This window comes from Giraffa tippelskirchi, chromosome 10, assembly GCF_054371585.1.
Source record: "Giraffa tippelskirchi isolate mGirTip1 chromosome 10, T2T-mGirTip1v1.2.pri, whole genome shotgun sequence".
In the NCBI taxonomy this organism is placed as follows: Eukaryota; Metazoa; Chordata; class Mammalia; order Artiodactyla; family Giraffidae; genus Giraffa; species Giraffa tippelskirchi.
The window spans coordinates 912680-982050 of NC_137284.1; the positions used below are offsets into that span (position 1 = coordinate 912680).

At 63.9% G+C, this 69371-nt stretch overlaps 2 protein-coding genes across 4 annotated transcripts; one reads left to right on the top strand and one right to left on the bottom strand.

Annotated features, from left to right (window-relative positions):
* Positions 1-7552: 7552 nt before the first annotated feature.
* MUC5B (mucin 5B, oligomeric mucus/gel-forming) lies at positions 7553-45552 on the top strand. The gene is given in 58 exon segments (XM_081536577.1): positions 7553-7622; positions 10451-10504; positions 10912-10962; positions 11264-11525; positions 11629-11743; positions 11838-11928; positions 12130-12239; positions 13979-14053; positions 14308-14418; positions 14524-14593; positions 14918-15055; positions 15355-15519; positions 15853-15947; positions 16920-17046; positions 17257-17512; positions 17954-18006; positions 18117-18217; positions 18337-18488; positions 18809-18947; positions 19025-19138; positions 19932-20111; positions 20506-20745; positions 21629-21785; positions 22041-22169; positions 22356-22503; positions 22595-22638; positions 22713-22910; positions 23140-26041; positions 26333-33227; positions 33789-36342; positions 36345-36475; positions 36477-36666; positions 36669-36804; positions 36806-36923; positions 36926-37015; positions 37017-37211; positions 37386-37482; positions 37598-37779; positions 38044-38215; positions 38949-39196; positions 39553-39739; positions 39960-40182; positions 40278-40459; positions 40530-40599; positions 40827-40927; positions 41154-41185; positions 41467-41647; positions 42018-42122; positions 42203-42240; positions 42612-42728; positions 43276-43362; positions 43483-43605; positions 43828-43873; positions 44025-44125; positions 44683-44726; positions 44772-44940; positions 45012-45114; positions 45263-45552. Coding segments are annotated over 58 exon segments (19389 nt in total). The 3' UTR covers positions 45388-45552.
* A 4426-nt stretch (positions 45553-49978) lies between these two features.
* On the bottom strand, positions 49979-65860 carry TOLLIP (toll interacting protein). 3 transcript variants are annotated; one of them, XM_081536578.1, is made up of 6 exons: positions 65745-65860; positions 57404-57553; positions 55385-55567; positions 54549-54701; positions 53882-53972; positions 49979-52046 (listed from the first exon to the last, which is right to left on the bottom strand). In XM_081536578.1, exons 1-6 carry the CDS (start codon positions 65775-65777, stop codon positions 51835-51837), a joined length of 822 nt encoding a protein of 273 aa, XP_081392704.1. In that variant the 5' UTR covers positions 65778-65860; the 3' UTR covers positions 49979-51834. The 3 variants fall into 3 exon arrangements, with proteins under 3 accessions (XP_081392704.1, XP_081392705.1, XP_081392706.1); XM_081536579.1 differs by lacking the exon at positions 55385-55567; XM_081536580.1 differs by lacking the exons at positions 53882-53972; positions 54549-54701; positions 55385-55567.
* Between the last annotated feature and the right edge of the window lie 3511 nt (positions 65861-69371).

Sequence of the window (69371 nt, forward strand, 5' to 3'; positions counted from 1 at the left end):
CTCTTATGAGTGGCTGTGCAAAAATCTTCAACAAAATACTAACAAAAAATTCAGAAGTATATTAAAAGGTTTCTACAACATGACCAAGTGAGTTTTATGACTGGAATGCAAGACGTCCAACATACAAAGTCAACCAATCACCACCTTTATTACTGGAATGCAAGACGTCCAACATACAAAGTCAACCAATCACCACCTTAATAGAACGAAAAGAGGAAAACCCCACATCTCAGTGCAGAGAAAGAATTTGCCGAAATTCAATACCTTTTCATGATTAAAAAAAAACACTCAACAAACTAAGAATAGAAGGAAACTCAGTGTAACAAAGCCCATATACAAAAACCTCACAGCTAACCTCACACGCAATGCTGAAAGATAAAATCTTTTCCTTTAAAATCATTAACAAGACAATGATACATACATTCACCACTTCTATTCAATGCAGTGTTAGAGGTTCTAGCCAAAGCAATTAGACAAGAAAAAAAAGTAAAAGGCACCCACACTGGAAAATAAAGAAACTATCCCTGATCACAAATGACATGAACTTATATGTATAAATTTCTAAAAATTCCACCAAAAATTATTCAAGCTTGCTATGATGTGAATGTTTCCCTCCAAACTCCATATGTTGATATTCTAACCCTCAACAGTGATAGTGTTAGCAAGTGCTTATGTCACGAGAGTGGAGGCCTCCTGAATGGGACTGTGCATTATAAAAGCAGTTCCAGAGAGATCCATAGCTTCTGCTGACTTTGCAAGAAGTGGATAGCCTGAAATCAGGAAGAGGACTTTCACCAGAACCCAATCATGCTGGCTGAATTCCAGCCTCCAGCACTGTGAGGAATAAATTTCTGTCATTTGTACGCAACCCAGTCTGTGGTAATCTTTTATAGCAGCTGAAATGGACTAAAACAGAGCCAGTAAATGAATTCATCAAGCTGCTGTACACTAGCAAGGAACAACCCAAAGAATAAATTAAGAAAGTAATTTCATTCACAATACCATCAAAAAAATACTTAGGATTAAGTTAAGCAAGGAGGCAAAAGACTTGTACAATGAAAATTATGAAACTTTGCTAAAGGAAATTCAAGAACACATAAATAGTAGAACATCTCATATCCATGGATTTGAAGAGTGAATACTGATAAGATAACAACATTACCCAAAGAGATCTACAGATTTTACATAATCCCTATCAAAATCCCAATGGTGCTTTTGCAGAAATACAAAAATCCATCCAGAAATTCATATGGAATCTCAAGGGAATAGACAAAATACTCTTGAAAAAGAAGAACAAAGTTGAAGGACTAATTCTTCCTGATTTCAACACTTATTTCAAAGCTACAGTCCTCAAAACACTGTGGTCCTGCCATAAAGACAGACATGTAGACCAACGGGATAGCGCAGCGAGAGCAGAAATAAGCCCCAGCACCCACAGTCACTTGGTGTCGACTGGTTTTTGGTCAGTATGCCAAGACCATTCTGTGAGGGAAAGAACAGTCTTTTCAACAAATTGTCCTGGGAAAAAAATTGATACCCACAAGCAAAAGAGTGAAGTCAGACCCTTATCTGATACCATATATGAAAATTAGATCAAAGGCTTAAATGTAAGAGTTAAACCAATGAAACTCTTAGAAGAAAATTAGGGGGAAATTCTTGTGATGTTCTATTTGTCAATGATTTTTGGATATGATACCAAAAGCACAGGTGGCAAAAGAAAATGGATAAATTGGACATCAAAATTAAGACCTCTTTGCATCAAAGGACAAGACAAACAAAATGGATAAAATATTTGCAAATCATATATCTGATTAGGGATTAATATTCAGAATATTGTTATTCAGTTGCTAAGTCATGTCTGACTCTCTGTGACGCCCTGGACTGCAGCAGGCAGGCCTCCCTGTCCCACACTGTCTCCTGGAGTTTGCCCAGTTCATGTTCTTTGAATCAGTGATGCCGTCCAACCGTCTCATCTTCTGTCGCCCTCTTCTTCTGCCTTCAATCTTTCCCAGCATCAGGGTCTTTTCCAATGAGATGGCTGTTCACATCAGGTGGCCAAAGTATTGGAACTTCAACTTCAATATCAGTCCTTCCAATGAGTATTTAGGATTGATTTTCTTTAGGATTGACTGGTCTGATCTCCTTGCTGTCCAAGCACCTTTCAAGAGCCTTCTGCAGCATCAGTTTGAAAGCATCAATTCTTCTGCACTCTGCCTTCTTTATGGTCCAGCTCTCACATCTGCACATGACTAGTGGAAAGACCATAGCTTTGACTATGCAGATCTTTGTTGGCAAAGTGATGTCCTTGCTTCTTAATATACTGTCTAGGTTTGTCATAACTTTCCTTCCAAGAAGCAATTGTTTTCTAATTTCATGACTGCAGTCCCCATCTGCAGCAATTTTATAATCCAAGAAGAGAAAATCTGTCACTTGCTTCCACATTTTCCCCTTCTATTTGCCATGAAGTGATGGGGCTGGATGCCATGATCTTAATTTTTTAATACTGAGTTTCAAATTAGCTTTTTCACCCTCCTCTTTCAACCACATCAAGACGCTCTTTAGTTCCTCTTCACATTCTGCCATTAGAGTGGTATCATTTGCATATCCGAGTTCTGACAAAACCTGGTCCACTGGAGAGTCAGAATGTTAAGAACTCCTAAAACACAATAACAACGAAAAAGAAACAACCCAACTCAAAACAAACAAACAAACCTGAGCCGGGGATTTGAATGGACATTTCTCCAAAGAAGGTATCCAAATGGCTAATTAGCACATGAAGAGATGCTCAACCTCAGCAGCGAAGGGGAGGTGCCCCTTCGTACAAGTTGGGCTGGTTGTTATTAAAAAGAGGGTTCCCAGGTGGTGCTAGTGGCAAAAAATCTGCCTGACCATGCGGGAGACGCAGGAGACTCTCTTCAGTCCCTGGGTCAGGAAGATCCCCTGGAGGAGGAAATGGCAACCTGCTCCAGTATTCTTGCCTGGAGAATTCCCTGGACAGAGGAGCCTTGTGGACTACAGTCCACAGGGCTGCAAAGAGTCAGACATGACTGAGCAAGTGAGTATATCTTGTTTATTAAAAAAGAGGGGATAGGGACTTCCCTGGTGGTCCAGTGGCTAAGACTCTATGCTGCCCATGCAGGGGGCCCGGGTTTGATTCCTGGTCAGGGAAACAGATCCTGCATGCTGCAACTGAGTTTGCATGCTGCAGCTGAACAGATCTCGCGTACCGCAACAAAGACCTGGTACAGCCAAACAAATACCTAAAAATAACGAAGAGGAGAACTAGCAAGTGGTGGCAAGGATGTGGAAAAGTTGGAACCTTTGTCCACTGTTGCTGGGAATGTAAAATGCTTCTGTGTTTGGTGACCCCTCAGAAGGTTAAACACAGACAGTACGATTCAGTATTCCTAGGTACACACCCAGAGGAACTGAAGGCAGGGGCTCCTATATTTACACCTGCTGTTGATAGCTGCCTTATTCACAACAGCCAAAAAGTGAAAACAACCCAAATGTCCACCGAGGGATGAAAGGGTAAAATGTTGTATATTCATACAATAGAGTATTATTCGGCCTTAAAAGGGGAAATTCTGACACAAGCTACCACGTGGATGAAACTTACGTTGCGCAGGGCAGATAATCCAACAGGACCCAGAAGAGTCAAACCCACAGAGACAGGAAGCAGGGTGAGGCCAGGGCCTGGGGGAGGGCGAGGGGAGTTGTCTAACGGGTACAGTTTCTTTGGATGATTAAAGTGTTCCAGAGATGATGGTGGTGACGGTCACACAACACCATGAATGCACTTAATGCCAATTAATGTACTCTTAAAATGGCAAATTTTATGTTATGTATGAGTTTGAGTAAACTCCAGGAGACCGTGAGGGACTGGGAACCCTGACATGTTGCAGGGCAAGGGGTTGCAAGGAGTCGGACATGACTTAGTGACTGAGCAACAACAAGGAGCAACGTTTCATAGACAGATGGAAAAAGTATCAAGATCCCTGTGGTTTCCACGCTTTAAGTGCTCCAGTAACTCGTACCCCAAATACAGAGGACGCTCTGACTCCTGCCCTCATCCAACCTTGCCCACCCCGTCCCGTCCCCTCTGGCAGGTACCCCAGCCATACCAGGCGCCTTCAGACCCTTCAAGGGCCACGTTCATTCCTGCCACAGGGCCTTTGCACCTGCCGCTTCCTAAGCAGAAGGCTGCCTCCTCCACGTCCTTCAGCTCAGTGCACCCTGCCCCACCCTGCACAGAGCTCTGTGCCGCTCCCCTGCATGGCCCGGTGTGCTGTGAGCTCCAAGGGGACCTCTCTCTTCCTTGGTGGCGTCAGATCCCCAGGGCCCTGGGAGGTATCCTTCGGGGTGCATTTAGAATTTGCTAGAAGGCAGAAAGGAAGGCAGGAAGGAGGGTGGGAGGGGAGAGGAATCGGGCGAGGAAAGGGATTTGTGTGAGGACAGGAAAAGTGGAAGATGGGCAGGAGCCCCCTGGGGGAGGGGCATCCTCGTCTCCTGCAGCCCTGGGCAGGGCTAGGGGAGTGGGCACAGCCCTTCTCAGGGGACCGGGTCTCCCAGGGGGGGCCTGATCTGCCCCTCCCCCACCTCCCCCGGCATGGACCTGGGCTGTCCAAACCCCGTCTGCTCTGAGAAGGGTGGGTTTCCATTCCGCAGATGCCTGGCGCTCTGGGGAGCAGAAGTCTGCAGCCCCAGGCAGCCAGGCAGGCCCTGAACAGGCCTAGAGTCAGCCGGGCCTTTGAGTCCCCAGGCTGTACCCCACCGTCCGGGACCCTCCAAGGAGTGCAGTGCAGAGCAGAGCAAACCGCCGGCGCTCAGCAAACGTCTGAGGCTTGATGCTTCCCGGCGCCCGCAGCCCTGACCTGGCACTGCTGTGGTGGGAGGCAGGTGGGCAGGGAGGGCTGGGCAGAGAGGGCCCCGGCCTTGGTGATGACCCCTTCCCAGGGCTCCCAACAAGGCCAGCAAACTGGCCGGGCCAGCCAGCTCCGGGCTCTGTCTGTGGGGGTCTCCTCTGCAGGTGGGATCAGGGCCTCCGGAGGGCCCGCGGGCTGAGCGCGGGGCAGGGCGTGCCCCAGGCAGGGCAGGTCCCTGGCACGTCCCGCGGCCTCCCCGAGCCCCAGGAGGCCTGGCCCCGGCCCCCTTCCCGGCAGTGCTGCACACCGCTTCCTTGTTCTTCTGTTCTCAGCTCTCTCAACTGTGAAGGGGCAAACTCGCTGAGCAAACAGGCTGGGCTCTGTGGCCTACATCCGGGATGTCTCAATCCCGCGACCCCGCCCGCCCATGGCGACCCTGCCCGAGGATGCTGATGGCGTGGGGGGGCACAGGGCAGCGAGGGCTCACTCTTCCGGTGCATTTATCGAGTGCCCACTGTGTGCCAGCTGTGAGCAAATGGGCTGGGCCCCGGCTACGTGGACCACTCCTTCCGGGGTGGAGTGGGGTGGGGGGTGCCAAGGATAACCTTGAATCTTGAAGAGAATGCCCTCAAGTGCCCAGGCGCTCAGCTGCTCCCACGCATGGGGGTGGGGGGCCAGGGGCCGCCCCAAGTGGTTGCAGGATTCTGGCCGTGCAGGAAGGCCGGAGGGGTGTGCTAGCTCGGACGGTGCCCAGCTGGGCTCAGGCTGGGGGGCACAGACTGAGAGTCGGGCCTTCGGGGAGGCGGGAGAAGGCTGGGCACGGGGGTGCAGGCCGGGGGCCAGATTCCCACTTCCTTCCTTCTTTCCTTCCAGGGGTCTGCAGTGTGCCCCCCCACACACATACGAGGGACCAGGTGCCAGGGCAGAGCCCCAGCTGTTTGCAGGGAGGCCGGGCACAGCCGCAGCCTGAGGCCACAGGGGTGGCGGGGGCCCCAGCACATCCCCAGGCAGGTCCTGCAGGGCCCCTGCCCAGCCCTCCCCCAGAAGCCCCTCCGGCTCTGCTCTCTGCCGCTGGGACCCAGGGTCCCTGGGAGAGAACTTTGGAGACCACGCAGCCCCAGCCCGAGGGGTGACAGTGAGCATGGGTGAGGGGTGGCAGGAGGGCAGCCTGAGCTCCCGCTGATACCCAGGGCCCAGGTTGGCAGGAGGACCCCCCAAGTCTTGCTGGTGCCCGAGACGCTCCGAAGACACCAGGAGCCTAAAGGAGAAGCAGGGACTGCAGGGCCCTCGGCCAAGCTGTGGGTGGCGGGGTGACGTCGGCTACAGATGCCCAGAGCTTTAACGTGGGTTTTCCCTTTGCCCCAGAAATTCCACGTCTATGGACTCATCAGGGAGACAAAGGCAGGGTGGCTGAGGGGAGTTGGTCCCAGGTGCTGGGTGTTCACCGTGCAAACCTGGAAAACGCCCCCCGCCAGTGGGCAGGTCAGGCACCCCCAGGCCTTCTGCACTGAGACACGTCAGGTTTGGGGTGAGGAGCCCAGCGGCGGGAAGAGCCACAGGAGGAGACCCAGGGAGAGGGGCATGGCTGGGGCTGGAAGAAGGGCGCTGCGGGGCGAGTCGCTGCCCGGGGCGGGGGTCACCATCGAACCCCCCACCATCACCAGCCATGCCGGCCCGGGGAGCTGGGCCTTCGTGGTTTTCATCTGGGGCGGGACTGGGGTTTGGAGACCCCAGGCCCCAGTGTGCCCCATCAGCCCTGCTGGGGGCCAGGAGTATGTCCCTGTATACCGCGGTCCCTGCTCAGCCTGTTGGTGTTGGGGGACCCCGGGTGGGTCTGGGCTCCCTTGGTGCCCTGCCCCAGTGGGGAGGGGGCTGCAAGACCCTGAGGATGGACGCCCTGGCCAGCACACAGGGATTGGCACCTGGCCAAGGCAGGGCTGGGGGCTCCTGGTCTGTGTTCTGTTTGACCCTCACCTCACTCCCAAGGCCAGTTTCCCCTTGAATTTGAATTTGGTGATGGAGAACAGCCCAGAGACCTGGAAGGGTCCTGCTGGCACGGCTGGGGCCTCTGGGGCCCCTGTGAGCCTGGGGCAGGCACCCCCCCCCCCCACGGCCTCCGCACTCCTGCAGGAAGCAGGCGTCCGGCCCCTCCCCGGGCCTGGCCTCGCAGCGGCCTCACAGCCCCCTCCCCAACCCTCGGGAGGAGCGTTCCCAAGGCCTCCCCCTCTCCACAGCCACCTCACAGCCCCAGCCAGACCCCCGGGGCACTGCTCATGGCCCAGGGTCTGCCCTCACCCTGCCCGCCACCCTACTGAGAGCAGGCGGGGCAGCAGCGGGCCTGGGTGGTCACGGCGACCCTGCTCCAGGGGAGGGCTTCACCAGCCCCGCCCCCGCCCCTCCCTTTTGACTCTCAGATGCTGCTGGGGGGGGGGGTGGGGAAAGAGGGGGCATCCTGCGTCTCTGCGGCCCAGAACCACAAACCCTTCCTCCTCCGAGCTCCTGAGTGCCACGGCCCTCCCCAAGAGCAAACACACGCGGCTGTCGTGGGGGAGGACAGTGCCCTGCGTGGCCCGGGAGCCGGGCTCGGGGCCAAGGCCTCCTGCTACATAAGCCCCAGGGCCCCCAGGGGAGTGAGCATCGTGCCCCACTCCCTCTGGCCGCCCGCCCGCCGCCGCGCCAGCCCCAGGATGGGTGCCCCGAGCGGGTGCCCGGCGCTGCTGTGGGCCCTCGTGGCCCTGCTTTCGGCGGGCACGGCAGGTAAGGATGCAGCCCCTCACTCTCCCTGCACAGCAGGGGTGGCCTCTGCAGGGCCCTGTGTGTCCTGGACTCCTGGGCAGCCTGAGCTGGGAGAAGTTAGGACCTCAGGGGAAACCGAGGGTCTTGGCTTCGGGGATGGGAGGGGCTGGCACTGGGTGAGGGGCCCGGGCTGGGGGTCTCTCTGGTCCCCGCGAGGCCCCCCACCACCACCATGGAGCCGAGCGGGCAGAGTCAGCACAGGTGCCCATGGGGGGCTGCGTTTCCCACTCTGCCCTGGGGCTGGCCCAGGCAGTAGCCTCTAGGCAGCCCCATCTGACGGCTGTGGCCTTTCTCGCCCTCCTCGCCTGCTGCCGCCTGTCCGGCCCCAGAGCCGGGGAAGCACCAAGAGCCCTGATGCTCACTGTCCACACGAGGGGTGCCGCCGGGGGCAGCGGCGACATCAGCAGGGCTGGCCTGGGGCCCGGGCCCCACGATCCGCTCCTGCAGCCCCTCCGCAGCACCTTGCCCCACGCTCTGGGGTCTGGGCAGGTGGGCACCGCCTGAGGCCCTCTCCACCGATGAAAAGGAGGTGGTGAAGAGGTGGGGAGATAGCCTTGTAGAGCCTCTGCCCCAGGCTGCCTTTCTTGGAGGGTGGGCAGGCCTGGGGTGGGGGCTGAACCATGGCAATTCCTGGTGAGGGTACCAGATGCCGCCCGGCATTGGCTGTGCGGTTCAGGTGCCCAGCCGGCCTGTCTGGCCAGCTGTGGCCCTGCTCAGCCCCGAGGCAGCGGGCCTGCGGTGAGTCCACTCCCCTTCTCGTGTTGATGACAAGTCCCTCGAATGGGGCTCCTTCCTGCCAGAAGGAGACGCTCACCGTGGCGGCTGTGATGTGGGAGAGGCCAGAGCGAGATCTTAGTTCTCTGCCCAGTACCTGGATCAGGGCAGCCTGGATGAGAAACAGGAATCTGGCCACATGTTCACCGGGCCCTCGAGGCTGTACGCAAAATCCCCTCGGCCCTTGCCTCCAGTGAAAAATGCATTTCTCAAGGAGGCAAAAACTATAAATGAAGGTACAGAGTTTATTATTAGAGACACAGGGAAATGGGTTGTTCAGCCAAGACAGAGACCAAGCAGAGGCTCCATATACCCCCTCCCCAGAAAGGGTGTGGGTGTCCCCACGATGAGGCGTGCGTGTCAGTCACGTGCCCGACTCTTTGTGACCCCATGGACTGTAGCCCACCAGGCTCCCCTCTGTCCAGGGGATTCTCCAGGCGAGAATGCCGGAGTGGTTGCCACTCCCTTCTCCAGGGGATCTTCCCGACCCAGGGATCAAACCTGGGTCTCCTGCATTACAGGCAGGTTCTTTACCATCTGAGCCACCAGGGAAAGAGGCAGCTAAGTCAGTTACCGAGGGCAGTTCTTCCAGGCCTTTGTTTACCTTTGGCCAATTATCTGATTTCTTTCTCCACACCCTTAACTGCCCCAGGACCCTCCCCAACACGTGTGCACAACTTTCCTCCAAGACAGATTGGAGCCGAGGCCTAGGGAGAGCGTGGCATCACCCCTGGTGGGGGGTGCCCCTCTTCTTTCGCCCTAAAGGAGCCTTTCTACAAGTATCTCCCTTGCCCCAGGGTGGAAGACATGCGACCCCTGATCTTTCACTCAGACCGGCTCGGCCCCTCTGTCCCTGCAACAACTGTTGCAGTGTCCTCGGGGCACAAAGCCTGTTCCTGTTGTTAATCCATCTCCGAGTGCAGACAGGAGGCTGAGAGAAACGTCCAACCTGCATCCCGAGTATCCATCGCCTCGCATCAGTGTCCCCTGGGCTGAGCCCCCGTGGGGTGGGGGGGTGGCCCTGAGTGGAGGGGCTTCCCGTCAGGGGATGTGTGCCCGGATGGCAGCAGATGGGGTGGTTGGCGGTGGGCATCTCCCTGGCCGAGCTCTGGACCAGCCAGGAAGGGGGTGCCGTGTGAGCCTGTCCATGTGAACCCCTGGTTTCTTGACCAGGGGGTGGGTAAAAAAATGGGCACACGCAGGAGAGGCTGCAGGCCTGGGGTCGGGGCTGGTGGGCAGGGAGAAGTGTGGTCAACGGGGCTCTGAGGAGGAGAGAGAAACGCCCAGCCAGTGCCCATGGCCTCCGGGTCAGCGTGCCGGCAGGAAGGTCACATGGGGAGCCGAGCCTGGTGCGGCGGCTGCGGAGCCGGCCCGGCGCCCCTTGCGGGACAGCACCCCTCCAGGGACGCAGGGACCTCCGGGCCGCACCTCCATCTCCCCACGCGGCGCAGGCTGGGCTGAGGGGGGAGAACCCTACCGACGTGAGGAAGGAATTCTGGGGCCGTGTGTGCGGGTGCCCTGGGCCAAGCCTCCCAGAGAGGGGCCTGGAGGGGGCTCAGTCTTGCCCCCCGAGGTGGCGGGGGCACCTGGACCCGGGAGAGGCGCCCCCGGTGGTGGGGGACACAAGGTGGCCTTGGGCCCCCAGGCCTCCCACCTGCTCAGGGCTGGGGGCTCAGAGGCGGAGCTGGCTGTGGTCTCGGGATTCTGCTGAGTCACGCCCGGGAGCCTCTCCAACCTCTGTCCTCCCCACAGAGCCAGGCTTTGTCCTTCTCCAAGGGGTGTGGGGGGCCAGACGCTCTCCCTGGAGTGGCCTGGGGTCAGCGAGCCAGCACCCTTTCCTGATTCCTTCTACCCCAGCCAGTGTGAGGTGCATGCTGTGCAGATGGGGGGGGGGGTGGTCAGCTCCAGGCACAGGGCGCGGTTCCCGTGGCTGCCAGCTGCTCGGAGACTCTGCCGCCACAGGGCAGGGTCCTGACAGCCAGCTTCTCACAGACTCCCGCTCCCCTTCCCTGCAGAGACCCAGGACGGTGTGCGGCAGAGCTGGACGAGTCAGCAGCCTGAGATGACTGGTCAGAGGGTGGGCATGGCAGGGAGGGCCCGGCGCGGAGCCGGCAGGGGGTCCCTTTTCCACATTGGCTTCGTGCACAGAGACCCTCCTGGACCCGTCTGCCCACAGGAGGGGGCAGCGAGGGGCCTGGGGAAACAGACATTGAGCAGAGAGGCTCAGACACGCTCACACACATGCGTGTGCGTACATTTGCCCACCCGCTCTCACATGCTCACACACACACACACAGACCTGGGCAGGAGCGTGTCGTGGGCACGTGTCCTAGAGGGACAGGGTTCGTCCTGGGCTCCCTGGGCTGGGTGAGGCTGGCCTGCGGCCCCAGGGTGGCCAGTGAGGAGCCCTGGGAGGGGGCGTGGTGGCTGGTCCCTGCCTGGCCGCGGTCCGGGTATGACCTGGCTCTCTCCACAGCCCGGCACCTGACCTTCATCCCGCCCGTCACTGTCTTCCCCACCATGAGCCGTAAGTGGATGCCGCCCGTGTCCCACAGGGGTGGGGGCGTTTGCCAGCCTCTGGGGTGGTCACAGACCTGGGGATAAAGCCGGGACCATGTGGGCAGCTGAGCAGCTAGATGGCCTTGGGAGCCTGCCCTGAGGATGGTTCTCCTGGGGGCCAGCCTGGGTGCTGGGGCGAGGCCCTCAGGGCTGGGCAGGGGTGAGAATCATGGGCAGAGGGGAGCGAGGAAGGGGGCGGTGGGTCCCCACCCCACACGGGGGCCTGGCCCCAGGGAAGGCCGCCCCTCACCACTGCGTGCTCCCCACAGCCCTGAACGCCGCGCACGGCGGGCGGGTGTGTAGCACGTGGGGTGACTTCCACTACAAGACCTTCGACGGCGACGTCTTCCGCTTCCCCGGGCTGTGCAACTACGTCTTCTCCGCGCACTGCGGCTCCGCCTACGAGGACTTCAACCTGCAGCTCCGCCGTGGCCTGCTGGGCTCCAGGCCCACCATCACCCACGTTGTCCTCAGATCGCAGGGGCTTGTGCTGGAGGTCTCCAATGGCTCGGTCCTCATCAACGGGTGGCGGTGAGTGCCGCCAGGCACGGAGGGGCCCCAGCTCCAAGGTGGGCGGGGGTCGGAGCTGGCAGAGAGGGGGCTGGACATGTGGGAGCACCGGACTCTCGCCCAGGGAGGAGCTGCCCTACAGCCGTGCCGGCCTCCTGGTGGAGCGGAGCAGCGCCTACGTCAAGATCAACGTCCGGCTGATGCTGACCTTCATGTGGAACGGAGAGGACAGTGCCCTGGTGAGGGTGCCCCACACCCTCCCACCAGGGGGGCCCCCAGAGGCTGGGTGGGTGGGGCCGGTGGAGACTGGAGCTGCCCCTCCCCTGCCCCCAGCTGGAGCTGGACCCCAAGTACGCCAACCAGACCTGCGGCCTGTGCGGCGACTTCAATGGGCTCCGGGCCGTCAGCGAGTTCTACGCCCACAGTGAGTGCCCCGGGGTCCAGGCGCAGCGAGTGGCCGACCCCAGCATGGTCCCCGGGAAGCTGGGGGTACAGGAGTGGGCCTCACCGGGGTGCCGGGCAAGTCAGGGGTGTCGACAGTTCTAGTGATGCCCCAGAGGGAGGTTTCAAGGGGTCCTGAGCATGGGCGGGAGCTCTGCCCCCAGAGCCCCACTGCTCTCTGCAGACACCAGGCTGAGCCCACTACAGTTTGGGAACCTGCAGAAGCTGGATGGGCCCACGGAGCAGTGCCAGGACCCCCTGCCCTCCTCCGCTGCTGACAACTGCACAGACGAGGTGAGCACCTGCCCGTGGCACCCCCAGACACAGACCCACCAAGAGGGGCACTCGGGGAGCCAAGCAGAAGCCCTTCCGATGAGCCGGGTGGATCTCACCTCCGAAAGTGGCCTAGAGGCTCCAGGATCCCCGAAAGCAGCAGAACCCAGCAGCCGTAAATGAGGACCTGGAACCGGTCAGGGGTGGGGGCTGAAGAAGGAGGGTGGTCAACAACGGGTCGGCGCTGACCCCGCTGGGGCTGCCGAGGGGGCGGGCACCCCTGCCGCCCCTTCTCTGCAGGGTGGGGTCTGCACCCCTCCCGGGCAGATGTGTCCTGTGGCCCAGGGTCGGGAGTCACCAAGCCGACTCCTCACCGAGCATGGCAAGTTGTCAGGGGTGGAGAAGGATGAGGGGGTAGGTGGACAGCTGGCCGACTGGATGGAGGCCTGGATGGACAGACAGACAGAGCGGTAGAAGGAGAGGCAGGTGGAGGGACGGATGAGAGGATGGACGGGGGGATGACAGGGGGGCTGGCTGACTGGAAGGGGCCTCGGGGGAGGGGGGCTCCCTGGCCTGGGAGAGGCTGCAGGGCTGGGGTCCCCACACAAGCCCATGGGGAGGACACAGCCTCCGTCCTGTCTCCCAGGAGGGCATCTGCCGCCGCACCCTGCTGGGCCCCGCCTTCGCTCCGTGCCACGGGCTGGTGGACGCCGAGGTGTATGTGGCCGCCTGCACCCAGGACCTGTGCCGCTGCCCCACCTGCCCCTGCGCCACCTTCGCCGAATACTCCCGCCAGTGTGCCCACGCGGGGGGCCAGCCACAGAACTGGAGGGGCCCCGACCTCTGCCGTGAGTGCGCCGGGGAGGGTGGCGGGGAGGGGACCTCGGGCAGGAGGGGCCCCTTGGGGGCCCACAGCGAGAGGATGGCAGGAGAGCCGGGGGTGGTGCAAGGCCTGGGCATCCGGGGGCCCAGAGGGAGGGCCTGGTACATTGACCAGGGCTCCCCCTGAACCCAGGTGGGGGCTGGAGGCTGTCCCCAGGGGCACGGGTCCCACACTGCCCTCCCCTCCCGCCTCACCCAGAAGACAGCTAGACGGGGCAAGAGGCCCTCGTTTCCCGGACCCTTGGTGGCACATGGCGGGCGGGGGCAGGGGTGGCTTCCTGGGACAAGCGCTGCCTCCCCCCGCAGCCCAGACGTGCCCCCTGAACACTCAGCACCAGGAGTGCGGCTCACCCTGCGTGGACACCTGCTCCAACCCCGAGCGCTCCCAGTTGTGCGAGGACCACTGCGTGGACGGCTGCTTCTGCCCCCCAGGCAGGTGCTCCGGGCCCTCGGGGATGCCCCCCGACCGGGCCTCTGCCCCCTCCCCGTGTCTGCCTCCCACCTGTGTCTCCCACACCTGCCCCCAGCCCCCGCTGAGCGCTCGTGCCCCACCCCTGCCGCCCCCCAGACACGGTGCTGGACGACGTCACCCACACCGGCTGCCTGCCCCTGCGGCAGTGCCCCTGCACCCACGGTGGCCGCACCTACGCCCCCGGGGCCACCTTCAACACCAGCTGCAGCTCCTGGTAGGTCCCGCCCCCGCCCCTGGCCCCGCCCCTGCCCCGCCCATTCCCCGCCCCTGCCCCCGGCCCCGCCCCACCGGATTGGGGCTCTCTGCCCCTCCCCACACCCCCTCTGCTCCCCCTCCCCCCAGCACCTGCTCCGGGGGACTGTGGCAGTGCCAGGACCTCCCGTGCCCGGGCACCTGCTCCGTCCAGGGCGGGTCCCACATCTCCACCTACGACGAGAAACTCTACGACGTACACGGGGACTGCAGTTACGTCCTCACCAAGGTGAGCCCCGCCTGCGGGCCTCCCGGGGCCCTCGGCCCCTCACTGCCCCAGGGAGGGTCCCCCGATGGCCATCAGAGCGGTGAAACCCCCGGGGTTCCATTCCCAGAAGAAGCTCACACTCGTGGGGCCCGGAAACAAGCGGTCCCGAGGTGACCGCGTGCGAGTTCCCCACCCCCGCAGGGACCTCTTGGGCTTGGGGCTCCCTGCCCGATGAGGGCTGACCACCCAGCACATGGGGTGTCCTGCGCCGTCAGGTATGTGCGGACAGTGCACTCGCGGTGCTGGCCGAGCTGCGGAAGTGCGGCCTGACGGACAACGAGAACTGCCTCAAAGCCGTGACGCTGAGCTTGAACGGAGGGGACGCGGTGAGGCCCCGGCTGGGGGCTGGGAGGGGTTGGCGCAGGCAGTCCCCCGGGGGCGCCAGGCTGGCTCCTCCCCTCGCTGACCGCAGCCCCGCCTCCTCTCGCCAGACCGTCCAGATCCAGGCCAACGGCGGGGTGTTCGTGAACTCCATCTACACCCAGCTGCCCGTGTCCGTGGGTACGTGGCCCCGGGGAGCCCTGTGAGGCCGGGCGGGGCCTCCAGGTGGCGGCACAGAGCCAGCCCGGCCCCTCCCAGGTCCGCGGTTCTCCCCTGCACGGGGGGCTGTCAGGGGCCTCACGGAGGCTCTGTGGGGACCCGCGTGGCGCACTCTCGGTGCCCGGCCCCGCGGGAGGCTCAGCGGTCACGGTCACATGCACGCGTGAGCTCCTGCCCGGCTCCTGGGCCCTGGAGGGGTGGCCAGGGCTCCTGCCAGGTGGTCCTGGGACCCGAGACTCAGGCTGATCGGCACTGCCGGCCTCTGACCGCCCCCTACCCCTGCAGCCGACGTCACGGTCTTCAGGCCGTCGTCCTTCTTCGTCCTGGTGCAGATGGGCCCCTGGCTGCAGCTCCAGGTGCAGCTGGTACCCCTCATGCAGGTGTTCCTCCGGCTGGACCCCGCCTACCGCGGCCAGATGTGCGGTGAGGCTGTGGGGGGGCCGGAAGCGGATGGGCAGTCAGGGCGGGGACGTGGCCTGGGAGGCAGCTGTTCCCGGGACGGTGGCTGGGAGGGTGGAGCACAGGGCACGCGGCCCTCACGGCGGACTTCGCATGGGGGCTGACCTCCCCCCTCCACCAGAGATCATCTGCAGATAGTTCTGGAACCTATCTCCCAGGACTCTGGTTGGGTGGGGGCACCTTGCGGTGGTCCCTGCAGGTGTGGGGAGCCTGGACCACACTGGGCGGCCCCCTGATGCCCACACCCCCACCCCCGCCCCCAGGCCTGTGTGGGAACTTCAACCAGAACCAGGCTGACGACTTCCGGACCGTTGGCGGCGTGGTTGAGGGCACGGCCGCCGCCTTTGCCAACACCTGGAAGACCCAGGCTGCCTGCCCCAACGTCAAGAACAGCTTCGAGGACCCCTGCTCCCTCAGCGTGGAGAACGGTACCCCCAGCCCAGGGGCCCTTGACTTACCCCGGGTCTGGGTCTGGAAGCTGTGAGGCTGGGGCTGGGGGTGACCAGGCAGGGGGATGCAGGGTCCGCGACAGGCTGGGGGCCCATCCCCGGGAAGGTGCCTGCTGCCCTGTAAGCAGTGCCCACTTAGCGTAGCCAGTGAGCCCGTAATCCCAGTTCAGTGTCCCCGGGGGCGTCACTGGCCACAGAGCCTGGGGGCGCCGAGCGGGGCTGGGCGGGTGGTCAGGCGCAGGGAGGCGTTGTGGGAGGAAGGCCGGTGAGCGCTGAGCCGCGCCCATGACCGTCCACCGCGTGCCCCCCCAGAGAACTACGCCCGGCACTGGTGCTCCCTGCTGACCAGCCCTGCTGGGCCCTTCTCGCCCTGCCACTCCGTCGTCAGCCCTGGGCCCTTCCACTCGGTGAGACCCCCGGCCAGCACCCAGCGTGGGGCGGGGTGCCAGGAGCAGGAGCTGCCCCGCTTCAGCTCCGACCCTCAGCACGGTCCACACCTCCGTAGCCACGGGTCAGGCCCACTCAAGGGACACAGACACAGCTGGTGTGTTGTTGCCGGGGGTGGCCATGACAAAGGACGGCAGACTGGGTGCAGGGGGGGCGGTGACACCTGGAGGCCTCTACCCCGCACCCCAGTTCTGGATCACGGAGCTGGCAGGACCCCAGGGCCTTCCTGCCTCTCCAACCTCTGGGGGCCGTGAGGTGGCACCACCCTCTGCTCATCCCCAAGAGGACCCAGACCTGTGTGTCTGCGCCCGAAGCTGTCCTTCTGGGGACACCAGGCGTGTTGGTTCAGACCCACCCTAATGACCTCATCTGAACTTCCGCACACCTGCAAGGAGCCCGTTTCCAACAGGGCCACGTTCACAGGCCTGGGGGCCTGACGTGGACACATTCTTCTCGGGGACACAACCCCACCCAGGACAGCTGGCTCACAGGCCACCTTTTTGGAAGCCTAAACCCTCACATGCACACAGCTCTGGCCCCTGGGCGTGTGTGTCCACGGCTGCAAGGCCCAGGCCCGCTCTGGGGGTGCTGCGGCCCTGCCAGCACCCTCCCCCCGCCCTACCTCCAGCTTTTGCCTTCAGTCTCCGACACCCACCCACGCCCCTCATAGGCAGCTCAACCTGACGGATCCAGAATCCCAGCCGGACACTGTCCTGGCCCCACGCAGGCCCCTCCCTCAACCCTGTCCCTGTGCAGCCTGGCCTTTCCTGTTCCTCAGGGCAGCGCATCCACTGCCCCCGAGCTCCGTGGCCTTATGCCCAGCTCGGAGCTGCCCTGTGTCTCCGGCCCAGACGGAGGTCCCAGAAAGGATGGACAGGGAGAGAAGGGTCTCTGGTGAGCTGGGGTCCCTGACGTCCCGGTGCGCCCCCCAGAACTGCATGTTCGACACGTGCAACTGTGAGAAGAGCGAGGACTGCATGTGTGCGGCCCTGTCCTCCTACGTCTGGGCCTGCGCCGCCCGGGGCGTGCTGCTCAGCGGCTGGCGGGACGGCGTGTGCAGTGAGTGTCTGCCAGCCGGCTTGATGGGCATGGGGGGGGCGGTGACTGGGGACCCCCCGCCGCGTGTCCTCAGCGAGAGCTTGGGCCTCCTCCCCCCACCCAGAGGGGAAGCTGAGCCTTGGGCCACTCCAGCCCCAGTTTGGACGTGACCAAGGTGAGCAGGGACAGGCCACCCGGCCTCTGACCTGCGTGTCGCCCGCCCACCCCCAGCCAAGTACACGAGCAGCTGCCCAAAAACCCAGAGCTACGCCCATGTGGTGGAGAGCTGCCAGCCCACCTGCCGCTCCCTGAGCCAGCCCGACGCCTCCTGCGACGTGGCCTTCGTGCCCGTGGACGGCTGCGTCTGCCCCCCGGGTGCCTTCCTGGACGACGCGGGCGACTGCGTCCCTGCCGAGGCCTGTCCCTGCTACTTGCGTGGCACGGTGGTGGCTCCTGGGGAGGTCGTTCAAGACAACGGCGTGGTGTGGTGAGGGGCCTCTCCCCACTGCCGCCCTGCCCCACCTGCTTCACCCAGAAACACAGGGGGCTCCCTGTGGAGGGGCCCTCACCCTGCCCGCCCCTCAGCCCTTCTGAGAGGGACCCCTCCTCCGGCCCGGGGAGGTGTTCTGCAGGTCTGGAGCCCACAGAGGGCACTGTGTGTGCCCTGGAGGGCCGGCCTGGGTGCACCCCCGCCCCGGCCTTCCCCTCTTCCCTCCCGCAGCCCAGCTCTACCCTCGTCCGAGTCTAGGGGCCTTCCTGGCACCTCCGCTCATTCACTCAGTGCCTTTGGGTGGGGGGTTGGGGTCCTCATCACAGCCCTGCAAAAGGTGCCCGCCCCTCCCCTCGTGACAAGGCCCGGGGCCGGCCGGGGTCTGGGTGGGGTCAGTGGGGCAGCAGCCCAGACTGCTCCCGCCCTCGTCTCTCATAGCTCGTGTGTGAGCGGGAGGCTGAGCTGCCTGGGGTCCATGGAGCAGAGCACAGGTACGGCCTCCCCTGGACCTCTGTCCTCAGGGCCCCATGTCCCCTGCCCCATGACTGAAGGGAGGGCCGTGGCTGGTCGGGAGGCCCTCCCAGCGTGGCCGTCTCTGCAGGGTGTGTGGCCCCCATGGTGTTCCTGAACTGCAGCAACGCCTCCGCGGACGCGCCGGGGGCTGAGTGCGTGCGAAGCTGCCACACCCTGGATGTGGACTGTGTGAGTTGGCCGGAAGGGCATGGCTGTGCTGTCCGGGGCCCCGGTGGGCAGCGCCCCCGCCTCTTGGTGTCCCTGAGCCGTGGCCAGAGGAACCGCTGACGGCACCCGCCTGTCCACAGTTCAGCTCTCACTGCGTGTCGGGCTGCGTCTGCCCCGAAGGGCTGTTGTCCGACGGGAGTGGAGGCTGCGTGGCCAAGGAGGACTGCCCTTGCCTGCACAACGAGGCCGCCTACAAGCCTGGGGAGGTCATCAAGGTCGACTGTAACACCTGGTGTGTGGAGGGGCCACGGAGGGGCGGTGTGGGCCCACACCACGGGGAGAGCTGGCCCTGGGGGTCTGCTCATCCCCTGGAAAGTGCCCAGGCCTGGCCTCCTCTGCCCAGCAGATGGCAGGGCCAGTTAAAGCCACCCCCATGACTGCCGGCCTGAACCCCGGGCACTGAGGGTTGGGGGGGCAGGAGACAAGAGCACAACCCAGGGTGTGGGGACCCCGTGCCCTGTGCTCCCTGCTGTGTGAACCCCTGGAGCCCACTTTACGGAAGAGGGGCTGGATCCACGTCCTTGTCACGGCACCGCCTCCCCTCGCCCACAGCACCTGCAGGGGCCGCAGGTGGGAGTGCAGCGACCGGCCCTGCCTGGGCACCTGTGTGGCCTACGGGGATGGCCACTTCCTCACCTTTGACGGCGAGCGCTACGGCTTCGACGGGAGCTGCGAGTACACGCTGGCCCAGGTACGTGGCCCCTCCCCGCCCACGGCCATGACTCCGGCGCTGGGGGCATGACCACGACCGTCTCTTCCCCACCCCAGGACTACTGTGCAGGCAGCGACGCCGCCAATGGGACCTTCCGCATCGTCACCGAGAACGTGCCCTGCGGGACCACGGGCGTCACCTGCTCCAAGGCCATCAAGATCTTCCTGGGGGTGAGGGTGCCTGGGAGCCACCCCCTCCCTCTGCAGTCCTGTCGGAGCCCCCGCGGGGACCTCGGGCTTCCAGACCACAGCCCAGCGTCCTGAAACCCGAGAGTCATTCTGTCCTGGTTCTGGGCCTCCCTCCAGAGGCTCCAGGGGAGGGTCCTTCCTGCCTCCTCCAGCTTCTGGGGCTCCTGGCTTGTGGCCGCGTCCCCCCAGTCTCTGCCCCGTCCTCACGCAGCCCCCTCTCTGTGTCCTTCCCCAGCCCTGTCCCTGGGTCCGGGCCTTCCCTAAACCCAGTGTGGTCTCACCTCCAGACCCTTCACTTAATCACATCTAAGACCCTTTGCCCAAACCAGGGCACACTTGTGGATTCTGGGGCGGCCTGCATTCAGCCCACCACACCTGGGGATGACCCCTTCTAGCAGAGGGAGGTTGGGGTCCGCAGCACAGAGAGCGGAGCTGCTGGCTGGGGGCGGTTCCCACCTGCTCCGAGGTGGGGAGGGGTGTGAGGAGGCAGGGGGCTGAGGGGGCCGAGAGGGGGCAGCGCGTTCTCCTGCCACCCCATGCCTGGTGCTCCCCCCCCGCCGACGGCCCCCAAGCTCCCCCTCGGCCTCTGCTGCCCCCCAGCCTCTCACCTCAAGCTCGAGGATAGTCAGGAGGCCGGCTCACTCCTAATGCCAGCCCCGTGCCTCATGCTCCCAAGCACCCTGGTGCCCGCCTGGGCCGCGCTGGGGAGGGGGCTCTAGCCCAGAGCCGGCCCCTCAGCTCCCTGCAGGCACCACCTCCCCCTGCCCCACTGCAGAGTTACGAGCTGATCCTTCACGAGGGCATCCACAAGGTGGTGCAGAGGGGGCCGGGCGGAGACCTGCCCTACAGGGTCCGGTACATGGGCGTCTACCTGACCGTGGAGACCCACAGCGGCTTGGTCGTGTCCTGGGACCGAAAGACCAGCGTGATCATCCGGCTGCATCATGAATACAAGGTGGGGGCGGCAGGCTGCAGGGACCCCCGGGGGGGGGGGACAGAGCTCTCCCTTCTAAGCCCAGCAGTACGGTCTGGCAGCTGACGGACTGCTGGGGGCTGGGGAAGGCCAGGCACACGCCCAGTTCCCAAGGGTCAGTCCTGGGGGGAAGGTGCTCTTGGCTCCCTGGTCCCTGCGCTCAGCCGCTGCATGCCCACTGGGCTAAGGCTCTATGGGGGAGCAGGCACCTGCCCACCTGGCATCCTGCCCCCTGCAGGACTTCTTGTGCACCCCGCCTTCCTGAGAGCTTGCTGGGTGCTGCCTGATGGAGTGGGGTGCCCTGCAGCTGTGCCTCCAGGCCAGGCTCTGCATCTCCCCCTGGGGCCGCTCCATGTGCCCTGTGCTATCCCTGCAGGGGAGGGTCTGCGGGCTGTGCGGGAACTTTGATGACAACGCCCTCAACGACTTCACCACGCGAAGCCAGTCCGTGGTGGGTGACGTGCTGGAGTTTGGCAACAGCTGGAAGTTCTCCCCGTCGTGTCCGGACGCCCTGGCCCCCAGGGACCCCTGCACGGCCAACCCCTACCGCAAGTCCTGGGCCCAGAAGCAGTGCAGCATCATCAACAGCGCCACCTTCAGCGCCTGCCGTTCTCAGGTGGGCAGGGTGGGGGTGAGACCTGCGTCTGGCCCAAGCTGGCCCTCTGAGGATGGCCTCGACCCCGACCATTGCACAGGGCGCGCTGTCTGGCCCTTCCCCCGGGCAGGTGCTGGCATCCCCAGTCCTGCCCTGCGTTCCCCGACCACACTCAGCCTCACCCCCTGGAAATGGGGCTGCAGGCTACCCGGGCCCTGAGGGTCACCTCCTGTCCTCCCGCACATTCCCTGAGCTGCCAGCCCCCCGCACGGACAGAGACCTCAGGGTGCCTCCAGCCCGGCCTGGCCCCTTGGGAGCAGAGGATCGTGATGGCCTCAGGCCCTTCCCTGTGGCCCTTCCTGCTGCTTAGGGACCACAGGGCGCAGTCACTGACGCGGATCTCGGGACCCGGGCTGTGTATGGCGATGAGCAGGTGGCTGGTGGGACTGGTCTTCCCTGAGGCCAGCCAGCCTGTGTGAGGCTCTGAGGACCTCCTGGATCGCAGCCCCCCACCTCCACCCCCATCCGGTGCCCTGCCCATTTGATCAGAAAGTCCTTTGTGAACTGACACAGTGATCTCTGACTCAGATGGCACTGCCCATGGCGGCAAATGCAAGACTTGGGCTCCCCGGACTCTGCTGCCTGGAAGGGAGGATGGGGTGGGGGGCACCGCCAGACCCCGAGGACACAGGACAGGTCACAGCAGGGTCACGGGGAGGGCTGGCCTGCAGCTAAGCGAGGTGCCGAGCAGAGGCAAGGGAAGGGTGGTGGGGTGAGGTCAGAGAGGCGACAAGAGACACGAGGCGGGTGCCCTGACGGCAGGTGGGGGCTTGCACACAGGGAGCCCGCCTTCCAGGGGCTGGAGGTCAGTGCTTCTCGCTGAGCAGCCCCCGCCCCGCCCCAGGTCGACTCCACCAGGTACTATGAGGCCTGCGTGAGCGACGCCTGCGCCTGTGACTCGGGGGGCGACTGCGAGTGCTTCTGCACGGCCGTGGCCGCCTACGCCCAGGCCTGCCACGAAGCGGGCGTGTGCGTGTCCTGGCGGACCCCGGATGTCTGCCGTGAGTTGGGCTGTCCCTGGTGGTGGGAAGAGGTGCAGCTGCAGCCGCTCGGGGGCCTGGCGGGCACGTGTGCATGCCCTTGTGTGTGAAAACCAGACACACGCATCGCCCTCAAATGGGAAGTCTCACTGGGGGACAGTTCTGAGTGCAGCGCTAAGAAATAAGACTGGAACTCAGGGGGTGCAGCCTGAGGCCCCTCCGTTCCGGGAGGAGTGAGCCCGGCAGGCACCCACAGCCTCTCTCCCCCTCACTCAGCTCTGTTCTGCGACTACTACAACCCACAAGGGGAGTGCGAGTGGCATTACCAGCCCTGCGGGGCCCCCTGTCTGAAGACCTGCCGGAACCCCAGTGGGCTTTGCCTGATGGACCTGCCGGGCCTGGAAGGTGAGGACAGGCTTCTATGGGGAGACCACACCTCGTCACCCCAGGACAGCGCGCAGCGAGGGGGCGAGGGGCTCCTGGCGCCCCATGTCCGCCCCTGGGACGGGGAGGCAGAGACAGCGGTGCAGCGATAGCGCGCACCGCCCAGCCTGAGACGTGAGTCTTCTTCCCGCCCTGCGCCCGCCCCAGGCTGCTACCCGAAGTGCCCGTCCAGCAAGCCGTTCTTCAACGAGGACCAGATGAAGTGCGTGGCCCAGTGCAGCGGCTGCTACGATGAAGATGGGAACTACTATGATGTTGGCATGAGGGTTCCCACCACGGAGAACTGTCTGAGCTGGTGAGCCGGTGTGGGTGCGGGGCGGGGCCTGGGAGGGCACACCGAGGCGTGTGCCCTGCTGGCTCTGAGCTCTTCTCTCTCCCTCCCCCAGCGACTGCACCTCCGGTGGCCTCCAGTGCACACACAGCCCCGAGGGTAAGGGCGGCCCAGTCGGTTTGGGGCCTGGGAGCTGGGGGCTCAGACTGAGCCCTGTACTTGTCCGTCTTCAGCCTGCACATGCATCTACGAGGGCAGGACCTACGCCTATGGGGCCGTCATCTACAACACGACCGATGGGCTGGGTGCCTGCCTGACCGCTGTCTGCGGAGACAAGGGGATCATCGTCCGCAGCTCCGTGGAGTGCCCCGGAACCCCGTCCACGACTCCCTTCACTTTCACCAGCACCGCAGCTCCGCCCTCCACCACGGGTAAGCCTGGCGGGCACCCCGCTGCTCCTGCCTTACCACCGGGGCCCTTGACCCTGACAGTGGTCTGGGTGCTGAGGGGGGGCCCAGGAAGCAGCTGGTACAGGTGTCCTGGGTGCAAAGGATGGTCCGGAGCCAACCCTGGGGCAAGGGGACATGAGTCACCCCTCCTCTGGGCGTGGCTGGCAGGATGCGGAGGGGGCTGATGGGGACCCCTGCCCTCTGCCCGCAGGCTCGGTGCCCACACCCTCCACGGTGTGTGTGTGGAAGGTCTGCCACTGGTCCGACTGGTATGACGGAGGCCATCCAGAGCCGGGCATGAGCGGGGGAGACTTTGAAACATTCGAGAACCTGAGGCAGAGGGGCTACCAGATCTGCCTGGCGCCCGCAGAGGTGGAGTGCCAGGCACAGCTCTTCCCAGACACGCCCCTGGAAAAGCTGGGCCAGAAGGTGGAGTGTAGCCGGGGCAAGGGGTTGACTTGCTTCAACAGCGAGCAGAGCCCCCCACTCTGTCACAACTACAAGCTGAGGGTCCTCTGCTGTGACTACGTGCCCTGTGGCACCAGCCAGCCTCTAACCGCCCGGCCCCCAGCCACCTCCACCCAGACCACGACCACTGGTACAGTGCCCACAGCCACCCCCTCCACAGTCACTACTGCCACTGCCACTGCCATCACCTCCACTGCCACCCTCTCTACAGCTGCAACCTCCACTGCCCCTGCCACCATCTCTACAGTTGCCACCTCCACTGCCCCTACCACCATCTCTACACCTGCCACCTCCACTGCCATCACTGCTACAGTGCCCACTGCCACCATCTCAACTGGCACAGTCCCCACTGCCTCCACTGCCTCCAGCACCACCACCACTGCTGTGCCAACAACCACACAGACCAGAACACACACGGGGAGCACAGTGGTTACTGGGTCCCCTGCCAGCAGTGCCACCCCAGTGCCTGCCCTTTCCACGGGACTCACGACCCGAGTGACCTCGAGTCCGGGCCACACCGGCACACTCCTGACATCTGCCACGGGGAGCCTCACGTCTCCTCCAGGATCCACATGGTCCCCCGCCCCGAGGACAGCCACGTCGGTCCTCTCGACTCCAGAAACCTCACAAGGGCTCACCTCGGTGTTGGCAACGACCCAAACCTCCACAGCTCGGCCGCCAACAGAACCATCCCTGAGCACAACACGCGTCCCTCCCACCAGCACGCTGCCCACCCTGCATCCCAAGACCAGCACCCCAGCCCCCCCTACGGCCACCACTGGGGCCACCACCAGCCAGGGCACGACCAGCTGTCAGCCCGAGTGCCAGTGGACAGAGTGGTTCGACATGGACTACCCCAAGTACGAGGAGGCCGGGGGGGACTTCGAGACCTATGAGAAGATCAGGGGTGCGGGAGGGGCTGTGTGCGAGCAGCCCCGGAAGATAGAGTGTGAGGCTGAGAACTACCCTGGCCAGAAACCAGAGGAGCTGGGCCAGCAAGTGCACTGCGACGTCCGCTTTGGCCTGGTCTGCAGGAACGACGAGCAACTGGGCCTGTTCAAGATGTGCTACAACTACAGAATGCGTGTCCTGTGCTGTAGCTACAGCCACTGCAGGGTGTCCACGTCCACCGCACCCCCCACGGCCACGGCCACCCCCTCCACAGCCACGGCCGCCACTGCCACCACGGCTACGGTGCCCATGGCCACCTCCTCCATGGCCACCAGTGCCACCACTGCGACCGCCACCACGGCTACAGTGCCCACGACCATGCCCTCCACAGCTACCAGTGCCACCACTGCTACAGTGCCCACGGCAACCCCCTCCACAGCTACCACTGCCACCACTGCTACAGTGCCCACGACCATCACCTCCACAGCCACCACAGCCACCACTGCTACAGTGCCCACGGCCACCCCCTCCACAGCCACGGCCGCCACTGCCACCATGGCTACAGTGCCCACGGCCACCTCCTCCATGGCCACCAGTGCCACCACTGCCACTGCCACCACTGCTACAGTGCCCACGGCCACCCTCTCCACAGCTACCACTGCCACCACTGCCACTACCACCACTGCTACAGTGCCCACGACCATCACCTCCACAGCCACCACTGCCACCACTCCTACAGTGCCCACAGCCACCCCCTCCACGGCCACCAGTGCCACCACTGCGACCGCCACCACTGCTACAGTGTCCACGGCCACCCCCTCCACGGCCACTGCTGCCACAGCCACTGCCATCACCTCCACTGCCACCATCTCTACAGCTGCCACCTCCACTGCCCCTGCCACGCTCTCTACAGCTGCCACCTCCACTGCCATCACTGCTACAGTGCCCACTGCCACCACCTCCACTGGCACAGCCCCCACTGCCTCCACTGCCTCCAGCACCACCACCACTGCTGTGCCAACAACCACACAGACCAGAACACACACGGGGAGCACAGTGGTTACTGGGTCCCCTGCCAGCAGTGCCACCCCAGTGCCTGCCCTTTCCACGGGACTCACGACCCGAGTGACCTCGAGTCCGGGCCACACAGGCACACTCCTGACATCTCCCACGGGGAGCCTCACGTCTCCTCCAGGATCCACACGGTCCCCCGCCCCGAGGACAGCCACGTCGGTCCTCTCGACTCCAGAAACCTCACAAGGGCTCACCTCGGTGTTGGCAACGACCCAAACCTCCACAGCTCGGCCGCCAACAGAACCATCCCTGAGCACAACACGCGCCCCTCCCACCAGCACGCTGCCCACCCAGCATCCCAAGACCAGCACCCCAGCCCCCTCTACGGCCACCACTGGGGCCACCACCAGCCAGGGCACGACCAGCTGTCAGCCCGAGTGCCAGTGGACAGAGTGGTTCGACGTGGACTACCCCAAGTACGAGGAGGCCGGGGGGGACTTCGAGACCTATGAGAAGATCAGGGGTGTGGGAGGGGCTGTGTGCGAGCAGCCCCGGAAGATAGAGTGTGAGGCTGAGAACTACCCTGGCCAGAAACCAGAGGAGCTGGGCCAGCAAGTGCACTGCGACGTCCGCTTCGGCCTGGTCTGCAGGAACGACGAGCAACTGGGCCTGTTCAAGATGTGCTACAACTACAGAATGCGTGTCCTGTGCTGTAGCTACAGCCACTGCAGGGTGTCCACGTCCACCGCACCCCCCACGGCCACGGCCACCCCCTCCACAGCCACGGCCGCCACTGCCACCACGGCTACGGTGCCCACGGCCACCTCCTCCACGGCCACCAGTGCCACCACTGCGACCACCACCACTGCTACAGTGCCCACGGCCACCTCCTCCATGGCCACCAGTGCCACCACTGCGACCGCCACCACTGCTACAGTGCCCACGGCCACCTCTTCCATGGCCACCAGTGCCACCACTGCGACCGCCACCACTGCTACAGTGCCCACGGCCACCTCCTCCATGGCCACCAGTGCCACCACTGCGACCGCCACCACTGCTACAGTGCCCACGGCCACCTCCTCCATGGCCACCAGTGCCACCACTGCGACCGCCACCACTGCTACAGTGCCCACGGCCACCTCCTCCACAGCTACCACTGCCACCACTGCTACAGTGCCCACGACCATGCCCTCCATGGCCACCAGTGCCACCACTGCGACCGCCACCACTGCTACAGTGCCCACGGCCACCCCCTCCACAGCCACTGCTGCCACAGCCACTGCCATCACCTCTACAGCTGCCACCTCCACTGCCCCTGCCACCATCTCTACACCTGCCACCTCCACTGCCACCACTGCTACAGTGCCCACGACCATCACCTCCACAGCCACCACTGCCACCACTACTACAGTGCCCACGGCCATGCCCTCCATGGCCACCAATGCCACCACTCCTACAGTGCCCACGGCAACCCCCTCCAAGGCCACCAATGCCACTACTGCCACCACAGCTACAGTGCCCACGGCCACGCCCTCCATGGCCACCAGTGCCACCACTGCCACTGCCACCACTGCTACAGTGCCCACAGCCACCCCCTCCACTGCCACCACTGCTACAGTGCCCACAGCCACCCCCTCCACAGCCACTGCCGCCACTGCCACCACAGCTACAGTGCCCACAGCCACCCCCTCCACAGCCACCAGTGCCACCACTGCGACCGCCACCACTGCTACAATGCCCACGGCCACCCCCTCCACGGTCACCACTGCTACAGTGCCCACAGTGATCATCTCCACAGCCACCACTCCTACAGTGCCAAAGGCCATCACCTCCACAGCCACCACTGCCACCGCTGCCACTGCCACCAGTGCTACAGTGCCCACGGCCACCCCCTCCACAGCCACTGCTGCCACAGCCACTGCCATCACCTCCACTGCCACCATCTCTACAGCTGCCACCTCCACTGTCCCTGCCACGTTCTCTACAGCTGCCACCTCCACTGCCCCTACCACCATCTCTACACCTGCCACCTCCACTGCCATCACTGCTACAGTGCCCACTGCCACCATCTCCACTGGCACAGTCCCCACTGCCTCCAGCACCACCACCACTGCTGTGCCAACAACCACACAGACCAGAACACACACGGGGAGCACAGTGGTTACCGGGTCCCCTGCCAGCAGTGCCATCCCAGTGCCTGCCGTTTCCACGGGACTCACGACCCGCGTGACCTCAAGTCCGGGCCACACAAGCACACTCCTGACATCTGCCACGGGGAGCCTCACGCCTCCTCCAGGATCCACAGGGTCCCCCGCCCCGAGGACAGCCACGTCGGTCCTCTCGACTCCAGAAACCTCACAAGGGCTCACCTCGGTGTTGGCAACGACCCAAACTTCCACAGCTCGGCCGGCAACAGAACCATCCCTGAGCACAACACGCGCCCCTCCCACCAGCACGCTGCCCACCCTGCACCCCAAGACCAGCACCCCAGCCCCCCCTACGGCCACCACTGGGGCCACCACCAGCCAGGGCACGACCAGCTGTCCGCCCAAGTGCCAGTGGACAGAGTGGTTTGACGTGGACTACCCCAAGTACGAGGAGGCCGGGGGGGACTTCGAGACCTATGAGAAGATCAGGGGTGCGGGAGGAGCTGTGTGCGAGCAGCCCCGGAAGATAGAGTGTGAGGCTGAGAACTACCCCGGCCAGAAACCAGAGGAGCTGGGCCAGCAAGTGCACTGCGACGTCCGCTTCGGCCTGGTCTGCAGGAACGACGAGCAACTGGGCCTGTTCAAGATGTGCTACAACTACAGAATGCGTGTCCTGTGCTGTAGCTACAGCCACTGCAGGGTGTCCACGTCCACCGCACCCCCCACGGCCACGGCCACCCCCTCCACAGCCACGGCCGCCACTGCCACCACGGCTACAGTGCCCACGGCCACCTCCTCCATGGCCACCAGTGCCACCACTGCGACCGCCACCACTGCTACAGTGCCCACAGCAACCCCCTCCACAGCTACCACTGCCACCACTGCTACAGTGCCCACGACCATGCCCTCCATGGCCACCAGTGCCACCACTGCGACCGCCACCACTGCTACAGTGCCCACGGCAACCCTCTCCACAGCTACCACTGCCACCACTGCTACAGTGCCCACGACCATGCCCTCCATGGCCACCAGTGCCACCACTGCGACCACCACCAGTGCTACAGTGCCCACGGCAACCCCCTCCACAGCTACCACTGCCACCACTGCCACTGCCACCACTGCTACAGTGCCCACGGCCACCCCCTCCACAGCCACTGCTGCCACAGCCACGACCATCACCTCCACAGCCACCACTGCCACCACTGCTACAGTGCCCACGGCCACGCCCTCCATGGCCACCAATGCCACCACTCCTACAGTGCCCACAGCCACCCCCTCCACGGCCACCAGTGCCACCACTGCGACTGCCACCACTGCTACAGTGCCCACTGCCACCCCCTCCACAACCACCACTGCTACAGTGCCCACTGGCACCCTCTCTGCAGCCACCACTGCCACCACTGTGACTGCCACCATTCCTACAGTGCCCACGGCCACCCCCTCCACAGCCACTGTTGCCACAGCCACTGCCATCACCTCCACCGCCACCATCTCTACAGCTGCCACCTCCACTGTCCTTGCCACACTCTCTACAGCTGCCACCTCCACTGCCCCTGCCACCATCTCTACAGTTGCCACCTCCACTGCCCCTACCACCATCTCTACACCTGCCACCTCCACTGCCATCACTGCTACAGTGCCCACTGCCACCACCTCCACTGGCACAGCCCCCACTGCCTCCACTGCCTCCAGCACCACCACCACTGCTGTGCCAACAACCACACAGACCAGAACACACACGGGGAGCACAGTGGTTACCGGGTCCCCTGCCAGCAGTGCCACCCCAGTGCCTGCCCTTTCCACGGGACTCACGACCCGAGTGACCTCGAGTCCGGGCCACACTGGCACACTCCTGACATCTGCCACGGGGAGCCTCACGCCTCCTCCAGGATCCACAGGGTCCCCCGCCCCGAGGACAGCCACGTCGGTCCTCTCGACTCCAGAAACCTCACAAGGGCCCACCTCGGTGTTGGCAACGACCCAAACTTCCACAGCTCGGCCGGCAACAGAACCATCCCTGAGCACAACACGCGCCCCTCCCACCAGCACGCTGCCCACCCTGCACCCCAAGACCAGCACCCCAGCCCCCCCTACGGCCACCACTGGGGCCACCACCAGCCAGGGCACGACCAGCTGTCCGCCCAAGTGCCAGTGGACAGAGTGGTTTGACGTGGACTACCCCAAGTACGAGGAGGCCGGGGGGGACTTCGAGACCTATGAGAAGATCAGGGGTGCGGGAGGAGCTGTGTGCGAGCAGCCCTGGAAGATAGAGTGTGAGGCTGAGAACTACCCCGGCCAGAAACCAGAGGAGCTGGGCCAGCAAGTGCACTGCGACGTCCGCTTCGGCCTGGTCTGCAGGAACGACGAGCAACTGGGCCTGTTCAAGATGTGCTACAACTACAGAATGCGTGTCCTGTGCTGTAGCTACAGCCACTGCAGGGTGTCCACGTCCACCGCACCCCCCACGGCCACGGCCACCCCCTCTACAGCCACGGCTGCCACTGCCACCACGGCTACGGTGCCCACGGCCACCTCCTCCATGGCCACCAGTGCCACCACTGCGACCGCCACCACTGCTACAGTGCCCACGGCCACCTCCTCCACAGCCACTGCCACCACAGCTACAGTGCCCACAGCCACCTCCTCCATGGCCACCAGTGCCACCACTGCGACCGCCACCACTGCTACAGTGCCTACGGCAACCCCCTCCACAGCTACCACTGCCACCACTGCTACAGTGCCCACGGCCACCCCCTCCACAGCCACTGCTGCCACAGCCACTGCCATCACCTCCACTGCCACCATCTCTACAGCTACCACCTCCACTGTCCCTGCCACGCTCTCTACAGCTGCCACCTCCACTGCCCCTGCCACCATCTCTACACCTGCCACCTCCACTGCCATCACTGCTACAGTGCCCACTGCCACCACCTCCACTGGCACAGCCCCCACTGCCTCCACTGCCTCCAGCACCACCACCACTGCTGTGCCAACAACCACACAGACCAGAACACACACGGGGAGCACAGTGGTTACCGGTTCCCCTGCCAGCAGTGCCACCCCAGTGCCTGCCCTTTCCACGGGACTCACGACCCGAGTGACCTCGAGTCTGGGCCACACAGGCACACTCCTGACATCTCCCACGGGGAGCCTCACGTCTCCTCCAGGATCCACAGGGTCCCCCGCCCCGAGGACAGCCACGTCGGTCCTCTCGACTCCAGAAACCTCACAAGGGCTCACCTCGGTGTTGGCAACGACCCAAACCTCCACAGCTCAGCCGCCAACAGAACCATCCCTGAGCACAACACGCGCCCCTCCCACCAGCACGCTGCCCACCCTGCACCCCAAGACCAGCACCTCAGCCCCCCCTACGGCCACCACTGGGGCCACCACCAGCCAGGGCACGACCAGCTGTCAGCCCAAGTGTGAGTGGACAGAGTGGTTTGATGTGGACTTCCCCACCTCAGGGGTCATGGGTGGAGACATAGAGACCTACGACAATATCCGGGCTGCGGGTGGCAAAATGTGCCAGGAGCCAGAGAAGATTGAATGCCGGGCAGAGAGCTACCCCGAGGTCAGCATCGACCAGATCGGGCAGGTGCTCAGCTGCAGCCTGGAGACAGGGTTGGTGTGTAGGAATGAGGACCAGAGCGGGCCATTCACCATGTGCTTCAACTATAACATCCGTGTTTACTGCTGTGATGATGTCCGACACTGCCTCACCACAGCCACCCCAGGCCTCAGGTCCACTCTCCCACCCACTAGCCGCTCTACAGCAATGGGGCCATGGACCTCGGCCTCCACGACGACCCGGCACCAACTCTCTTCCTCCATGGTCTTGCCCACGACCCTCAAGCCAACTTTGACTGATGCCCCCTCCATAGTCACTCTGGTGACTTCCCACATTCTTGAGTCCACCTCTGTGACCAACCTGTCCCCCAGACCAGTGATGCCCACCACTAGGGCCACCACCTACACCCACTTCCTGCAACCCACAACCTCCAAGGGCACTACACAAGTCACAGAGCTCCCCACCAGGCCCTCTGAGACCACGACCAGACTCCCAGTCACCACACTCAGCACAGGCCAGGCTACCTCCAGCACAGGGGCAGGCGCCAGAACCTCTCTATTCCCTCCAGAGCCTGAGCCCAACACCTCCTCACTGGGCACTACCCTGGGCCCCCCCACCACCACCACCTCTGTGGCCACTTTGTCTTCCCAAAAGACACATACCTCTGGGACCACCTTGGTCCCCACGTCTGCAGGGACTGAGTCCACAGCCTGTGAGCGTCGGTGTGCCTGGACAGACTGGATGGACCAGAGCTACCCAATGCCAGGGCCTTATGGGGGGGACTTTGAGACCTATGCTAACATCCGGGCAGCCGGTGGGTCTATCTGCGAGCAGCCTCTGGATCTGAAGTGTCGGGCTGAGGAGCTTCCCGACATACCCCTGCAGGACCTGGGCCAGGTGGTACACTGCCAGCGAGAGGTGGGCCTGGTGTGCCGGAACCAGGACCAGGGTGGCCAGATGTGCTTGAACTACCAGATCAGCTTGCTCTGCTGTGACAAGAGCTACTGCCCCAGCACGGTCATCACCACCTCCACCCCCACCATTGTCACAGGACGCTCCTCCACAGCGACCACGAAGAGGGTCTCCACCCCCACCAGTGCGACAGGACTCTCCTCCACAGGGACCACAGAGGGGACCTCCATCCCCACCAGTGTGACTGGACCCTCCTCCACAGCGACCACAGAGGGGACCTCCACCCCCACCAGTGTGACTGGACCCTCCTCCACAGCGACCACAGAGGGGACCTCCACCCCCACCAGTGTGACTGGACCCTCCTCCACAGCGACCACCATGAGGACCTCCACCCCCACCAGTGTGACAGGACCCTCCTCCACAGCGATCACGAAGAGGGTCTCCACCACCACCAGTGTGACAGGATCCTCCTCCACAGCAACCTCAGAAAGTGTCTCCGCCCCCAGCATTGTGACAGGATCCTCATCCACAGCGACCACGGAGGGGACCTCCACCCCCACCAGTGTGACAGGACCCTCCTCCACAGCGACCACCATGAGGACCTCCACCCCCACCAGTGTGACTGGACCTTCCTCCACAGGGACCACCGAGAGGGTCTCCACCCCCACCAGTGTGACTGGACCCTCCTCCACAGCGACCACCATGAGGACCTCCACCCCCACCAGTGTGACTGGACCTTCCTCCACAGGGACCACCGAGAGGGTCTCCACCCCCACCAGTGTGACTGGACCCTCCTCCACAGCGACCACCATGAGGACCTCCACCCCCACCAGTGTGACTGGACCCTCCTCCACAGCGACCACTGAGAGGATCTCCACCCCCACCATTGTGACAGGATCCTCCTCCACAGTGACCACAGAGGGGACCTCCACCCCCACCATTGTGACAGGATCCTCCTCCACAGTGACCACGGAGGTGAGCTCCACCCCCACCAGTGTGACAGGACCCTCCTCCACAGCGACCACCGTGAGGACCTCCACCCCCACCAGTGTGACTAGACCCTCCTCCACAGCGACCACCGTGAGGACCTCCACCCCCACCAGTGTGACAGGACCCTCCTCCACAGCGACCACTGTGAGGACCACCACCCCCACCAGTGTGACAGGACCCTCCTCCACAGCGACCACTGAGAGGGTCTCCACTCCCACCATTGTGACAGGATCCTCCTCCACAGTGATCACGGAGGGGACCTCCACCCCCACCAGTGTGACAGGACCCTCCTCCACAGCGACCACCGTGAGGACCTCCAGCACAGGGGCAGGCGCCAGAACCTCTCTATTCCCTCCGGAGCCTGAGCCCAACACCTCCTCACTGGGCACTACCCTGGGCCCCCCCACCACCACCACCTCTGTGGCCACTTTGTCTTCCCAAAAGACACATACCTCTGGGACCACCTTGGTCCCCACGTCTGCAGGGACTGAGTCCACAGCCTGTGAGCGTCGGTGTGCCTGGACAGACTGGATGGACCAGAGCTACCCAATGCCAGGGCCTTATGGGGGGGACTTTGAGACCTATGCTAACATCCGGGCAGCCGGTGGGTCTATCTGTGAGCAGCCTCTGGATCTGAAGTGTCGGGCTGAGGAGCTTCCCGACATACCCCTGCAGGACCTGGGCCAGGTGGTACACTGCCAGCGAGAGGTGGGCCTGGTGTGCCGGAACCAGGACCAGGGTGGTCAGATGTGCTTGAACTACCAGATCAGCTTGCTCTGCTGTGACAAGAGCTACTGCCCCAGCACGGTCATCACCACCTCCACCCCCACCATTGTCACAGGATCCTCCTCCACAGAGACCACAGAGGAGACCTCCACCCCCACCAGTGCGACAGGACCCTCCTCCACAGGGACCACAGAGGGGACCTCCATCCCCACCAGTGTGACTGGACCCTCCTCCACAGCGACCACAGAGGCGACCTCCACCCCCACCAGTGTGACTGGACCCTCCTCCACAGCAACCACGGAGGCGACCTCCACCCCCACCAGTGTGACTGGACCCTCCTCCACAGCGACCACCGTGAGGACCTCCACCCCCACCAGTGTGACTGGATCCTCCTCCACAGCAACCACTGAGAGGGTCTCCACCCCCACCATTGTGACAGGATCCTCCTCCACAGCGACCACGGAGGGGACCTCCATCCCCACCAGTGTGACAGGACCCTCCTCCACAGCGACCACCATGAGGACCTCCACCCCCACCAGTGTGACAGGACCCTCCTCCACAGCGACCACCGTGAGGACCTCCACCCCCACCAGTGTGACTGGACCCTCCTCCACAGCGACCACTGTGAGGACCACCACCCCCACCAGTGTGACTGGACCCTCCTCCACAGCGACCACTGAGAGGGTCTCCACCCCCACCATTGTGACAGGATCCTCCTCCACAGCGACCATGGAGGGGACCTCCATCCCCACCAGTGTGACAGGACCCTCCTCCACAGCGACCACCATGAGGACCTCCACCCCCACCAGTGTGACAGGACCCTCCTCCACAGCGACCACCGTGAGGACCTCCACCCCCACCAGTGTGACTGGACCCTCCTCCACAGCGACCACTGTGAGGACCTCCACCCCCACCAGTGTGACTGGACCCTCCTCCACAGCGACCACCGTGAGGACCTCCACCCCCACCAGTGTGACAGGACCTTCCTCCACAGTGATCACGGAGGGGACCTCCACCCCCACCAGTGTGACTGGACCCTCCTCCACAGCGACCACTGAGAGGACCTCCACCCCCACCATTGTGACAGGATCCTCCTCCACAGCGACCACCGTGAGGACCTCCACCCCCACCAGTGTGACTGGACCCTCCTCCACAGCGACCACCGTGAGGACCTCCACCCCCACCAGTGTGACAGGACCCTCCTCCACAGCGACCACCGTGAGGACCTCCACCCCCACCAGTGTGACTGGACCCTCCTCCACAGCGACCACCGTGAGGACCTCCACCCCCACCAGCGTGACAGGACCTTCCTCCACAGCTATCACGGAGGGGACCTCCACCCCCGCCAGTGTGACTGGACCCTCCTCCACAGCGACCACCGAGAGGGTCTCCACTCCCACCGTTGTGACAGGATCCTCCTCCACAGCAACCACGGAGGTGACCTCCACCCCCACCAGTGTGACTGGACCCTCCTCCACAGCGACCACCGTGAGGACCTCCACCCCCACCAGTGTGACAGGACCCTCCTCCACAGCGATCACGAAGAGGGTCTCCACCCCCACCATTGTGACTGGACCCTCCTCCACAGCGACCACGGAGGGGACCTCCACCCCCACCAGTGTGACTGGACCCTCCTCCACAGCGACCACTGAGAGGGTCTCCACCCCCACCATTGTGACAGGATCCTCCTCCACAGCGACCATGGAGGGGACCTCCATCCCCACCAGTGTGACAGGACCCTCCTCCACAGCGACCACCATGAGGACCTCCACCCCCACCAGTGTGACAGGACCCTCCTCCACAGCGACCACCGTGAGGACCTCCACCCCCACCAGTGTGACTGGACCCTCCTCCACAGCGACCACTGTGAGGACCACCACCCCCACCAGTGTGACTGGACCCTCCTCCACAGCGACCACTGAGAGGGTCTCCACCCCCACCATTGTGACAGGATCCTCCTCCACAGCGACCATGGAGGGGACCTCCATCCCCACCAGTGTGACAGGACCCTCCTCCACAGCGACCACCATGAGGACCTCCACCCCCACCAGTGTGACAGGACCCTCCTCCACAGCGACCACCGTGAGGACCTCCACCCCCACCAGTGTGACTGGACCCTCCTCCACAGCGACCACTGTGAGGACCTCCACCCCCACCAGTGTGACTGGACCCTCCTCCACAGCGACCACCGTGAGGACCTCCACCCCCACCAGTGTGACAGGACCTTCCTCCACAGTGATCACGGAGGGGACCTCCACCCCCACCAGTGTGACTGGACCCTCCTCCACAGCGACCACTGAGAGGACCTCCACCCCCACCATTGTGACAGGATCCTCCTCCACAGCGACCACCGTGAGGACCTCCACCCCCACCAGTGTGACTGGACCCTCCTCCACAGCGACCACCGTGAGGACCTCCACCCCCACCAGTGTGACAGGACCCTCCTCCACAGCGACCACCGTGAGGACCTCCACCCCCACCAGTGTGACTGGACCCTCCTCCACAGCGACCACCGTGAGGACCTCCACCCCCACCAGCGTGACAGGACCTTCCTCCACAGCTATCACGGAGGGGACCTCCACCCCCGCCAGTGTGACTGGACCCTCCTCCACAGCGACCACCGAGAGGGTCTCCACTCCCACCGTTGTGACAGGATCCTCCTCCACAGCAACCACGGAGGTGACCTCCACCCCCACCAGTGTGACTGGACCCTCCTCCACAGCGACCACCGTGAGGACCTCCACCCCCACCAGTGTGACAGGACCCTCCTCCACAGCGATCACGAAGAGGGTCTCCACCCCCACCATTGTGACTGGACCCTCCTCCACAGCGACCACGGAGGGGACCTCCACCCCCACCAGTGTGACTGGACCCTCCTCCACAGCGACCACTGAGAGGGTCTCCACCCCCACCATTGTGACAGGATCCTCCTCCACAGCAACTACGGAGGTGACCTCCACCCCCACCAGTGTGACTGGACCCTCCTCCACAGCGACCACCATGAGGACCTCCACCCCCACCAGTGTGACAGGACCCTCCTCCACAGCGACCACCGTGAGGACCTCCACCCCCACCAGTGTGACTGGACCCTCCTCCACAGCGACCACCGTGAGGACCTCCACCCCCACCAGTGTGACTGGACCCTCCTCCACAGTGATCACGGAGGGGACCTCCACCCCCACCAGTGTGACTGGACCCTCCTCCACAGCGACCACCGTGAGGACCTCCACCCCCACCAGTGTGACTGGACCCTCCTCCACAGCGACCACTGAGAGGGTCTCCACCCCGACCAGTGTGACAGGACCCTCCTCCACAGCGACCACGGAGGCGACCTCCACCCCCACCAGTGTGACAGGACCCTCCTCCACAGCGACCTCAGAAAGTGTCTCCACCCCCACAAGTGTGACAGCTCCCTTCTCCATGGGGACCACCGAGAGGTTCTCCACTCCCAGCAGTGTGACAGAACCCTCCTCCACAGCTACCACAGAGAGGGTCTCCACCCCCACCAGTGTTACTGGACCATCTTCCATGGTGACCACGGAGAGGACCTCCACCCCCACCAGGGTGACAGGACCCTCCTCCATGGGGACCACCGATAGGGTCTCCCTCTCTAGTCCCTCTGCCTTCCCGGGGTCCTCACCCATGACCACCAAGCCAGGCTTGTCCAGTATCTCACCCACCTCCTCCTTATCGACTACTCCTGGGTCTCCACCCACTACCCCCTCGTGGTCCTCAGAGACTTCTGGCAGCCTGATGCCCTCCGTTGTTTCCCCAACCTCTCCTGCCTCCACCACATCCTGCCTTTGCCACGCCTTTGGGAAGTTCTTCCTACCAGGTATGTGAAGGAGCACCACCTCCTGCAGACCTCCCCCCTGGTATTTGGTTACCTTGATTGTGTCCTCATACCCTTTTGCCCCACCCTGGCTGACCTGTTGTCTGTGACCTTGTAGGGGACATTGTCTACAACAAGACAGATGGGGCAGGCTGCCCGTTCTTAGCCATCTGCAACCAGCGCTGTGACCTTGACCGCTTCCAGGGCGCCTGCACCACCTCCTCACCCCCAGGGACCTCAGCCTCTGTGCCCCCAACCACCACAATTGTCGGCTGTGATCGCACAATCCCTCCTCGAGAGGTGTGCCTCCCGCCTCCACCATGACCTGCCTGGCCTGTCCATGCACACGGGGCTCCGGGCACCCATCAAGGCTGATGGCACAACCCCCAGCTTTCAGTGGCCACTGCACGGGTCGCTCTGGCTGGAGGAAGGCACACAGGGTCCGAGCCCAGCCAGGAGGCAGCAGCCGCCCTGCCCCAGGCGGGGGGTTCCTGCGGCTGAGGTGGGGGCAGTGAGAAGGGGTCCTGCCAGCCCACCCCATGAGTGCTGCGCTGTCTCTCGCAGGTGAATGAGTCCTGGTTCCTGGACGACTGCACGGTGGCCCGTTGTGAAGGTGACAACCGTATCATCCTGCTGGGACCACGGCCGATGAAGAGCCTCACCTGCGTGAACGGGCACCTGCCAGTGAAGGTGCAGAACCAGAGCCATCCCTGTGTCTACCATTACGAGTGCGAGTGTGAGTGCCCGCCCTTGGTTCTGGGTGGGGGGGTTGGCGGTGTTTGAGACGGGCACATGCCCCCCACGCCCTAGGCCTGGGGCCGCTGGGCCCATCCCCATCAGGCTTGATGGTTTGAAGGGACCTGGGGGGTCTCTGAGGGCAGGGAGAGTAGGGCTGGAGGTGAGGAGCCCCGAGGGGGTCGCGTCCTGCGGGTCCTGAGCAGCTTTCAGGGCAGAACAGCACGTGGGAGGAGGTGGGTGGTCTTACAGTCCTTACAGCTGAAACGAACGACCCCCCCAGCCAGGCATCTTAAAACAGCAGGAGTTGATTCTCGTGGTCCTAGAGGCCAGAAGTCTGAGATCGAGGAGTCACAGGGACCGAGCTGTCCCCAAAGCTTTAAAGTTGGGGTGTCCTGCCTGGCCCTCCAGACTCGGGGCCCTGGGTGCACATAGGCTGTGGCCCCATCTCTACCCAGTCATCATGCAGCTTCTTCCCTGTCTCTTAGAAGGACCTTGTCACTGGATTGAGTGTTACCCTGGTCATCCAGGATGACCTCCCCCGACAAGCCCTCACTTAATCACAGCTGCAGAGACCCTCCTTCCCCCAAAGGAGGTCACATCCACAGGCTCTGGGACCCCCATCCAACCGGGTCCACTCGTGTCCTGAAGGAGAGATGGAGGCCCCCGGGGCTGAGCGACCCCCAAGGTGGTAGCTTCGGGTGGCAGTGGGTAAGGCCCGTCCATGCCCGCAGGCGTCTGCAGCGGCTGGGGGGGCACCCACTATGAGACCTTCGACGGCACCTCCTACTCCTTCCTGGACAACTGCACCTACGTCCTTGTGCGCGAGATCCAGCCGCGCCACGGCAACCTCCGCATCCTGCTGCACAACCGCTTCTGCGAGGCCGCCGCCCACTGCCCCCGCGCCCTGAGCATCCACTACCAGTCCATGGACATCGTCCTCACCACCACCACTGGCGCCGGCGCGCAGGAGGAAAGCCTGGTGAGTGCGGGCGGCAGAGCGGCGCTGGCTGGTCCCGTGGTTGGGGTGCCCTGGTGCACAGAGATCACGTTCCCCCCACCCTCCCCAAGAGGGCCTCGGGGGCCTCAGGGAAGGCAGAGGGCACACCGGGGCTTGGGGTCCTGAGCGTGGTGACTCCAGAGAGAGCAGGGAAAGGGCATGGGGGGTGCCCGAGGCCAAGAGCACCCGGGACCCAAACACACCGACTCTGACCCCGGCCCGAGGCAGGCATCTGCTCTTCAGGGTGTGGGTGCCAAGGAGGGTGCCCAGCACCTGGGAGGACAGCCCCGAAGGCAGGCCCGTGGCCCCCGTCACGGGTCCCCCGGTCACGCCCCCAGATCCTGTTGGACCAAACGCGGGTGAGGCAGAGCTTCAGCAAGAACGGCGTGACCGTGACCCTGACCGGGGCCACCGGGATGCGCGTCGATATTCCCGCCATCAGCGTCAGCATCACCTTCAACGGGCGGGTCTTCCAGGCCCGGCTCTCGTACAGCCGCTTCAATCACAACACCGAGGGCCAGTGCGGTGAGCGGGGACTGCAGGACGTCTGCAGGGGCGGCGAGGGGCCGGCATCACCGCTGCGGGCGCACCCCCCTGGAGGGCCCCAGATGCACACCCGGCCCCCGCACCTGCCCCGGGCGGGAAGCCCTGTTTGATAGCTGAGCAGTTGCTAGGGAGGTTGGGGGTGAAGTGGGAAGGCGAGGATGGTCCCGTGCGCGTCCCCACTTGAACCCGCCCTCCACAGGCACCTGTACCAACAACCGCAGGGACGAGTGTCGCCAGCCGGATGGCACCATAGCCCGCAGCTGCCGGGACATGGCCCGGTCCTGGCTGGTCTCCGACGGCAGTGAGGAGGGCTGCGGGGTGCCCACCAGCCTGCCCCCAACCACCAGCATGACAGGAACCAGCACGCCTGCCATCCACCCGTCGTGCCCCCCGGAACCCCTCTGCGACCTGATGCTGAGCCCGTGAGTCCTTGGCCTGGGCCGGGTGGCGGTGGCGGGGGGCGGCGCCATCACCCCGAAGGGCCTCCGCTCCAGCCCCTAATGGGCCCTGTCTGCAGGGTCTTCGCCGGGTGCCACAGCCTCATCCCGCCTGGCCCGTACTTCAACGCCTGTGTCAGTGACAGCTGCTGGCCTGGCCGCGGCCGCGGGGTGCTCTGCCAGAGCCTGGAGGCCTACGCAGAGCTCTGCCGCTCCCGGGGCATCTGCCCCGACTGGCGCAATGCCACCCACGGGCTATGCGGTGAGTCGGGCGTGGCCGCCGGGGGCCCTGGTCTCCTTGGCCCGCTTGACACCTGTCTGTGTGCCCCCAGACCTCACCTGCCCGCCCGCCAAGGTGTACAAGCCGTGTGGCCCTGTGCAGCCGGAGTCCTGCGACTCCAGGTGAGCCCCGCCGACAGGGAGAGAGCGGTGGGGACAGCGGGCCTCCCAGGCCGGCCCGGAGGACCTCATGGGGAGCCAGGAGGAGACCCACGAGGCTCCAGGACCTCAGCCCCAGATCTCGGGGGTGCCCTTCCCCCACCCGACCTCCGACCCCAGACCCGAGGTTGACCCCAGGCCTGCGCCGTGCCCACTGCCCTCACCCTCAGTCTGCCCTTATCGCCTTGCAGGAGCCAGAGCCTGCTGAGCACTGGGCTGGCAGAGGGCTGCTTCTGTCCCGACGGCCACCTCCTCTTCAACTCCCACAGGGACATCTGTGTGCCCGAGTGCCGTAAGCACCCCGCGCCCGGCCCGCCCAGCCCGCCCAGCCCTGCCAGCGGCACAGCATGGCCTGGAGCCTTCCTGAGCCCCCTCCTAAGTGACCCCCTCAAGCTCTCCAGGGGCTTCTGCCCCAAGCAAGGAGACGAGGTCTCCGTTGGGGGAGGGGGTGGCCAGGCCGGCTGGGCCCCAACGCCATCGCTCCCACTGACCTCCTTCTCCCCGTTCTTGCCTCGCAGCCTGTGTGGGACCGGACGGGCTTCCCAAATTCGTGAGTGCTCTGCCCTCAGCGGCCTGACTCCTCGCTTGAGCGGAAGGAGGGGGGCGTCCCCCTCTTGGGGTCCCGGCTCTGCCCGGGGTCGGGCAGCAGGGCGGGTGCGGGTGTGGCACACCCAGGTGTGAGCCGCGTCAGCCTCACGGCTGCTCCTGGGACGGGGGGCCGGGGCCGAGCCGGCGTGCTGAGGCCCGGGGCCCGACCTGCTGCTGGACGCGACCCCAGAGGCCAGGGCGCCACCCGGGAGCCCTGGGGGACCCTGACCTGCTCTGTTGCAGCCTGGAGAGCGGTGGCTCAGCAACTGCCAGGACTGCGTGTGTGACCAGGGCTCCGTGTCAGTGCAGTGCACGCCCGTGGTGTGCCCGGCCCTAGACCAGCCGCGGGAATGCGGCCGGGCCGGCTTCGTGGCTGTGAGCAGGCCTCTGGAGGACAACCCGTGCTGCATGGAGACTCTGTGTGGTGAGGCCTGCACCCCAGTGGGCGGGTGGGGTGAGGACAGTGTTTGGCACAGGCCACCTGGCCGGCAGGGCAGGAGTGCCTCGGGGTCCTGTGGCTGGGCTGAGGCTGGACCCCGAGGGCTGGGGGGCTCTCGGTCCTTCACTTTTCCACCTAAAAATGAAGCTGGTGGCCTCTAGTGTCCTTGGTACCAGGCAGGGTCTTGGGGAAGACCGGGGAGGTGGCAAAGTGTGGCCCAGAAGGGCCGCAGAGAGCCATCAACTCCTGTGGAAAGGACCTGTCTGGTCCAGCGTGGGGCGGTGTTACCCTGGGAGCCACAGTAGCGGGAGGAGGGGGGCAGGGGCACCCAGGCAGCCCCCCGACTCTCCTGCAGTCTGCAATACGAGCACGTGCCCCCAGAGCCCACCTGCATGTGGGCTGGGAGAGAAGCTGGCCCGTACCCAGGTGGAGGACAGCTGCTGCCCCACCTTCAGCTGCCGTGAGTCCCTGGGCCAGGGGGGCGGTGGGGCTGGGGCTGGGGTCCGCCCGGCAGGCGCTCACCCCCACCTCTCCTTCCAGTGCCTCTGCTGTGCACCTTCAACGGCACGTTCTACGGGGTAAGGGCTCTGCGGCCAGGCAGTCGGTGTGGAGGGTGGGCTCCGGGCTCTGCACGTCCTCTGAGGACACCAGTGCCCCTCTAGCCGTGACAGCGGGTGGGTCGAGGCTCTGGGCCCTTCGGAGGCAGCTGCTGTCGAGAGCCGCTGGGAGCTTAGCTTCGGGCTCTCCTAGCAAGAGCTTCGGGGCAGGACTGCCTGCCCCTCCCACCTGCCCCGGGGTCCCCGCTGCCCTGGTCTGTGCTCAGCCAGGGTCACGTCCGTGATCCCATGTGAAGAGGAAGGAGACTGCTCTGTGGGTCTCACGGGCACAGGGAGGTGTCCTGGCCCTGGTGCCCCCTCAGGGTCACCTCCCCTCACCCTGTCCACTGCAGGTCGGTGCGACCTTCCCAGGGGTCACTCCGTGCCACACGTGCACCTGTCTGTCCAAGGACAGCGAGGACCCGACTGTGTGGTGTGAGGAGGAGGCCTGCAACACCACCTGCCTCCAGGTGAGGCTGGGCTGGGCCCCTGGGGTGTCCCTTCACCAGACCCTGGGCCCCCGGGAGGGCCTCCAGCTGTCTTCGCTGAGGCTTTTTCTTCCCAAAGGAGAGAGTGAGGCAGGAGGGTGGGGCATGGGGCCTTGGGTGGGGGCCAGACCTGTAGGCTGCTGGGATTGAGTTCCCGGAGGGCCGAAGTGGAGAAGGTGCTGGGAGCAGGGGTGAGGCTAAGAGGGGACCCTGGGGCTAGGCAGGGGCATGCCTCACAGAGGAAAGGGGGTGCCAAGGAGGCCAGCCCTGGGCCCTGGGGTGGACGGGAGCACAGGGGGCCTGCATGTGGGACAGTGCCCACCCCTCGGGGTGGGCGGGAGCGCAGGGGGCTGGGTGTGGGACGTGCCCACCCCTCGGGGTGGGCAGGAGAGCAGGGGGCTGTGTGTGGGACGTGCCCACCCCTAGGGTGGGCGGGAGTGCAGGGGGGCTGTGTATGGGACGTGCCCACCCCTGGGGTGGGCGGGAGAGTAGGGGGCTGCGTGTGAGACGTGCCCACCCCTCTGCCCAGGGCTTTCAGTACTCCACGGTGGCCGGGCAGTGCTGTGGGGAGTGCGTGCAGACCTCCTGCCTCGCACCGGACGGCCAGCTGGTTCAGGTAAGGGAGCACTCAGTCTCAGCCTCTGCCCTGCAGAGACCCTCCTGGCCAGCTCCTCTCCGCCCACCAGGTAATCCCCAGCCCGGTCCCCACCCATTCTCCCCCTCGCTTTCATTCCAGCTCAACGAGACCTGGGTCAACAGCCTCGTGGACAACTGCACGGAGTACCACTGCCAGGCCAGGGACGGACCCCCTATGCTGATCCCAACGCCTGTGGTCTGCCCCGACGTGTCCACCTGCAAGGTGTGTGTCTGGGACTCAGGCTAGCCAGGCTGGCCTCCTGGCAAAGAAGCCCCGCCCACATCACAGCCCACACCCACCCATTCCCAGAGTCCATCACCAGAGGCCCCGTCCACCCAACAAGAGCCCCGCCCTCTCCAGTCCCACCCACCCACCCAGGAGCCCCGCCCACCCTCTAGGGAGCCCCGCCCACTCCAGCCCTACCTCTGCTCCCTCTGCCCGCAGGGCATTCTCAAGAAAATCGGCTGCTGCTACTCTTGTGTGCAAACCGGTAAGTCGAGGCTCACCTTCCTGCCTGTCAGCGCCGTCAGCTCCGCCCACTGACTCCTCCCGAAGTTGCCCGCCCCCGCCAGAACCCCACCCTGAGCGGGAGGTTATGTGGGTCCTCGGAGACCTGCCGCCACTGCCTTTCCTCTGCGCAGACACTTGCCAGGTCCACACCAGCATGACGGTCCTGCGACACCGGGGCTGCGTCACCCAGGCCGCCGTCAATGTCTCTTTCTGCGAGGGCTCTTGCCCGGAAGTGTCCCGGTGAGCCGCCCATGCCCTCCACCCCTGCCCCAGACACGCGGTCACCACCCGGTGCCCCATGTGGCCTGTCCTTGGAGGGACACCCTGCGCTGGGCCTGAGGCCGGAGGGCCCTTGCGACAGGGAAGAGGGAAGGGTCGCCCAGCGGGGCTGCACAACCCTGAGCCTCCCCGACCCCCGGAGCCAGGCCTGGGACAGCTGGATAGGGCCACGAGGGTCAGAGCACCAGGGCGACCACCAGGTCTGCCCGCGTTCGGGCCGGGCAGAGTCAGCGCCTTCCCTGAGCAGGACTGTCAGGGCAGAGCTGCTGGCAGAGTCCACCCCCCAGAAACCCAAGCCACGGCCCGCTGTGAGGCCAGGCAGGAGAGGCAGGAGGAAGGGTCCAGACCTGGCTGGGCGGCCCAGGGCAGGTTCCCAGAGGAGGGGCCTGCCATCGTCGGCAAGTTTGAGGAGCTGGTTTGGGAAAGAAAGGGGCCTGGCTGGAGAAGGCTGGGGTTCTCAGTGACCCAGAGCACTGTCCAGGCCAGTACAGAGCAGCCCTGTGCACTCAGGGAACCGGCCACTGTCTCCAGACCCCCGAGAGACCAGGAGCCGGGCGGTCTGGGTGGGCGGGGAGGTCCTGAGGGCCGTGCGTCTGCAGGTACTCCATGGAGGCGCAGGCCAGGCAGTGCCACTGCACCTGCTGCCAGGAGACCAGGAGCCACCAGGAGGTGGTGACCATGCAGTGCCCCGACGGGACGGCCTTCCAGCACAGCTACACCCACGTGGATGAGTGCAGCTGCGTTCCGGCCTGCACGTCCTCGCCCCAGGCTCTCGAGGATAGCACACCCACCTTCCCGCTCTTGGGGTCCACCACTGTCTGACGTTCTGCGCCCCACAGGCACCCCACCACTGTGGAAACCACAGGTGCCCATGCACACCTTCCACGGGTACCACTGCCCCCGCCCTCTTTGCACCTGCCCCGGTGGAACCTGGGCCCTGCAGTGGGGGTCAGCTTGAGGAGGAGCCCAGCGGGGTCTGCCCTCAGAGCCCCTCGCGCCTGTTTGGCCACCTCCCTGGCCATCAGGGTCAGATGACCCTCATCTGAAACAGGGGCACACCCAGGCTCGACTCCAGCCGGTGTTTTAGGAGGACGCCGTGGAGAAAAACCGCACACCCCCCGCTGTGCTCGGGTTCCCACCGCAGCCTCTGTGCCCCTCAAAGCCCTCGGGGCACAGACCCCCACTGGCTACCTCCTGCAGCGAACCACAGACTGAGGCCGGGCCAGGCGAGGCCGGCTGCCTCCAGGGAGCTGCGTCAGGCAGGCTGGACCCTGGTCTGAGGCTATGAGGGCCAAGGGGCAGGCCAGGGAGGGGTTGACCCCCACAGCACCCTCTGCACATCCAGCCCGTCTTGCAAATAAATGCCGAGCATCACATACACTTCCTGGTCCTGGTGTCTCTTCCCGCCAACTGTGTCCCTGGGCTCTCCCCACCGTCGCGGGCCGTGCTGTCTCTGAACCCCGCCCCTCAGGCTCTTGCTGGAACCCCCGGGAGGGGCGGGCGGAGCAGGCGGCAAGGAGGTCCCCAGGGTCAGTCTCAGGCTGTGGGAGTATCAGGCCCAGTCGGGGTGGCCCGAGGGCTCAGAAACACTGTCACCATGATTTCAAACACAAAGGGTTTAGAAGGAAGTTGTTCACAGGTGCAAAGACTGGATGAGCCTTTGCGGGGTGGGGGGGGTGTCGCAGTGTGTCCACGCAGGAAGCCCTCCCCGCGCTGTCTGCACCTCCTGCAGGCACTTGTCACAGGCCAGCCTGCCCCGTCTCTGACCCTCACGTCTCCTCTCCACCGAGGGCAGGGGTCTCTGCCTTTCTTTTCCACTGCTCCATCCTGAGTGGTGAACGCGGTCTGCAGCGGGCAGGGCAGGACGGATGAGCTGGGTGCGAGGGGCAGGTGGCAGGCCCGGCCTGACCACACCCGCGTGGCACGGGCACCTCCCTGACAGGCAGGGGAGGCTGCCTCGTGGAGGGCAAGGCGGCCCTCGTGGAGGGCAAGGCGGCCCTGGCTGCAGCCAAGCAAGGCTGGTGGGTGAGAGGAGGGTCTTCCAGGCCTCCCACATCACAGGGCCCGCCTCCGCGCTGAGTGCAGCTGCCCCCCAAGGGCTGCGGCCCTCAGCTCCCAGGGAGGGTGGGGACTGGGGTCTCTTTGTGGCCTCTCCTGCTCAGATTGCCAAGGTCAAGTCAGGGCAGGCCCCCCAGGCACTGGGCTGGAAACGGTCCAGCAGGGCTGACAAGGTTACGGACTGCGGGTGGGACTGGCGGCCCCTCCCCCCGGCCACCACTGGGGTCTGTGCACGCCCCCGTCTCAGTCTGATTTCCTGGGCGACTGTGACTGGCTCCTGCCCTGGCCTTAGTCTCTTAATTCATGTGTGAAACAGCAGCATTCCCTATACTTCAGTCCTTCTCAAGGCACAGCGGCTTCCTTAAACCCATGTACCTCTTCCAGAACTAAGCATGTTTTCAAGGTACCTGAGGAGTGTCATGTGACACAGACCAGAGCTCATGCGTGTGAAGTGTTTTTAACATCGCAGACCGTAGCTCACGCGTGTGAACTGTCTTCGCTCATCGCAGACCAGAGCTCACGCGTGTGAAGTGTCTTCACTGTCCAGAGACTGGGGCTCATGCGTGTGAACTGTTTTCGCGCTCCCGAAATCGGAGCTCACCTTGGAGATGAGGACGCTGACGTCCCCTGCGGGCTTGCTCCCTGCCTGGCTAGAGTGAAGGAAGCTGAGCTCAAGCTGGAGTTGGGACAGGCCTGCAGGCTCAGCTCTCCCGCCCCCAGGGTGTTGCTGGTCACCCCAAATGGGAACACGCAGGAAGGCATTGCTCATTCCCATCCGGCAGAAGGAAGCTTCCCTCCACTTTCTGCAGCCCAGCCAGAGACCGCAGAGGCCCAGCCCCCAGAAGCCTCCTTACTTTGGACTCCCAGCTCCTCCAAAGGACTCTGGTTGTCACAGCCCCTCCCAGCTCCCCCTTTTCCCTTCCTTGATCTCTGGATTTGCCTGTGGTCCACCACTGCTCACATATCCTGAGCTGCAATTCCTGAATAAACTCACTTTTGCTGGTGAAATAACTGGCTGTGTTGTTATTAGAGTCGCTGGGCAAGCTGGCCCCATCTCTCTCCAGAGATGGTAAACCCAGAGTCACTGAGGGAGCACTGAGAGATGAAGCATCCGCCGCTGGGTCCCTGTGCACGGGGCCCTGGGACGGACAGGTGCTGCCGCTCAGCCCGCGGCCGCTCTGCAGTCTCATCTTGCTCCAGGCACGTCCCAGGCTGGCCATGTGCAGTCCTGAGTCAGGCACCCCCCCCCAACCCTTGTGTCTCCCTGACCCATCAGGGGGGCCCCGGGCACCCTCATCTGCCTGGTGTCACAGGCCCACCTGGACCCCCGTGAACTTCGGCAGCTCGGGTGGACCCAGCTCTGCCTCCAGGCTCACCAGGGCTGGGCCAAGAGCCTAGACGGATACTGGAGGCTCCCATGTGATCCATGACAGACCTTTTTCTTTCATGAGAATTTTATTATTTTATTTTAGGTCTTCTGTGTGGCATAGGGAATTTTAGATCCTCGACCAGGGATCAAACCCACACCCTCTGCAGTGGAAGTGCAGAGTCTTAACCACTGGCCCACCAGGAAGCCCCTGAAGATTATGTCTGAAAATAAAAATGGAAGCGCTAATGAGGATAAATCACTCTCGTCAGCACAGGGAAGACAGCCCTGAAGGCCCAGCTCTGTGCTCTGGGAGCCCCTGCACCAGGGGCCCGTCTCCAGCAGGTGCCCCACCCTCAGGGCCACGGTGGGCAGGGGCCCGGACGAGCCCCAAATCCCTCCTGCTGTCGTTCGTCCCACAAGGGCTGACCGAGTCCTGCCATGCGGGCAGAAGCTTGCGCCTCCTCCCCAGAGCGTCCAGCAACCCAGCTGAAAGCAGAGGAAGAAGGGGGGCGTCCAGATGACCCACGAGAGAGGGGCTGGGTGTGGGGAGGGTGGGTGTCGTGAGCGGGCTGGGAAGCTGCACGGGGCCCTGGGGTGGGCCCATCTGCTGCGGGGGCCAGGAGGGGTCAGGAGCCCGCAGGGGGCGGCAGACTCAGCAGCAGGCCTCCCGAGCCCCAGCGACGCTGCTCCCGCGTCCCGGGGTCTTCCTTGCAGCATCAGGTCCGGGCAAGGGTCCAGTGCCCGTGCATTGCCCTAGCGCTCAGGGGATGCGGGGAAACCTAGAAGGACCAGAGCCGCTGCTGGGCACCGGGCCCGCGCGTGCGTCTCCAGAGTTCTTGGCGGGAAGGGAGGGGCCTCCAGAGGACGGGCGGCCGGCCTGCAGCCAAGGGCAGTGGGTCTGAGCCTAAATGGGAGGGTGGCAGCATCGCCACCCAGGGAGCCCCACGGGGGAGCGGGGATCTGCGATGGGCACCGTCGGAGCCACCACAGCGGCGGGGCCAGTTGGCCCCCCTGCCCATGACTGAGGGGGGTCAGCGTGCAGGCTGCAGCAGCTGAGGTGTGGGTGACAGAGGGCTGGGGAGGCATCTCGGGGGCCTGACAAGCCCTGAACCTGGTCGGGGGACTGGCTGCGGGATGGGGGCCAGGCCATGACCCGGAGCAGTGCCAAGGGCAGACCCAGCTTGTGGAATTTTGGAGCCCATGCCAGGCCGCGTGAGCCCAGAAGGGCCCTCGGGGGATGGAGGGGATCCGTGAGGTTTGGCTTTCCGTGCCGGGGCCCGGGGATGCACAGACACACCACGGGCAGCCGGCCCGTGGAGACCCAGAGCGGCGGACCAGCAGGTCCCTCCCGGGGCGGGGGGCACGCGCCCGAGACCAGGGGGACTCCCCCCGCTGAGGAGCCGTCCTGCGGCCTACTCCCAGGTAGGGGCGTCCTGGAGAACCACACACAGGACAACAGAGAACAGAGCGGCCAGTGCTCTGTGGGCTGGAGCCAGTGACCAGGCTCTGACCTCGGGAAGCCCAGCCAGACACCAGAGCTGGGCTCCGTGCACACTCTTGAGCTCCATGGACACACTCCAAGCTCCGTGCACACTCTGAGCCCCGTGCTGACACTCTCAGCCCCGTGCACACACTCCAGGCCCCGTGCACACACTCTGAGCCCCGTGCTCACACTCCAGGCCCCGTGCTCACACTCCAGGCCCCGTGCACACACTCTCAGCCCCGTGCTCACACTCCAAGCCCTGTGCTCACACTCGGCCCCGTGCTCACACTCCAGGCTCCGTGCTCACACTCCAGGCTCCGTGCACACTCGGCCCCGTGCTCACACGCTCGGCCCCGTGCTCACACTCCAGGCCCCGTGCACACTGAGCCCCCTGCTCACACTCCAGGCCCTGTGCACACACTCTCAGCCCCGTGCTCACACTCTCAGCCCCGTGCTCACACTCTCAGCCCCGTGCTCACACTCTCAGCCCCGTGCTCACACTCTCAGCCCCGTGCTCACACTCCAGGCCCCGTGCTCACACTCCAGGCCCCGTGCTCACACTCCAGGCCCCGTGCTCACACTCTCAGCCCCGTGCTCACACTCCAGGCCCCGTGCTCACACTCTCAGCCCCGTGCTCACACTCCAGGCCCCGTGCTCACACTCTCAGCCCCGTGCTCACACTCTCAGCCCCGTGCTCACACTCTCAGCCTTGTGCTCACACTCCAGGCCCCATGCTCACACTCCAGGCTCCCGGGCAGAGTCCAGCCTCTGCCCTGCGCCTTCACTCAGTAGTCTGCTGGTGAGCTTACTGTGACCGTTTCATCACCGGCTTATTACAAGCCAAATTAAAACAGAACAAAACCAGTAAACTCTCTTTGAAGGACTGGACTTCTCTGTTTTTACATAGACCATTTATTAAGTTAGAAGGCTGAAAGGTACAAACATATCTTACAATCGAAGAGGAATCTGGACCCTGGACCCCAACAGAATGATCTGAAATGCAAAGCTTCAAGGACCGTTTCTGCAAACACCAGGCAGGGCTCCTGAAATGGGGGGTGGGGTGGGGTGGGGTGGGGTGGGGAGCCCGCTGGACACACCTCTCTCCAACACCGAGCAGCAACGACCTGTGAGGCGCCCCAGTCCTGGGCCCAGCAGCCACGGGCGCCGCGGAGAGCCCCCAAGGGACGGCCTGGACGTGAGCACGGATGTGAGCAGAGCAGCGGGGACAGCAGGGCCGTCGATGTCTTGAGGCCCCAGAGACGAGCCCTCCTCCGACCCAGTGAAGCAGCTGGCATCCACGAGAAAGGACCCCAAGAGCTGGCAGGTCTGCAGCCGCCGTGAAGCCAAGACTCCTGTCCTTGGAGGCCCAGGCGTGAGGAGGCGGTGGTGGTGGGGGCACTGTGGGGCCGCGTGGGCCGGGGACCACTTGGCCGGGGCTGCCCAGGGCTGGGGTCAGGCTGTCAGAGCTGCGCTGAGTGTGGTCACCACACTGCAGTCAGGTCTGCGGCTGCGTAATCGTTGGTCTCACGCATCTACAAAGAGCCTGCGGCAAAGGCACCGGTGGTCTGAACCCTCTCGCAGGCCTCTCCGCCCCCAGGCCACCACAGGAGGAGCCTGGTCAGCTCACTCGCTGGCCCCGGGAGGCAGAGCGCAGCATCGCTGTTGGCATCACACTAAACCAACGTGGAGGGCCAGGACTGGGGTCTGAGTCCTTGCCACCTCAGGTGACCACCCAGACGTCCCGTGGTGGGATCCGTCTCCATGTCCAGAGGCTGAGCACGCCTCCAGAGACAGAGCAGTGACCGTGGCTGACCGCCAACAGTCAGAGCGTGCTCAGTCTTCTGATTTCCACGGGGCGCCACCCAGCCTGTTCCTACCCTCGGTGTCCATGGCCGGAGGCAGCGCCAGGGTGCCATCCACACCGCGGGGCACCTCCTGCCTCTTGGGAAGACCTGCCAGTGCCAGCGGTCACCACACTGACCCAGCCTGGGGGCTAAGGGCTTCCTACACAAGGTCAGCAGGGAGCCAGGAGTTCCTAGCAGCCCTTTGACGGACAAGGACAAGGACTGGGTCTGCTCCCCACACCCCACCTCACTGAGCTCTGCGGCCAGAGCGCGTCTGGGGGGCGGCGACCCCTCGGGACAACACGGCAGGGAGGGGCGAGGCAGCAGGAAAGACTGCGGGGCCGCGGGCTCAGGACGTGGTTGCAGACGCCAGGCCAGGCTCAGGGCTCCGCACACAGGCTGGGCCCCATGGTGAGGCCCTCCCGGCCCCAGGGAGAGGCCCACGAAGACCACCACAGGAGGAAACAAGTTTTCCATCTGAAGGTCCTAAAATAACCCACATCAGCTGTTAGTGGATTCTCTGTGCCTTATATTAGCGTGTCTACCCAGTCAGGTCACATCATGAGAGACCACCGTCAGCCCATCGGGCACTTGGCACCAACGCCCTGGCAGGGGAGCTGCTCCCAGGAGAGCCTCCCGGGAGGACGGGCGGCAGGAAGTGGGCGTGTGCACAGGACGCGCTGCCTCCACCTTCCGACATGAAGTGGGAGGAGAGCCACCCCACCCGCTCCAACCACAGTCGAGAACGGCTGCAAGAGCCAAAACCACATGCAGCCCAAACAGGGGCGTGGACTGGGCTACACAGACGTCCGAGGAAGGGGCTACGCGGGGCGCGTTCACGGGGATCTGCTGGGGACAGTGCTCTGGGGAGCTGGGCGGGTGGGCAGGCGGCGAGACGGTGGGCGTGTCTAGGACTCCTCGCCCATCTGGAGCAGGGAGTTGATGGCCGCGTCCTTGCTGCCCCGCTGGGCCTCCAGCACTGAGCGGATCACCTCCCGGTCCATGTTGGGGAACATGTCCTGGATGGCCTTCAGGTCCTCCTCGCTGCAGCGGGGCTGGGCGCTCACGGCTGGGGGCAGTGCCACGGGCACCACGCCGGGGCTGCACACGGCGGGCATCCCTGCAGCAGAAGGCAGGTTCAGGGGGCAGCACCTCCGCTGTGGGGCCCAGGTCTCACCTGAGGTCTCCCTCCCACCCCGACACGACCCCAGAGGTCTCCCCCTCGACATGACCTCTCAGACAGGCCAGGCGCTCAGGAGAAACGGAGGCGAGCAGACCTCGGCCATTTACACCACGGGGTCAAGCCCTCCCACCAAGGCCACACCCAGCTGCCCCACCCCCACCCCCACCCCCGAGACTCCCCCGACTCCCCCGCTGCTCCAGGAACAGGCCTTCCCAGCTGGGCACCCCGTCAGACCCTGACGAGGAAGGAGACCCCACAGGGCCGCCTGCCCAGCGTCCTGGGACAGCAGACACCCCGCCCCACACGGGCGACACGTGGGGCTCCGCTGTCACCTCATCACACTGACCGCGCCCCTCACTCCCTCGTGGACGCTGAGAACCTCAAGGCATCTCAGCTGCTGGACGATCTGGTCCGACACCTAGAGCCCCCGAACCCCAAGTCAAAGCTTCGACCATCTCGTGAGAAAAGAGACGAGCAAAACCAGAGACAGCGCTCCCGAGACCCCACAGCTAAGAGACGGAGCCCTGTCAAACGGCTCTCTGCAAAGCAGAAAAGGACGGGAAACCGTTTGTTTTCAGAAATTCGAAAGCGTGGTCAGCCAGCCGGGCCCGAGAGCTCACCTGGTTTCCCTTCCCGTCTGAACTCAGACCTTAAAGGCAGCTCAACGCCGTCCAAACCAAAACCAGCAGAAGGGCCGACAAGCGCTGAGGTGCAGGGGTGCCGGCCACAGGGAGACACACAGCCGCCTCCAGGACCGGACGTGCACCGGCGGCAGGGATGGAGCCCGGCCCCTCCTGGCCTGGCCCCGCCGAACACCCACCCACCTGCGCCCGCCGCCTGCCAGCCTTTAGTACGGGCCGCCCTGAGAGGCGAGAGGTTGGCAGGTCCCATATGGGCCCTTGAGCCTCGTGAGGCCAAGGCCTCCGTCGTTCCGGAGCCCAGGCAGGTGGGCCCAGGCAGCCCAGGCCTGCCACCCTGCACCAGCGGGGAGCGGGAAGGGGACCTGAGACAGGGACGCTGACAGCGTCACTCGCCGGCTCCCACCATCTGCAGCCCCACCACACCGCCACGGCCTGCATTTCCGACGCTTCTGGAACACTCAACCTTTAGCAGACACCCTCTCCTGAGGCCCCTTCCCCCCAAGGGGGTCCAGGGCTCTAACTCTAGCCCTCACATCTTCACCTCGCTCTGGACAGAAGCTTACTGGCTTCTCGGGGACACGGCCACCTGTGTGCGCGGCATCCTCGCCTGTCTCCCAGGACGCTTGCGTCCCGCCCCGTCCTACAGACATTCACACACGGGGCGGGGGCTGAGTCACTTCCAATCAGAGCCAGGATGGGGACCGACCACAGGCTGACGCGAAGGCGCAGAAATTGAAGAGAGAAGCCAGACCCAACTCTACTCTGCTGCACGACGTGACTGCTGGCTCATAAAGGTAAACGCTGTGCGAGGTCAAGGAACACGCCGGACACGGAAGGCTCGGGCACGCAGACCGTCCATCGCCCAACAGGACGTGACCTTGGGCTTCAGTGACTCAGAATACTCAGAAATCACACTTCCCCATCACCATACATTTCAACTCACCTCCTTTGCACCGACAGAGAAAAACAATGATCCTCTTCCCTGTGTGTGCGGGAGAAGTTCACACGTGGCAGCAGGCCCCCAGACTGGGGAGGCTCTCCAGCCACCACGTGCAGACCAGGCCCAGCCTCGAGCCTGACACCCCATGCACGCCATCCCAGGAGGCACGCCCGTGAGGACGGCAGACGCACCTGTGATGGGCACGTAGCCCACGCCCTGCTGGTACACGGTGGGCATCAGGACCACAGGCTGAGGCGGCATCATCATGGCAGCCGGCAGCGACTGAAACACACCAAAGGTAAGCCAGGGGTCATGGCAGCACACACACATCCAGCCTCAGCACTTCCAGCCTCGCCAGAAGCGCCCTGGGAGGGGACAGCACCAGGCCTGGAGCCCAGCAGGCTGAGGCGGGCACGCGCCCCGTCCACCATCATCAGACGCCCGTTCACACCGAGTCCCCACAGGCTCCTCTGCGGGCAGAGGACGACTCGGGGGGAAGGAGTCTGTCGTCAGACCTGCAGAACCAGGACTGAGAGATCATTGACAAAGGACGCTACTCAGGAACGTAAACCGAAGTGTAAATTTCAGGCTCAGACCCCTGACGTCTCAGGACAGCCTTTCTCTGGTTACACTTAATTAAGCACAGCGGCAGCGTGCTGTCCACGTGGAAGCATCTGCTGAAAAGGCAGCATGAAACAGCCGGGAGTAAGCGTGCTGACACGGGAGCCGCAGTAAACTGGCCCAGCGCCAGGAGGGGTGACCGGGTACCAGCGTGGCGGCCCCAAGGTTGGGGGCCAGCCAGCCCGGCCCCTCACCCCCCCGCGCCGGGAGCACCCGGGGCAGGAGCGGCGTCCTCACCGTGTAGGACAGCACCAGGTTGATCATGCCCTCCTTGTCGTCACCCTGCCGCCCGCTCAGGCTGTACCACTCGTCCACGACCTTGCCCTGCTTCAGCGCCTCAGGGATTGTCACGTGTGTCCAGGCGATGCGGTCGTCCATGGAGAAGGCTCGCTGGGGGAGATGGGAGAAGGCGCGTGACCCCAGAGGCCCCAGGGCCTGCCCCCCGCAGGGTGTGCACAGCTGGGAGCACCCTCCTTGCTCTACTCCTGGGGGTCCACAGGGCGGGAGGGGGGCTCCAGCGAGCCACCACCATCGCCTGCACCAACCCGCGGGGCCAGGCCCCCGCAGACACGCGCTCCCCAGAACCATGCCTTCCCCTCCCCCCTCCTCCCTGGGCCCCAGAGGTGAGTCGGGGGACGGCAGGAAGGACGCAGCGGGGAGGCCGAGCCCCGAGGACCGCAGCCCCTCCCGGCCCTGCCGCCCACCCTACCTCGAGCCGGCCTCAGGAGGGCTGGGACATGTGGAGGGCCAGGCTGAGTAAGGGCCCAGGGCGCCCAACACCCCAGGGACACTCAGGAGGCTCCTGCCGTTCACCCACAAAGAGGCCAGTGCCCACCCTGCCAGGGGCCTGACCACATCACCCCTGAGCCGCATGCGGACAGCGGTGCCTGGCCTGCCTGGTCAGGCTACACCCACACTCTGGAACAGGGTGGTGATGTGTCTGAGTGTAGGTTCCAGAGACTCTGAGAGCCGAGTGCCCATCACACCACAGCGCCCCACACGCACACACGCCTGATGTTCTGAGCGGCCAGGCAGCCAGGAGCCTGAACCCCAGTGGCCCGTGCGGCGCCCACCTCGTCAAAGATCTCCAAGTAGAAGGAGTCCACGCCTGGGGGTACGGTGCACTGGATGACCTTGTTCCAGCGTGGGTTCTTGGCGCCATTGTGGGCCGTGGGCGTCTCGTACACAGCGTAGCCCAGGCGCAGGCGGCAGTAGGGGTCCATGCGGGTCATGCCGTAGTTCTTCGCCAGCTTGGCCTGAAATAAAGCCGCTGCGTGAGACGGGGCCGTAGCTGTCAGCCTGGGGGCCTCCCCGCCACCCACGGCTTCCCATGCACTCTGGGCACTGACCCACTGAACACGCCCCCCGTGCTGTCGGCCCTCCACAACCACAGGGCCAAAGTGAAAGTGAAAGGTGCTGGACCAGGAAAGAACATTCCAGAAACTTCCAAAAGCAAAACCTGAATCTGCCACACCAGCAACTGTGTTTACAGCCTTGCACCGTATGACAACTGTGCTCACGTGGCACGTACAGCGTGTTAGGTGTCACAAGTAACCCAGCGATGGCTCTGAGTACATGGAATCTATGCAAGTCAAGTGCAAACCTGCACCGTTTTAGATAATAGCCTTGAGCGTCCTCAGACTATGCTGTCTGTGGGGTCCCAGGGCCCGTTCCGAGGACGACCGTGGTCTGGGGCCCAGGAACGAGGCGGCGGTCTGGGCTGGGCCCAGCGTCTCTGCGATACGGCCCGTCTCTGCGATAGGGCCCTCGGCGCCGAGCCCGACTCAGGACACACCTGCTGCTGGGTGAGGCTGGGTCCCCACCACCACTCCCGGGGAGGAGGGTGGAAAGGACAGGCCATCCTGGGACAGAGTCAGAGCCCCGGAGAAGCAGGGGGATGGGGGCCCCCTGAGAAGCGAGGCCTGGCCAAGGCCTTCCCTGCGTCCTCAAACAGTGACTGTGTCAGCCCCCTGACCAGGCAGGAATCTCTCATCAGTGACCGACCCTGCCCAGTGCCGGGGGGGGGCGGGGGGGGGGCGGGGCGGCAGGAATCCACTCCGAGGGGCTCGATCCCCTGAAGCTCACACATCACGGCTGGCAGGGCTGGCACCCTGGTTCCCACTGAGCAACGGACAGACTCCAGGAAGCACCCTGGGGCCCGAGGGCAGGCCCATGACAGGCAGAGGGAGGGGAACTTTCCATGGTGCTGGAGAAATGCTCTTAACAAAGGGGTGGTGGACACGTGTCAGAGGTCACAGAAACAAAAGCACATTAATTCAAACCAGTGCGTCCTAACACGTAAATCATACTCAACAGGCTCATTTTTTAAAAAGCCCCCAGAGCCTGCTGCCCGCGTGACGCCGTCTCTTCCCTCTGAAGGCTCTGCGGAAGCTTCGCCCGTCTGGGAGCCTCCTTGCACCCCTCTCGGGCCGACACCCCCCGAGCTCTGGTGTGTGCCCGCGACTGTGCCCCAGAGCTGCCCCTCCGTGCAGGACCGGCTGGCCCGCCTCAGGACACGCACCTCATGTCACCGCGGGACCTCCCCCTGAAGTCCTCGTCTCTTAGCCTCAGCCACCTGCCTTTATAGCACCTCCGACTAACGTGTCCAACCCTGAAGCGTGGCTCTCCTCCCTGCCTGCTCCTCCCACGATCTTCCCATTCTGGTCACTGCCCACCACCGTCGGTGCCGGCGACAGGCTGTGCAGTCACACACCCTCCTCCCGCCCCCACTCGAAGGCTCTTGAACTGGGCTGGTTCCCCCCCAGGAGGCCAAACGCGGGGCCTTCCAGCGTTGCCCACGAACTTCCTGACACAGAGCCCGAGGGAGCCCTGGACCCAGCTCAGGATGGGCGGCAGGCCCCACCTCACGCCAAGCCGTCTGCTTCCCACTCACCTGCTCCACGCTGCTCGCTGCCCCCCAAGCTCCACCCTCGCCCCCACCCCGGGGGGGGGGGCTGCGTGTTCAGCCTTGGGACTCCTGTTCGAGCTACGCTCTCCACAGTAACCCCCGGGCCGCCCGCCCCTGCCCACCGCCCTCACTGTCTGCGCGCTCAGCCCCGTGGGCTCTGAGGGCGGCACCCACCGGCACCCACCTGCACCACGGTGACGCTGAGGCGGCCCACGGTGCCCAGTGCCCCTCCGTACTGCAGCTGCTGGGCGGCTTGTGCGTCCAGCTGGATCTGCTGCTGCTGCTGTGTGGGCGTGATGCGCAGGAAGTCCTGGGGCAGCTCCCCGATGTACACCTGCGGGGAGAGCAGCATCAGCGCGGGGCCGCCCGCCCCAGGCCCTGGCCCAGCCCCAGCTCCCTGCCTGCATGACGTGGGTCTGGGGCTCCAGGCTGCAGGCCCCCCCAGCGCCTCTGCTCCCGGGGGCAGGGCGCCCGGCACACGGGGCTCCGTGGTGGCCCGAGCATGTCCCTGCCTGAAAGTAGGTCTCGCGCCCTCACTGGGGCTGCAAGCCGCTCTCAGGCTTCAGACGCTCTTGTCCGCGTGTCGGCGGTCCCGAGCCCAGACCAGGACCAGGGCAAGCACGGCTTCTCCACCACAAGCTGTTCACAGGGTGAAGCGTGAGGCCCGGATGCCCAGAGACTCAAAACAGCCTCTGTGCGGACGCCTCATGAGAACAGCTCACACACAGAAGCACCCCGGAGACCACGAAGCCAACAGACTGACCAGCAGAAGCCCAGGGACCTGGCCTTGGAGAGGGGAAGTGACGGGAAGGCGCCAGCTCCGGGGACACGCCCGCGTGTGGAGAGCACGTGGTCTGACAGCAACGACTCCAAGGAGACCACAGGAGACCAAGCTCGGGTGAGCTGGGCTCCGCTGGCAGAGGTGAGCACAGAGAGACACCCCCCAGGGCAGGCGGCCTGATGCCCAGGGTACCTGGACCACCCGCCTCTGCTCTCTGCCAGGCGGGGGGCGGTGCAGGGCCGGGGGGCCACAGTGCAGCCAGAGCCCAGGACCCACGACGGAGGCCTGGCGGCTGGAGGGAACCAGGGCTATAGCCCCCCGGGTGCCCAGGGCACTCACAGAACCCTGTGCAGGGCCCCGAAGGACGGAAGAGAAGACCCCAGCACGTCAAGCGAGTTCTGAAACTGCGTTTATGGACAGTGGCCGCCCGGGACACCCAGACGCTGCCAGACGCCAAGGCTTCCGCGGGGCTGACCAGACGGCACCCGGCTCCCCCAGCTCACAGCGCTCCTGGGAGAGGCCTGCCCCAGCTCACAGCCCCCTCAGCACCTTTCCTCTCCGAAGTCCCTGGGAGGCTTTGCGCCTGGAGACCACAGGCTCCCGCCGAGGCCCGCGGGAGCCGCCCACGGGTGCCTGCCGGCTCTGGCTCCCCCCCATCAGCCTGGTGCCCCACTGCTGCTTGCACAGTGTGCTCCTTCTGACCCCGGAACCAGCACCATTGCAATGAAGAGAGGACCCCCAGGAGTCTGATGCCAATGGCAGGACCTCGGGACCCGTGAGGAGCAGAGAGGCTTTCTGATGGGCACTCTCACCACTGTCCCCTGCGCGGCCTGTTCCCTGTGGACATCGGGCTCCGTGCCCCCCAGCTCTGGTCTATCGAGGCCCAGCCCAGGGCGGGCAGGGCCCAGGCGCCCCCTGAGCCCGCGTTGCCAGGAGAGGCTCAGCACCTTCCTTCCCTCCCCAGGCGCTGCTGGGTGCGTCTCCTGGGCGGTGGAGCAACTGACGGGTCTCGGGAGGAAGGCCGCTCGTGACTGCCTGCGGGCCGCACCCTTCGGGAGGGGCTGAAGCACCCAGACACGCCAGTCTCCGGTTCCATAGCGCCAAGACCAGACCCCGGGTGCCTGCTATGCACCCATCCGGAGCCCTCGGCCCGCTCGCTGCTGTGTGCCCAGACCCCTGCCCCTGCCTGCCAGGAGCTCGGCCTCAGACCCGACTCCCGGTGACCACACCCCCAGGGTCGAGCTCAGCCCACCCCCGCCCGCCACCCTTCAGAGTGGCTGCCCCCCCAGCACTGAGGGCCCCGCAGGGCGAGCGATGGTCAGGAACAGCCGCGCTGCTCCTCCACGGTCCCTGTGCGCCCTGCCGTGAGCCAACTCCTGGGGCTCGGTGCCCTCTTCACCGTCCTTGTGCTGGTTCTGGGTCAGCACAGCCCACGCGGGAGCCACTGGACAGTGGGCCTGGCTGAGGCCTGGTTGGGGGGCAGGGGGTCGTTGACTCCAGGTGCAGGCGGCTGCCCGCCCGCAGGTACCAGGGGGACACCTGCCCTCAGCTTGCCTGCCAGCCACCACGGGGGCTGAGGCCTGAATCAGTGGCGGGCCAGGGCAGACCATGAGTGGCTCCTTGCCCTGGGGCGGTTGACGTGGCCCCACTGGCCGGACAGCAGCCTCAGTGGCCCGTGGGGAGGAGTGAGCCACACACTCAGCCAACGCACCCCAGCCCCTAGGAGGTCAAAGGACATGCCCGCTGAGGCCTGTGATGCCCACCATTTCCACCCGGGTCACTGCAGCCACGGGAGGGGTCTCTGCACCAGTCAACCCCCTGCCCACCCCATGCTCTTCCTGCCTCAAGGAAAAAGAAGGAAAAACCTGGAAGCCACCAGAGGGAAGGCTGGTACCACCAGCGCCTCCAAACCCGGCCGAGGAGGGGGCAGCTCCCAAAGGGCTCCATGGAGCCCCCAGCCCTGTCCTTTGCCAGGTTTCACTGTGAACAGCTCCATCCTTCCCAGATGCCAGCTCTTCTCCCGCTCCTATCCTGCAGGCCTCCTCAACTTTCTCAACGGCCCAGACTCAGTCAGGCCATTCAAGCCGAAGCGTCTAGCCATCCCAGCCCTCTGGACAGTCCATGAGCCCCAGACAGGGGACCGAGCGGCGGGATTAACTGAGCACAAGAACGCCAGAGGGCGAGCGCGCGAGACGACACCACCGGCCAAAGGAGAAGCAGACCACGCCGCCGCCAGGACAGTGAGCGGCTCCTGGGGGCTCAGCCAGGAGTTCCAGAGCCTCTCATGCTGCTCAGGACCTGGCGCAACTGACACGGACCACCCAGTCCACGCTCCAGCAAAACCGGCCGCTGGAGGCTGAGGGGCGGCAGTGCCGGGGCGGACGGGAGCTGCACTGCAAGGCCTTAGCTTCACCGCACGTGTGCGTCTTCCCAGCCAGACGCTGGGGAAATCACAGCTCCCGTGGGGCTCGTGTCACAACAGCGGACAGACAACCGCACGAGCTGGCAGTGCTGCCGAAGGGAGGCGGTGTGGCCGGCTGAGGCGGCCTTGGGAGAAAACACCGCCTCCACAGAGACCTGCAGGCAGGAGGGGGCGGCACACGGGGCCTGGGGAGGAGCGGTGCACAGGCCTGGCCGGGAGCCCGGGGGGCAGCTCCAGGGACAGCGAGGAGGCGGCCAGAGCCAGGCAAGCCAGGGAGGGCAGGAGCGTGGAGGGCGGAAGGGCGCCAGGAGCGCCGGGCTCTGACTCAGAGATGAGGAGGGGGGCGGGCAAGGGGCTGCACGCACAGCAGGCTCTGCCTGGGGCCGGGCCCCAGGGGGGACAGCGGGGACCCGCTGGGCAGGGGAGGCGGGCGTGGAGGTGCCAAGGCTGAGAAGGAACCGACTCTGGGTCTGCTCGGAAGGCAGAGCCGCAGGAGAGCCTGTGGGTGTGCGCGAGGTTCTGGTGGGAGCCCCACGGGGGCTGGGGCTGCCTCCCAAGGCGATGGGAACACCAGGGAGGGTCCCGGGGAAGGAGGGAAACCCCTGTGAAGACGGAGACCCCCCCGCAGGGAGGGACGTCACACCCGTGTCCACAGCTGCAGTCATTTTCAGAGACCCCAGAACAAACCCCAGACAAGTCACCACACGGCCCCCACCCGAGTGCCCCTACCCGCCTGCTCACTCCCGCACCCCACAAAGCTTAGGCGGTTCCTGGCCCCTGGGGCCTGCTCACTGCTGACAGGCGGCGGCCCCTCCCACGCCCCACTGCCACCTGCGCCCCGGGTGGACTGGGGGGGCGGGTGTGCAGGGCCGGTAGCCTCCAGGGCTGTGGGCCACACCTCCAGCGGGCCGGGAGGAAGGACACACCAACGCAGGCAGAGGCGCCAGAGCAGAGGGGGGTCTGCTGCCGAGGCCACACGGACACCTTCACATCTGCAGAGAAGGGGACCGTGAGCTCAGAGTCCCAGACACCACACAGACCTTTCAGTAACCAGAGAAAGCAGGACGGACAAGTCCATCTGAACAAGCACCAGCTCATCAAACAACACTGCTCCTGGGAGGAAAGCAGAGGTCACCGAGGCCGCCTGCTGACCAGGAGGAGGGCCGTTACAATGACGGACCTGGGAGCCCACAGGGCCGCACGGTGACGTTCCCAGGAGGACTGCAAAGAGAGAAGGACGACCCGTGTTTTCCAAATCAGCAGAGAATGAAAACGGAACGTGCCTGGTTTAATGACTCCAACAGAAGGCAAGGGGAGAAAGAGAAGAAAAGCGGGCAAATAAAAGCACAAAAGGAAGTGCTGGGAACAAACAGCGTGTGTGTAACTCTGCACATAAAACTAACACGTTCCACTCAAAGGATGGAAGACCTGACAGTCAAGCTGCGCACTGCTGACAACAGACCCACCTGACACACGCATTCAGAGTGAGTCCAAGAACGAAAACACATCAGGGAGACACTCCCTGAAAGAAGGCTGGTGTCCCCTCATCCCAACAGACCAAACAAGAAAGGCCTGTACACAGCCAGCAGGGTCACCACACGCAACAAGGTCTGACTCACAGGAAGACGGGGCCCTTCTCAGCCCGGAAGTGCTCCTAACTCAGCCACAGAGGATCCAGAGCAGAGCTCACAGGGCCTGGGGAATCAGGCCACGGGCCAGCTGGGCGGAGAAGCCACCCCTCGCCCAGGACTTGGGCCAGAGGGAAGGACTCACCCGGCAAGAGAGGGCCATCTGAGCAACAAGGGAGCTCGGGCCACACTCCAACTGAGAGAGAGAGAAAGCCACGCACCAGCCCAAAGAGAAGAACCACTCCTTCCTTTGAATACTGCAAATGACAGAGCAAAAACTGAGCCTGTGTCTTGCCTTCCGTACAGACTGTATTTAACAACAACCAGACAGCACTCACAGGCCCACCGAAACCAAGCGATAAAATTCAAACACAACCCTCTGCCACCCTGGTGGGTCCCAGATTCAGCGACAATGATCAGTTCATGCAAGCCTAACGAGGACCCAGCCATCACAGGCCACGCGGCGTCACCCCACAGCTCGCCCTCAGGCCTCAAGAGGGACAAGACAGAAAGGGGCTGCACTGATCAGCCAGCATCTCCGAAAGCTGGACAAGTGGCCCTCACGGCTCCCGCCGGCCTGGAGTCTTGGGCACACAGCACGGCTCAGCCTCCGAGCGGGCCTGCAGCACTGGGGTCTGCAGCGACATGTCCCACAAACCTCCTCCGAGCCCCACAGTCACTCCCGTGGGTGCCCATCCATGCTTTTTAATCCTCTGTGGACCAGACAGAAGCACAACATGAAGAGAGTCAGAAGGGAAACGCCAGCACTGCTCAAAGTGGGCAGAGAGCACAGGGCGGGCAACCCTCAGTGGCCATTCAGGGAAAACTATTCTGAAGACACAAATACCACATCTTCTGGAATTTAAGTCAATTCCGAGCCCCTCAGGCTCCCTACTCAGGGACAGAGGCAATCTCCCCAAGTGGGCGGGCCCATTTCTGCCTTCACGTGCCGGGGGACCCTGCTCATCCCTCCTTCACCACGCGCGGGAAACAGTCAGAGTTGGCCTGGCTGCCCTGGTCAGCGACCCTGGGCTGAGGCCGAACGCTGCCTGTCCCTTGTGGGCCGGGCTGGGACCCCCAGCAGAGGGCTGACCCTTGGGCGTGCCACCCAGCCAGGACCCGGCACAGGAAGCCCCTGCTGGAGGCCCCAGCTGGTCTCGCAGTTCTACCATCAGCCGCGCCGTCCCTGGGCCTCCACTGCACCGGGCACACAGGACAGCACGTTGGGGGCGCAGGCAACGCCAAGTCCACGTGTCCTGGCAAGGGAGGAGGTCTCCGCCAGACTCCAGTAACCACAAAACGAAGGGCTCCCCGACGCTGACAACTGGAGAGAAAACCTCTCCAAGTACAGTTCATCCGTGGGGGGTGGGCTGGTGGGGCGAGGTGCAACGAGAGGGTATGCACCAGGCAAAAGCTCCCCCCCGCCGGCACAGGCACCCCCCCTCAGGACCCCCGGCCTAGAAGCAGCGGCTCTCCCCACCCTCTCCAGCTCTGCTTTCCATGCTCCCCCTCCCTCAAGTCTCGGTCAGACGTGCTTCTTCCACAACCCTTACTCACCCCACACCCCGGCCCAGGGAGGTCACTGCTCACCACGATTCCAGTTCAGACCTCCAGGCCCAGGCCTGGCTCCTCTGTGAGCCTGACGGCAGGCATCAGTGAGCCATACACACAAGACACCGAGGCCAGGGCACCCAAGGGCCTGAGCCTCCAACTGCTCTGGCCCAGACCGAACCTCACTGCATGAACTCGGCTCCTGAGCAGCCCCAAACACCTGCCAGTCCACGTGTGGGGCCCACAACACATGGACAGAAGGCCCACAACCCCCTGACAAGAGAATGTGCCCGTCATCTGGGTCACTGGGACCTCAACAGCACAGGCCTCACATCCGGACACCCTCTGCTGACCGGGCCCCGTCACAGCCCTACCTCAGCACAGGACCAACATCCCTCTGGACAAGAGGAGGGCCCACCTTCACCACGCACTCCCCTCGCCTGGGTCTGAAAGGCCCGTGTATGTCTGCCTGTGGATCCTACCTGACGAAGGCACAGAGCTCCCAGCAGGTCTGACCCGGGACAGAAGGGGTGACATCCGCCCCCCACCCCCACCCCTGCCGGGGGAGGGAATGATCTGCTCCCCAAGCTTCTCTGACGAGCCCCTGTGCAGAACGGAGGAAGTGCGGACACTCAGCCTGCTCCAAGCCACCACGTGCAGTGAAGATGGAGACGTGACGTCAGGGTCCAGAAACCACCCGACGGACTCCGGGACCTTTCCACACACACGTCTGTCACGAAGTCCTGTTACGTCCCATTCAAACGCTCAGAAAGAGCACCTGTGCCCAAAGGGCTTCCAACAAGATCTGCCTTCCTCAAACTCAGAGAAAAAGGTGGTGTGGATGGACTCTTCTCCAGTTGGCAGAGACACAGACAAGATCTGTCAACTCTGGCGGGAGGGTGAGGAGCCCAGGGTTGCCGGGACTTCCCTGGTGAAGCCACATCAAAGCATCAACCAGAACCTTGTCCCAACTCAAGGCCCTGACTGTGATTAAAACAAACAAACCTCACTGCTCACGGTCAGGCACCCCAACCCAGTCTGAACGGAGGCTGGAGGCGACTCCCCAGGAGTCGAGCCTTGCTCTTGGACAAGGACACAGTACCCGAGCGGCAGACAGGGCTCCAGGGCCGGGGGCGGAAGAGAACTCCCAGCTCAGGAACCCTCATGTGTTACCGCAAAAAACGAGGGACACAGTCGGGCCTGGACTCTCCTTCATCCAAGCGCTGTCCATCCAAGTGCTGTCCGGCTACTCCTCTACAGAGGGATACTCCTCTACAGACGGATACTCTAGGCACTGGGTGCCGCCTCCTTCCGGGGACCCAGCGGGCGCCGACCCTCCCCCGCCCCGGGGGCCCGCCGGTGGGTGCAGCCTCCTTCCGGGGACCCAGCGGGCGCCGACCCTCCCCCATCCCGGGGGCCCAGCGGGCGCCGACCCTCCCCCGCCCCGGGAGCCCGCCGGTGGGTGCGGGGCCTCCTGTTCCCGGGGGCCCAGCGGGCGCCGACCCTCCTCCGCCCCGGGGGCCCAGCGGGCGCCGACCCTCCTCCGCCCCGGGGGCCCAGCGGGCGCCGACGCTCCCGCGCCCCGGGAGCCCGCCGGTGGGTGCGGGGCCTCCTCCTCCCGGGGACCCAGCGGGCGCCGACCCTCCCCCATCCTGGGGACCAGCGGGCGCCGACCCTCCTCCATCCCGGGAGCCCAGTGAGCTTGAGGCCTCCTCCTCCCGGGGACCCAGCGGGCGCCGACCCTCCTCCGCCCCGGGGGCCCAGCGGACGCCGACGCTCCCGCGCCCCGGGAGCCTGCCGGTGGGTGCGGGGCCTCCTCCTCCCGGGGACCCAGCGGGCGCCGACCCTCCCCCATCCCGGGGACCAGCGGGCGCCGACCCTCCTCCATCCCGGGGGCCCAGTGAGCGTGAGGCCTCCTCCTCCCGGGGACCCAGCAGGCGCCGACCCTCCCCAATCCCGGGGACCAGCGGGCGCCGACCTTCTCCCGCCCCGGGGACCCAGTGAGCGTGAGGCCTCCTCCTCCCGGGGACCCTCACGGCGCGCGGCCTCTCCCTCCCGGGGACTCCCTTCCGCTCGCACGAAGCCCGGCGTCGGGGCCTCCCTGTGCCCGAAGGCCGCAAAGCCCGCCCCCGCCGGAGCCTACCGGCCCGCGCTGCGTGCTGACGGTGGTCGCCATGGTCCGGCCGGCCCCGCGCCTAGCCCACCTACAGCTGACAGAGACGCGACCCGACGGCGGTCCCGCGAGGCCGCAACCGCCTCAGTCAGCTGACGGCGGCCCCGCCCCCGCCCGGCCCGGACGCAGGCGCAGTGCGTCCTGCCGCTTCCGGCTTCTCGCGCAGGCGCGCGCGCTCCCGCCGGGCGCCTGCGCAGTTGCGCCCCCCGCGCCGCGGCCCCGTGAGATGGCTCCCGAGCCGGCGGTGTGCGCTTGCGCGCCGGGGCGCGGCGGGCGGTGGGACGCGGCTGGCCGGTGCGGCTTCTAACGCGAGCCGCCGCGGCTGCAGCGGGCTGCTGGCTCGGCTGCGCCCCGCGAGTGGCTGGCGTGACCTGGTTCGGCCGCGGCCTTCCGAGTGTTCCGGCGGTGAGGCCGCGCCATGCCCCTGCTGCCCGCCAGCCCCTCGGCACTGTCTGCCCGACGCTGCTGGACGGGCCGTCTCTGGAGTCTCCGCGCAGCTGTGCGCTTTTCCGTCCGAGGCGGCTTCCCCGGACCTGGTGTTCTGCTGTCGACACAGGCGGTTTCCAGGCAGCAGCCTGAGACAGCCACTGGCCACTCCAGTCAGTCGCGTGGACCCCGCGCCAGTGGCCACCCTCTCCCACCCGAGCTGGAACGCCCCTGCCCCCTCGCGTCACAGCCTCAGCCGCCCGTCCGTCGCCTCTCCTTCCAGATGGGAAGTATTAAGAAGCTTCCAGATGGCACCCAATCCACAGCGAGACCCCGCGTCCTTAAACCTTACCCAGTTCAGTTCAGTTCAGTCGCTCAGTCGTGTCCTACTCTTTGTGACCCCATGAATTGCAGCATGCCAGGCCTCCCTGTCCATCACCAACTCCCGGAGTCTACCCAAACCCATGTCCATCGAGTCGGTGATGCCATCCAACCATCTCATCCTCTGTCGTCTCCTTCTCCTCCCACCCCCAATCCTACCCAGCATTAGGGTCTTTTCCAATGAGTCAACCCTTCGCATGAGGTGGCCAAAGTATTGGAGTTTCAGCTTCAACATCAGACCTTCCAATGAACACCCAGGATTGATCTCTTTTAGGATGGATTGATTGGATCTCCTTGCAGTCCAAGGGACTCTCAAGAGTCTTCTCCAACACCACAGTTCAAAAGCATCGATTCTTCGGCGCTCAGCTTTCTTCACCGTGCAACTCTCACAACCTTACATGACCACTGGAAAAACCATAGCCTTGACTAGACGGACTTTTGTTGGCAAAGTAATGTCTCTGCTTTTAAATATGCTATCTAGGTTGGCCATAACCTTCCTTCCAAGGAGTAAGCGTCTTTTAATTTCATGGCTGCAGTCACCATCAGCAGTGATTCTGGAGCCCAAAAAAATAAAGTCTGACACTGTTTCCACTGTTTCCCCATCTATTTCCCATGAAGTGATGGGACCAGATGCCTTACCCAGAATCACCTACAAAAGCCCCAATCCTATGAGGAGTCCCCCTGTGCGTCCCCAGGGTGTGTGGTCTTACTGGTCTACAAACCAGTAAGAATCCCAGCTTGTCGAGTTGCAGGTGTGTTCCCGGTAGCCTGCTTGGATGGCACTGTCAGACTCAAGGCTTGAACCGTCCTTTCCCTGGTGTGTACCTCCCAGAGGCTTCAGAAGTAGCCAGCCCACTGCACGGTCTTTGCAGTCCTGCATTTGCCCAAGCAACTAGATACCCACTCACAGGGCGTCCCCTGCCACCGCTGGTGATAATTTTAGAAATTGGGATGTCCTTGGATGACACAGGCTCCTGGTACTCGATTTCCCTGGGCAAGGATTTTACCCACACACTCATCAAATAGGCGTGCACCTCAATGCGGGCATCCCTTTTAGAGCCTGTTTTCTGGGGTCGCTTTTGGTGGCAAGTATATACTATCAGTCAGGATCCCAGCAAGAAACAGATGGTGTTCTCAAGAAGATCACTGGAGAGATTTCAGCAAATGTCCTGTTTACCAAGAAAGGGCAGAGTTAAATGGAAAAGCAAAGCATGAGGGACTTTTAGTCTCGGAGCTGCCACTATTCCTAGCCTGGGAAGGACAGAGAGGAAGGGAGCAGAGGTCAGGGAAAGAGGCTTCCTCAGCAGATGGTGAAGTCACTGCCAACCGCAGGGCTGTGGGAGGGGCCTGGGAACAGGAACGCCTGACCTCTGTCCTCCCATCTCTGATCTGCAGTGTCTGCCGTCAGGCTAACCTGGATATACATTCTGCAGACAAAGACACAGAGAGGTAGAGAAAGGTGGAGAGGATCTGGGAGGCCAGACAGAGACTGTTCTACACATGTGTCTAAATATCCTCAATAGTGGGTGGGAAGGAGAAAGTAGGTGAAATGGAGAGAGTGGCTTGGAAAAATACACACGAACATATGCAAGATAGACAGCCAGTGGGAATTTGATGTATGACTCAAATTGAGGAACTCCAGCTGGGGATCTGTGACCACTTAAGAGGGGTGGGATGGGGTGGGAGGTGGGAGGGAAGCTCAAGGAGGGAAAATAGGTATACCAACACAATATTGTAATTATCCTTCAATTAAAAATAAATATCTTCAATAACCAGGGGACACAGTTTTGTAAAACATCATTGAAAAGAGCAACAACAGAATAGATGAGACGAAATGACAACTTTTATGAGTTTAAGGAAAAATAATAAGGTTTTATTAAAACACATTAAGACCTGAATAAGTTGGGAAGCTATATACATATGCATGGATAGAAAGGCTCAATGTCAGAAATATGTCAATTGTCCCCCAAATTGCCCTACAAAAGAAATTGTCATTAAAGAATTGTCATTAAAATCCCTACAGGGTTTTTTCTGTTTGTTTAAAGACTATCTAGCAAGCTGATTCTAGAATCTGTGTAGAAGAACAAAGGCTGGATGTTAGCCAAAACATTCTAGGAGAAGGAAGAGGAGAAGCCAGAGACAGGAGGAGACTGTTCCAGGAGATGTCAAATGTATTCTAAAACTATAGTAATTGAGCCTATGACATAGATATAGGGATAGACAAATTCACCAATGGAACAAAATACAAAAACTTGATTTATGACGGTGTTGGCCCTGCTGAGCAGTATCTTCTAGTACATGTACTAAAACTGTTGGCTGTACTTGGGGAAAAAACTTGACATTTGACCTCTACCTTATGCTGAACAAAAAGCAATTTCTGATGGAATTGATGCAGTGAATATTGGATGAATTCAGTATCTATGCCATGTTTGTAAAGGATAAAATCAGAAAAGGCTGCCACTTTGCCTCTGATACATCTGGGAAGGTTTGAGCAGGAGGTGAGGTATCGGGAGAGAACAGATAGGATGAAAGGAGAGACACTCGGTAAGACAAACGTGAAGACAAGGTGTTCATCAGACCGGCACCGCCTGGCCACCAGGGCACTCACCACATATCCTCGAGAAAGGCAGAGGGCGCTGATGGGTAGAAAAAGTGAGAGTTAGGTGGGCCAGAAAAGGGAGTTTCACCCCCAGGGTGGGCATGAGAACCAAAGCATTATTGATAGTAAGTTGTCATCATGAAGCTTTACAGAGGGAAGTTGCAGGCTGTAGAGGTGGGCAGAAAAGACAT

What these genes read in the sequence shown, in the direction of transcription:
- TOLLIP (XM_081536578.1), bottom strand. Translation starts at nt 65,777, where the DNA reads ATGGCGACCACCGTCAGCACGCAGCGCGGGCCG. An exon ending in ACTTGGAGATCTTTGACGAG is followed by an intron (nt 54,702 to 55,384) that starts GTGGGCGCCGCA and finishes CATCTCCCCCAG; the next exon opens with CGAGCCTTCTCCATGGACGA. An exon ending in ACCTGGTGCTGTCCTACACG is followed by an intron (nt 53,973 to 54,548) that starts GTGAGGACGCCG and finishes GGTGTGTTTCAG; the next exon opens with TCGCTGCCGGCTGCCATGAT.